At 38.1% G+C, this 71,655-nt stretch overlaps 3 protein-coding genes across 10 annotated transcripts; all 3 read left to right on the top strand.

Annotated features, from left to right (window-relative positions):
• Positions 1 to 11,840: 11,840 nt before the first annotated feature.
• Positions 11,841 to 34,672, top strand: UFL1 (UFM1 specific ligase 1). 2 transcript variants are annotated; one of them, XM_003204338.5, is made up of 19 exons: positions 11,841 to 12,001; positions 12,675 to 12,820; positions 14,275 to 14,303; positions 14,970 to 15,067; positions 15,884 to 15,998; positions 16,926 to 17,056; positions 17,662 to 17,720; positions 19,819 to 19,965; positions 21,417 to 21,592; positions 22,221 to 22,400; positions 22,752 to 22,872; positions 25,130 to 25,252; positions 27,814 to 27,934; positions 28,894 to 29,057; positions 30,136 to 30,266; positions 30,379 to 30,459; positions 31,246 to 31,331; positions 31,788 to 31,968; positions 32,646 to 34,672. In XM_003204338.5, exons 1-19 carry the CDS (start codon positions 11,925 to 11,927, stop codon positions 32,844 to 32,846), a joined length of 2,367 nt encoding a protein of 788 aa, XP_003204386.3. In that variant the 5' UTR covers positions 11,841 to 11,924; the 3' UTR covers positions 32,847 to 34,672. The 2 variants fall into 2 exon arrangements, with proteins under 2 accessions (XP_003204386.3, XP_085073741.1); XM_085217615.1 differs by lacking the exons at positions 31,246 to 31,331; positions 32,646 to 34,672 and having other exon boundaries at positions 31,788 to 31,955.
• Positions 34,673 to 34,821: 149 nt separating this feature from the next.
• Positions 34,822 to 65,516, top strand: FHL5 (four and a half LIM domains 5). Of its 7 annotated transcripts, XM_085217617.1 has the most exons (8): positions 34,822 to 37,493; positions 37,732 to 37,763; positions 41,889 to 41,928; positions 54,336 to 54,506; positions 56,812 to 56,986; positions 59,183 to 59,352; positions 62,572 to 62,758; positions 63,931 to 65,516. In XM_085217617.1, the coding sequence occupies exons 3-8, from the start codon at positions 41,926 to 41,928 to the stop codon at positions 64,077 to 64,079; spliced, it is 855 nt and encodes a 284-aa protein (XP_085073743.1). In that variant the 5' UTR covers positions 34,822 to 37,493; positions 37,732 to 37,763; positions 41,889 to 41,925; the 3' UTR covers positions 64,080 to 65,516. The 7 variants fall into 7 exon arrangements, with proteins under 7 accessions (XP_085073743.1, XP_085073744.1, XP_010705902.1 ...); XM_085217618.1 differs by lacking the exon at positions 41,889 to 41,928 and having other exon boundaries at positions 54,347 to 54,506; XM_010707600.4 differs by lacking the exon at positions 41,889 to 41,928.
• Positions 65,517 to 68,614: 3,098 nt separating this feature from the next.
• LOC146545022 (uncharacterized) lies at positions 68,615 to 69,887 on the top strand. Its single transcript, XM_085218507.1, has one exon. The coding sequence runs from the start codon at positions 68,761 to 68,763 to the stop codon at positions 69,622 to 69,624; it is 864 nt and encodes a 287-aa protein (XP_085074633.1). The 5' UTR covers positions 68,615 to 68,760; the 3' UTR covers positions 69,625 to 69,887.
• Positions 69,888 to 71,655: the final 1,768 nt, after the last annotated feature.

Raw genomic sequence — 71,655 nt, 5'->3', positions numbered from 1 at the left:
TTTATGTTTGTAATAGGAGTGCATTCAAGTTTTACAAGTTTTTTAGCTTAGAGAACACAGAAGAAATTTTTAAGATCACATACAAAAAGACTGTACATTCATTTTCTTTCAGAACCAGAGAAGAGAGTATTCGATCCATATTCCCACTAACCCTTGCCTTCTTCTAGCAATTTCAACACCACTGTATTTCACATGACGATATAGTGATGTTCTTCAGAAAATCAGATTCCCTATAATTATTTAAATGCATTATTTCCTGGGCTAATGGTTTGAATGTATAATTCCCTGAATGAATAAAAGCACTTGCTGTTCTTGTATTTTACACCAGCAGGTGAAACCAGCTAAACCAACAGCTACTCAGGTGTGCTTGTCTGGGTGCATGGCCAGGCTTTTTCAACAGGTGGCCTTTGGAACTTACCATTGATTCAATGAGGCTGGAAGACATCTCATCCTCATTTAATAAGGTGAGGCAGAGAACATTTTTCGTGGGACTAGAAAGCAATTTCAATGGAATTGCAGACATACAAGAGAAAGCATTGACGTGTTCCCTTTGGAAAGATAATTAACACATTATATGACTGAAAAACCTTCAGCACCCCAAGGAAAGGCATACGTGGCTAGAAAAGCAGAGGCAAATCCTAGTCTGGGTTTACAAATGCCCAGTGACCCTAAGCACAAAAAGTGTGTTTAATGTGGGTATGCATGTGCATATTTAAATTATCTACAAAAAGAGTTTTTTCTAAGCATGGCTTTAATAAATCATTCAAACAACTCTTTGAGTCACACACCAGCTATGTCCAAAGGGCACAATATTTTAGCATACTTATTCTTTCTTTGTATTCACCTTTATTTTGGTTCCTTTCTCAGCAGAGAATTGAATAACAGCAGAACACTGTCTGTGCCTTTTGGGCTTGCCGTAAGGGAAACTGAGATGATCAGGATAATATTTCTGATGAGAACTCTGTCAAGAACTGAAATATATAAAAAAGGATGACCAACTTTCTGCTGTAGGCCAGCTGTGCCTGTTCAACACGCACAGCTTTACTCCTGCTGACAGTGCAGCAATAACAGGGACACAGTGTGCTTACATGAAGAGCATCTCTCACGCATCTCGGAAAACTATGGAGACTGTACAGTCCAAATCAATTCACACCCACTGGGAACCAGGGGCAAAATACACCATTGCAGGAACTGGGAATTTTCATTTCTGAGGCAAAGGAACTTAGTTTACTATCTGACAGACTTCACGTATTAAAGATTTAAGAAAATATCTGTTCTCTGCAGATGTATATCTTTCCATTATATTAATGTCTGACATTGCCCATTTGTCTCAGATTTCCTTTTCAATTCCCCTTCTACAATGACAGACCAGAGGCACCCACCTCTGAAGGCACTCAGCTAAGGCTGATTGGTCCTGGAAACGTAAGACAAATTTAAAAAAAAAAAAAAAAAGAAAGAAAGAAAGAAAGGAAAAGGAAAAAAAAAAAAAAAAAAGGAAGGGAATATATTCCTTTCCTCAGGGATCTTTCATTCTAAATAAATAAGCAATGTAATTTAGGTTCATAGAACACGAAAATCCAAGCTTTGGCTCCAATTTAAAGATGTTACCTCATCCAAAAAAGTGAACACATGTTTATGTGTTAGTCTTTTAATTTCAAAATTAACTGCAAATTCAATTTATAAATTTACAAATTATGTAACATTTCCTCTCATTTTAAACAGACTTCTATGCTGTGAGTTTATTTTGTACATTACGTAACACATTTACATATATATATATATGAGTTTCTCAAAGGTTTGTGAATGAAAAGCTCTATTATCAGCACTGAGCTGTAGCTAGCAAAATTCCTTGACATTTAAGTTAAAGCTTTCTTCTTTGCAAGATCTAGGGGTAAAATAGTAGGACTCTGCCATTGGCTAGATGGTTATAAACCATGCCTTTCATTTCTGTGCGTTATGATCTTCAGTCTATTAAAAAGTGATTGTTTCAGCTGCCTTCAAGCTGCCTTCATATCACATAACCTGCACATCTCACAGCCCATTGCAGAATAATCAGTTTTATGAGAGCGTATTTAATGCATTCATGTACTTAGGGTATTTCATACTTCATGCCATGAGGCATTTCAACTACATGAAGCTAGAGTGCTGGTCATCTTAAAAAATGCCTGGATCTCCAAGTTCATTAAATAAACTGTCATATAATGAAAAGAAAAAAGATTTAAAGAAGTCACAGCTGAGACCTAGGTAATGGGACAGAGTGTACCCTCAGCAAGCTTGCAGATGACACAAAACTGGGAGGACTGATACCCTCTGGATGGCAACCTCAGCAGGCTAGAAAGTGGGACTGATAGATTCATGAAGCTCAGAAAGTGAAAATGCAATGTCCTGCTTCTGGCGAGGAGTAATCCCAGCAGCTCTGTCAGAGAAGGGCTTCAAGATCCTGGTAAACAACGGATTGACCATAATCCTGCAACACTCTTTCACAGCAAAAAAAAACATCAAGAGCATCATGGGCTGCGCTGAGGAAGAATTACTGGAAGCAGGGGAATGAAGGTACTCTCTTCTCAGCACTGGTCAGGCCATGTTTGGAATGCTGTGTCCAGTTTTAAGCTCCCCAGTAAAAGAGAGACATAGACATGCCGGAGTGAGTCAGTTGACGTACCACAGAGGAGAAGAACAGTCTGAAGTGTCTCCAGAGGTGGGAGAGCCTGGAGAATAAAAAGGCTCAGGAAGGATCTAATCAATGTTTATAAATACCTGAAGGGAAAGAGCCAGATTCTTCTTAGTGACATAAAATAAAAAGTGATGGCACGTCATGGCTTTAAGGTTTCTGTTATCGGTATTCCATATCATAACATCATGTAGTGCAGTGGGAGTTGAAGAGTTAATGCTCCAGTTCTGTGGATTGACAATAATTCTGGGTACCTTGTTCTCAGAAGAGAAGAAGTACACCTCCCAGAAGACTTCACTTTCCATTTCCATTTAGATGGAAAGATAAAACTGCACACAAGTCATGAGATTTTTCTTTTTTTACTGCTCGTCTCTGCACTGTGCGCTCCCCAGCCGTCTCACCTTCAGTTTTAGAGTTAAGCCTTCAGTTTTGGACACTCACTCAGTTTATTTGATTAATTAACTTCAATTCCAATTACATTGTATTATATTGTGTTATCTTGCATTCTGCTATCATATTCAGTAAATGAGTTTTTGCCCTTAGCTCATTGCTGTTTTGTTTTCAGGTCCATCCCTCTACCTTTTCCCTTTTTCCCTCTTCCACTGGGTCCATGGGTCCCTCTGCCCCATTTATAACAAAACTGGGCCAAAGCAGTCCAAAACCATTTACGTGGGCATGAGTTCAAATACAAGGAATCCTATTTAAACTGATGAAAAATCTTTTTACTCTCAGAGTGGCCAAAGACTGATACATGTTTCCCAGAGTTGTAATGAATCTCTACTTGGGAACATTCAAAACACAACTGGACAGGATTCTGGGTAACCCATTCTAGTTGACCCACCTGAGCAAGGGGGATGTACTAGGTGATCTCCAGAGGTTCCTTCCAACCTAAATGATTCAGTGATCCTGTGAAAGCAGACACCTGCCACTGAGATGGAGGAAGCTGCCTTTAAGGAGCTGTTTTTAAAAAGCAGTATAGAATTGCTCTACTGCTTCTGGCTTTAGCACCATAAATTTCATCAAATCTGGACTCTTACCTAGACCTTAACTGCATGAGTTTAAGCTTTTACTCCAGGAAGAACATCAACCTGCAGTGCTAGGGGAAGAAAAAAAAAAAAAATTTGTTTCATAAGAAAACACAAGGAGTGAAACAGTGAGACTGTAAACTTAGAAGGCAAATAAAGATCTCAAAAAATATTCTCTTAATTAAAAGGGGGAAAACACAGTCACTAAGTTAAAACTCTTAATTTCAGAGCATAAACTCAGATTTGGCTGAACATTTAGATACACTATCACCTGCCTACTTGTCAAGGAAGTTAACTGAAACTCCATTTCAGCACCTGTACACAGCTCTCCGGGTTGGTGCCCTCTTGTGGTGCCAGTGAAACAGCAAACAGAAGCCAGGCAAAAACATCTCACACTGCTGTCTAAGACTTCCCCTGAAAAAAAATAAAAAATCCCTCACATGCTTCCTGGCTCTAGCTCTCTTAACGGGAAACCATTACCACCACATACTCTTTCTGCCCTCTTTCATGCTAATCTCACAGCAACCTCAATTAAAATTATAAGGAATTTCAAAAGAACAGAGATACAAATCACAAATTAAACCAACATTTCTCAATTTTAACTGATAGGATAATCTTGGTGAGCACCTGATAATATTCCAACAAAAACCAGTTTTGTTTTTTGTTTTGTTTTGTTTTGTTTTCCAGAAGACATTATAGGTGTTCTAAGCAGCCTTGAAATAGAATTTCACAGCTGAGGAATGTTGAAACTTGAGTCATTTCCTGTGATATGGCTTTGGAGACAATACCAAAAGATCAGCAGAAACATCCACCCTTGATAAGTTAAACCCAAGCACTCAGTGTCAGAGTAGCTTTGATGGAAAGCCTGAGAGGTTGTTAGCACGTTCTCAGCTGTGAACTTTCCAATTATGAAAGGGAAGATTAATATCGTCAACACCAGACACCTGGAAGTTGACTACTTCAAAATGAGTAACCTTAAGCTCTATATATATCAAAGGAATGAATGAAGCATCTCTAGAGAGTAATTCATCTCATCCAAAAACTACTGTTTTAGACAAAATGAATCCTTCTCTGCAGATGTTTGATTCATTTCACTGACTACAAAACTCAGCATTTAAACTTCCAAGATTGTATGTCAGATAGGATAAGATTGCATAAAATGTCTACTATCTGAAAGCTGTTATATCAGACATCTACGTAGGCATTTTCTTTGGGAACATATGTCCAGAAATGCCTGGAAAAACAAATTCCACAATGACAGATATGTTCTCGGCGTAAATCTTCCAGAAAGCAGCATAGTTATTACATAGCTAGTAGTTACTGATATCTGAAGACATTATAGACTGCTATATAATACATATGAGCCTTCAGTAAAAAAAGCACAATATTGAAGAATTATACTAATGGACGTTTCAAGTATTTGAATTTACTTTTACTATCTTTTATATTCTGTTTCAAATAGAAAGATGTATTGATATTCATAAAGATATATCTTAAAAACAATTGAGTTTTTTTTATCCAAGCACATTGTTTTCAGTGTGAGCAGCATGAAGTCACCTTCTAGAAAAACAATACAGAATTAAATAGATTCATAAGTCAAGCCAAAGTAGAATAAAGTTACTCTGCTTGAGCATGCCTAAACTTCAGAGGCTGAAGGCTGTCATAGGGCTGAGTTGAAGCAAAAACACTCATACAAAATTCACATTAACTCTTTAAGATCTTTTTCCACAAATTCTTTTACTTCTTTGTGTCCATTTAACTATTTTTTAGAAAGCTGTTAAAATGAAATTCTAAAAATATTTCTACTCTTCTGTTTATAAATAAAAACAATCCTATCTTATTTAACTTACTAATGTCAAAGAAATTTTGCTAACAGCAGTGAGAAAATGGATTAGTAAATAGCATGAAAAAACACTGCCAGAATCATTTGGGCTAATGCAACTTGTCAAATTACCACACATTAGTTGCAATGCAATGACTGATCACTACAAGCTCCTAGCCAGTTCCAATGGCAACACAAGATACAGTTGTTCCAGCTCTGAGTTTACTTTCTTTCACAGCTGGAAATGGTTGAAACACATTCATTCATGGATATTAGCATGCTTTTTGATTGTGTCTCCATGCACAGAATTTAATTTAAATATAGCAAAAGCTATGTAACTTATTTATATCATCAGAATGATTTACTATGGAAAATAGAGTTACCAAATGTCTCAAATAATCATAAAATCCTTGAATCGCTCAGGTTGGAAGGGACCTTAAAGATAATCTAGTTCCAAACCCCTGATGTGGGCAGGGTTGCCAAACACTAGATCAAGCTGCCCAGAACCCCACTCAACCTGTCCTTAAGTACCTCCACAGATCGTAAAAGTAAAAAGAGTAAGAGTAAAAAATTTCTTCCTAACATCTAATCTTATTTCCCCTTTTAGTTTACAGCCATTCCTCCTTGTCCTATCACTATCAGACTGCGCTAAAAGTTGGTCTCCCTCTTGCTTATTGGCTCCCCTCACGTCCTGGAAGACCATATTAAGGTCTCCCCAGAGACTTCTCCAAGCGAAAAAATCACAGAACCACAGAACCATAGAACTGCAGGGGTTGGAAAGGACCTCTAGAGACCATTGTGTCTAACTCCTGCTAGAGCAGGTTCCCTACACTAGGTCACACAGCCATGTGTCCAGATGGGTCTTGAACATCTCCAAAGGAGACTCCACAAACCCTATAGGCAGCCTGCTCCAGTGCTCTGTCATCTTCACTGTAAAGTTCTTTGGCATATTTGAGTGGATCTTCTTATATTCCAGATTTTCAGTATTGCTTCTTGTTCCATCACTACACACCACTGAAAAGAGTCTGGCCTCGTCCAATTGCCTCCCAATCCTTCAGATATTTATAAATATTGATCCCCTCTCAGTCTTCTCTAGGCTGAACAGTCCCAGGTCTCTCAGACTTTCCTCATAAAAGAGATGCCCCAAGTCCTTTATGGCCTTTGCCTCTCTCTGCTGGACTCTTTCTAGGAGATCTCTGTTTTTTGAAGTGCGGGGCCCAGGAGTGGACACAGTTTTCCAGATGTGGCCTCACCAGAGCAGAATACTAAAACATGTGTAATTTATTTTTGCTAGGGGAAAAAAAAAAAAGAAAAGAAAACCACAACAAAAAAAAACAACACTTAACTGTAAATAAGAGAAAGATCTCCTACAAGTGATCCAGACACTGAATACAAGCAAATACCATTTTCTCTCCCCCAATTAAAAAAACATCTTCAGTTGTTTTCCTCATAAAATACATCTTGAGGTAGTTCTGGAACAACACTGTTATTGAGTTTCATGCCAATTTTGTATATAACTTAATTAAAGTTTTTCCATATGCATCAATTGTGTATTTTCCTATTAAAGGACCAACCATATCTCAGCTCTTTTTAAACCGAACAAGATAGACCCTTCTTATAAAACAGACCCTCTACTCCCCTGCCTTCATAAATTGTCCAATTTCTTTCTCTTTTTAATCTGATCACACAGAATTAACTGTAAGTGATTCTGATAAAATCTAACCAGTGCCTTTCTCTGTCTCATTAACACTCCCATCATTGCCAGAGATATCTGTCCCTATGCACCCTTCTATCACATTGATCATTTTCACAAATACTACACATTTTTAGGCCACACTCATTCTCCCATTGATTAATAAACCTGTTTATGTATGGTAAAATGATTCAGCCAAAGTGCTATGGTGACACAAACTAATGTTTTTGAATTAATTCAGTATGGGAATTAGAAAATTTCTTATCATCTACATAGACTGAATGTTGGGGGTTGGTCTCGATGATCTCTAGAGGTCCCTTCCAACCCCTACAATTCTGTGTGATTCTGTGTGTGACTTTCTGCTTCCTAAAAAACAAATTTCCATAGGGAAGAGAACATGCAGCCCAATGACTATTTTAACTTTGAACTGAAAAATATAATATGGTCACCTCTGATATGAGAGAAAGAAAACCAATGATCCAAAGTCCTCCTTTTCATTCAGGGATGAAAAGCAACCACAAGAGGCTGGGAAAGAAAATGTGAATCAAGAGCCTGCTCCCTTGTAAAGTGATGGAAACCACATGGGTCAAAGGGGTAATTTTGAAAGTGAAGAAGTAACAGAAAGGCAGGCAGGCTTGAAAACTGTCTCTTTTCCTTCCATTAAAATTCTCTCACATGTGAAAAAGAGAATACTCTGTTGTATAATGCACTCTTCCATTTAATGGTGACTTTAGGCACCTTTAATACCTAAACCTACAATATGCCCTGAGCTTGCACCTCTGCTGATAATTCAGTGCCTATTAAAAATTATCCAAACCTCAGTTCATGGCTGCTTTCACATAGGATCGATGACATCTCAGCTGTAACTTAAGCTTCAAACAGAAGAAGCATCATGAAATACTGTAAAAATATCTAGCTGTGAAGAAGATTCTTTGTTGCCTTTGACAGTATGAATACTTATATATTTATGCAACAACATGTATTTTATGTTGTTTGCAATATTTTACAAGTGCTTCTGATTTACTATGAATAAAAATTTTATATACTACTTCAGTGGTCTGTTCTGTGACAGCTCAGTATATCAGAGTAAGATATGCTTGATGTTTGCAGTAGTTCACTATGACATACTATGCTATAAATGACAGATTAGTCTTTTATTTCGCATTAATCGAAATACTTAGTTGAGTGGTAGAGTACGGGCATTTACAGCAGTATTCATTCTACAAATGCAACAGTACACTTGATTTTTAATTGGACATGTTGCTGAAGACTGTGAACATCTCTTCCCCTAAGTATTCCCAAATATTGGTTGAAACAAATGGTTACTCTGAATTCTGTGTGTTATGTTTAACTATTTCTCAAAAAAACACCAGAGGCTTTTGTCTAAAACAGTAATGGAATTTGATCACTTAAAAACTTCAGTATATTTAGTTTCTAAACCAAATATAGAAAACAACCTTGACAAACAGCAATATAAACTTTACTTTATAATTTGAAGTACAGATAATTTCATTAGCTCTATACATAGAGCAGCAATACAAAAAAGTTACTTAAAACAATAAAAATGATGTCTATATGGCTCTGATTTTCTGAGTATGTCCAAACCACTTACATAAACTGTATGAACAAGACAGCCATTTGTGAATTTAATATTCCTTTTCAGTAGTGAAATGGTCCACACGTATGTGCTATTTCATGTTCTGTCCATTAATAAATATTTTACTCAGAGATGGCTTTTTTAGAGTTACGAACATCCAGTGCAAAGAAAGAACCACTGGAATACCAAATTTATTTTATCTACAATTAGGAAGATGATCACAGTAATTAACTGACAGTATGGAGTTTCACAACTAAAGTAATTATATAGAAAAAGCTGCCTGAGGTTGCACTAAGCACTCTCCAATTAGTGTACAGCACAACCACTGTACAAGACAAAAGAGCACAGTGAAAAAGAAAACAATGTTCCTTATAACTCTTCATTAAAGGGGGACTGTGAACACGAAGCTGTTTTCTACAGTCTGTTGGACAAGTACTTATTAATTTCCACTTGCATCATTTCAACTTTTTTTTTTCTTTTAATCATTATAGTGGTTACGTTATCTCCTGCCTTTGCAGGTTACCTCAGCAAAATATCCCATATAAAAAACTTACTCTGCACACAGTCTAGCCAATCAAATAATCACAACTTTATGCTATAGTTAAGATCAGAGCAATTGCATTCCCAGATTAACAAATTGTTACGCTACTCTTTCTGAGTGAAAAGAAAATATACTATTCACATTGCAGTTCCCCTGATTCATTTTTATACCAAGTAAAAAGGTTTCTAATGAACCACCCTTCTTAGGAACTTTGTTCTTTTCTACTTTGCACTACTCATTCTTTCTACATATTTTCTATATAGTGATAAAAATACTTTATGGAGCAAAAAACACCTTGCTATATTATCAGTATTTTTTGCAAATGGCATCATAATCTATGCACAGTAATTTAACATTATAGCATTGCGCTCCAGTCCTATGGATTTTCCTTTATCAATAGATTAATTTGCTAATTTATCTTCAGCAGCCACATCAAATGACATACAAGTCATTTAACCTATTATCCCCAGCTATCCAGACTTCAATGATATTAATAACAATACTTTTTCACGACAGTTTTACTATGGCAGGCCTGACTACATTGACTACACTTTTACACTCCTTTCCTGAGAAAACATTGGCTTTGCAGACTGAAATTGGTGGGCCAACAATTAAGACTGTATGATTTAGCTGTTGTGTATCACTGTTACCAATTCCTTCACAGAAAATATATTTTGCACAGCACAAGAAACACATTTGTGGTCGCTACTTCAAGTTTCAGAATCTTTAATATTTGAAGAGTCTGCTCTGCAGCAAAGGAGATTACACCAAGGGCATTTTTAGAGATCACTAATTACTCAAAATAAGCCTTGCATTTACGCTTTCTTTCAAATATTTGGTATTAATTAATGTATATTCCAGTACAACACTACAAATGAATAGATACCTTAAAATGAACAATGAAGTACATGTGAACACAGAGATCTGAATGGGAAGTTACAAACAGATTTTTCAGATTTCCTGCCTTTATAAAAGAAAGCTTCTAGTGTTGAAAGTTGATTAAAAATAAAAAAATAAAAAAAAATTAAAGGACACTCCCATTTGATCTTAGGAGCCAGGGTTTGGAGTACGGAAATACATGTGCCTCGACTCTTTGGAAACAATTCCAAAGCAGCAGAACTAGGCATTTCTAGAATGAGGCAAAGACTACAGGATTTTGTGTATTTGAGCGCTATGTTTGTCTTCTGCTCTAAATGTTGTAATGAATGTACAAATCTTTTCTGGTCTTTTAGCTAGAAGATGATATCTCTAGCTGACTAGACTGAAAAACCTTTATAACTTTCTGTAACATGTGGCAGCCTGGTCTTTTGAAGGTTAATGTGTTGTACATGGCCATCATAAGACATAATTTGCTTTGCTTTTTATCAATGAAATGTGGCAATCAGTCATACTATGATAGTTACGTAAAGTTTTATTTAATCCTTTACTAACATTAAAGCTATAAAAATCTTCAGATTTCATTTATATACCTTAAGCAATGAAACAAAAGCATTTCTGTTACTATCACAGCTCTCGAATCAGTCAAATTTAGAACACAGTTCTAAAATTAATTGCACCAACTTAATTTTCAATGGTCTTACCTGTTGCATGAATTTCAGATCTTAGGTATTAGCAGCGCTAGAGTTTAGTTAGCTGCAAGAGGTTTGTGGATATGTTGCAAATTTAACCATTTACTCTGTTTTTAACATCAGAAAATTTAATTTATAAGCTGACTAAATAAAACACTGATTTATGAGGAAAAGAACAATCTGTATGTTACTTGAATAATAGTTGAGCATAGAAAAACTTAAGGCACACAACTCTGCAAATGTACACACATCTGGAAAGAAAAGGGTTGTTATGAAATCTCTTTGAGCACTCGGAATCTGCAATTTAGAAATACTGATATACTCGTAACTGCTCTGCGTTTACAATTCACATGCCCCTTCTTTGCTCACTGCTAAAACAATATGACTCTTGAAAATAACGACAACAACAAATTTACACTCTATTTACAGATTAGTCTCTATTTACAGATGATTTTTTTCCCCAGGTTTTGCAGCTGCTGCTTGAATTCAAGTTACACCAGACACCACATGAATGCTTAATCTATTAAACCTGACTTGGGGTTTTATCTGCAATGTTCAGTGTGGCCAGCTCAAAGAAACTATCAGACTGTAGAGAGGGATTCTCCAAAGGCTGTGGGCTATCCTTAAAATCAAAGCACTCTGCGTACGTCTATGGTTAGGAAGGAGGAACCCAGCTAAGTTCCCTCTTCTTTTTCCCGACAGGAACAGCTGCAAGGATTCTATTTCCCTGCTGCTTCAACAGCGAGTTGGAAGGGACCCGCGAGAATCATCGTCTCGTGGCTCCACACAGGACTTTTCAGCAGTAACAGACTTGTAGTTTGGACGGGGTTTCCACGAGCAACCCGCCAGCCCCGGATCCGCTCCTTGAAAGCAGCTGGGCTGAGCCGTGGGCCGGAGACATCCAGGCCGGCAGGGGACGCTGTGTGCGACGGGCGCGCCGCGGAGGTGTGTCCTCTCTGGCTACCCGTAGCCTCCCGGCGAGGCTGACGTGGAACGGGAGGGCGGTCATGGCGGCCGACTGGGAGGAGATCAGGCGTTTGGCTGCCGATTTCCAGCGTGCTCAGTTTGCCGAGGCGGCCCACAGGTGAGCAGGGTGCTCCGGAATCGCGTCGGGCTTTGGAGCCCACCGTTGCGCCGGCAGCCGTCCCTGCCCGCCTCTTGAGTGGAGCCGAGCACAGAGCGATGTGTGTGTGGTGTGTGGGGGTGTTCGGCAGGCCCTGCCCAGGAGGTGCTGTGCCAGCGGCGCCAGAACGGCACCTCTGGAGTCACACACGGGTCTGTGTTCAGGACATAGCGCGGGTGCCTTATGGCCTTACGTCTGAGCTGGCAGACAGCCTCGCAGCTCTTCTCCCCCTGCGCTGTTGAGTAATCGGGGTTGGTGCGAGAACCTGTACGCATTACGAAATAAAATATATTTAAAAATAAAGTGTTGAAGTAGCTTGTCAGTGTCTAACCCGAATTCTGTAAGCACGGCCATGCATCCCTGCACAGGAAGGTGCAGCCTTACTGCTGGAGGAGCTGTTCGGAACAGGACTGGAAATCACATCTCAACGGTGACTCTCCTTAGAAAAGCTGAGTGCCTCGTTTGTGGGGGATGAGAAAAATAGCCTTGTGACATAATTTTTCTGATCATAAATATATTTGATACACAGAAACGCAAAGCAGTCGTTTTCTTCCCTGTGCGTAGAATTGTCAAAATGTGAGTTGAAGTTAGCAGGTGCTTAGAATGAACTGGTTGTTCTTTGTGTTGTTCTCAGATTGTCGGAGCGGAACTGTATAGAAATTGTCACTAAACTAATTGCGGAAAAGCAGCTGGAAGTGGTGCATACGTTGGATGGGAAAGAATATGTCACTCCAGCACAGATCAGTAAGGAGATCTGGGATGAGCTCAGTGTTTGTGGTGGTAAGTGTCATGTGTGCTTTCTTCCTCTGGATCTGGAAATTAGTTCTGAAAATCAGAGATAGATCTGAAAGTTTTCTTCAGTATCCATCGTCTTACAGAAAAGTGGGCATGCTCCTTGATGCTTCATCTATCCAGGAATTTGATTATTTTTTTACTTCAAGTGTGTATTAGGCTTTTACTTAATTATATCGGGAAATGTTACTTGATTCTCTTAAGTCTTTGTGGAATTTCTGAGGTAGAAGTGGTCTAAGAATCCATTTTAAGTGTATTTAAATACCCAGCCGGGTGTTTGCATGGACTCAGAATTTCAAAACCATTCTCTCTTCACGTTGTTATTAATAATGACATTTTAAAATTATCATTGGTAGGTCTTATTTTACCTGTGTGAGAAGCCATCTGCTTTGTCTGACCTGACGTAGATGTGCAAGGAGTTCAATAATGCTTCAAACTTGTTTTTGTCACTGATTGTAATGAGGAGACTGTATTGTACTTCAGTTACGTACGTGGGTGAATTTCACAATATTGTATGTTTTAAAAGATAAAGTTTGCAATGTTCTTACAGAATATCCATTGTTTTGTTACTATTACAAGTAAGTTTCAGTTTGTGACACCACTGTGTATCATATCATTATGATAGCTTGATTTTAAAGTTCCTGAGGGAGTGGGGTTTTTTTGTTTGTTTTTGGAGTTTCTCTACCGGTTTTCTAGCAAAGCTATAGTGTAGAATAAGATCATGGAATCATAGAATGGGTTGGGCTGGAAGGGACCTTTAAGAACATCCAGTTCCAACCCCCTCCTATAGGCAGGGACACCTTCCTCTAGAACAGGTTGCTCACAGCCCCATACAACTTGGCCTTGAATGCCTCCAGGGAGGGGGCATCCACAGCTTCTCTGGGCAGCCTGCTCCGGTGTCTCACCACCGTCACAGTGAAGAATTTCTTCCCAATATCTAGTCTAAATTTACCCTCATTCAGTTAAAAGCCATTTCCCGTCATTCTGTCACTACATTCCCTTATAAAATGCCCCTGCTCAGCTTTCCTCCAGGTACTGGAAGGCCACTATAAGGTCTTCTCAGAGCCTTCTCTTCTCCAGGCTGAGAAGCCTCAGCTCTCTTAGCCTGTCCTCTTAGGGGGAGGTTCTCCAGCCCTCTTCCAGCCCTCATCTTCATGGTCCTCCTCTGGGTCTGCTCCAACAGCAGTCCTTCTTGTGTTGGAGGCCCAGAACTGGACACAGTACTCCAGGTGGAGTCCGATGAGAGCAGAGTAGACAAGCAGAAGCACCTCCCTCCACTTGTGATTTCTTTAATTTGTCAATAATTAAAGCTGAAATTGGTTGAATTGGTCTATGTAGAAGTAGTAAAGTGTTTTGTATATAATGAACTACATTGTGTTTTAAACCTTTTCAGGCATGGTTTATGCACTAAAAGTATGTTTGTACTTTTTTTTTTTTTGAAGGTCGAATAAACATTGTTGACTTACAACAGGTAACTTTTTAATAATAATAAAGTATATTTTCTCCTTTTCTTTACCGTATATATTATAAATGTGGATTTTGTCCATTATTTTATGCAGATTATTTTATGCAGATTATTTTATGCATCTGTTTGCTGCATTATTTAGAGTTCCTCTGTGCGTAATGATATTCCATGATCTATGAAATCAGCCCTAAAACATACAGATTTTCTTGATAGACTCTTCCTTTTTAAACTGAGGGCACAAACAGAAAAGACATGTTTCCCATTTAAATCTAAAGCAGCAGGAGCATGCATAATTAACTTTGCATGCCTCTTTGGATCTTCCCTCTTCCTTCATTAATCTCTTGTCTCCACTAACCTTTATCCTCTAGTTGTCTTCCTCTGTGACTAATTTTCCCTTCTGGCTAGAGCAGAATTACTTAGAATCAGAAAACCTTTCTGAAACACAGCTTAGTACTATCTATACATAGCTTTCTGCACTTTTATTTACTATGCAGCTTTCTTTTAACATTGTCACAGTTGCAAAGTTTGTTTATTGTTTTTTTCTCACTCATGCTTTGTTCCAAATTACAAATTTCCTGTAGATGTGTACAATATTAGGGAAAAAGAAATCTTTTTTTCATTTAGTAGCTCGATGTTTGAAAATTAATTTCAGTTTTTACTTTTTATTTTTAGATAATAAATGTGGACCTTCTGCACATTGAAAATAGAGCTAATGATATCGTTAAATCAGACAAAGCTGTTCAGCTTGTGTTAGGACAGCTTATAAATGAGTGAGTACTTTCAGGAGCAACGTGCATAACTCACTTCTCTTCTGTTTTTGAAAATGCAATCTAACCGTGATGATCAGTCTTTGGTGCTTCTGAGGTGAAATACATTTTTCTTGATTGCTACGACAGCTGCTGGGTGACCAGTGTTTCTTTTCCAAGTGGCTAGTGAGGCGTGTCTGAAATCATCACCGAAGCCATGAAGCAAAGGCATTTTGAATGTCTCTGTCTTGAGGGCTTCACTTCTTAGTTCCTCGTGTCTTTGTATACAGGAGCTAGATTGCATTTGCTCTGTGGCTTCGCTATCTGTCTCAGCTGTTGACAAACCCTCTCATTTTCACCCACTTCTTTTACTCAGAAGTCTAAGATGTATGAGCCAGTTATTTCATGGCTTTCAGCACACCAACGAACATTGCAGTGATGCTGTTTTGGGGGTGTCTCTTTTATTGATTGTATTGCAGGCTTTATTTGTGGCAAGGAATGCGTAGCTCCTGGCTTTCTTGAAGTAACTGAGACCTACTTTGATCACTGAAGTCCTTTTCTAAGTCTCATTTTAATAAGATGTTTTCCTGTTCCTGCTTTCCTGACGGATTCATACAAGCAAATCAATAACAAATTTAAATACTAGCTGCCAGGTTACCAGGCTTTTAAAACACATGGTTTCACTGGCATTGTTCTCCTTTATTCAATTACAATAACTTTAGTTTATTTTGGAAAATTTATAGCAGAAAGAGGTATATATAGTGTTATATTCATAATTCAGCGGAGGAAGTGCATGTCTGTAACATGTCTTTTGTTTTCTTCCCCTTGTTTTCAAATAAGGAGTTACCTAGATCAACTAGCGGAAGAAATAAATGATAAACTACAGGAAACTGGCCAGGTGACAATATCAGAACTCTGCAAGGCATATGACCTTCCAGGAGACTTCCTGACACAGGTGATGTAACCTGCCAACCTGACTAGTGTAGAATCAGTTGTGTTCACCTTCTTTTGTCATCTTTGCAATAGCCATGGCTTTAATTGTAATGGGCTGGTTGTAATTCTAGGCAGAAAACAATGAATATATAAAGGTTGCAGTGTGACAGTTGTTGACAGATTTCTTTTTGATTTATTTGAGAGAAGATAGAAAGATAACTTCATCAGTTACATTAGCTATCTGAGAAGCAGAAATACAGTGGTAGAAACTTTTAAGGTTATTCAGGAATAGTAAAATAAATGTTTTTTAAAGCTGAAGTCAAGATTCATGATAGAAATACAGAACTACTTACTTCTGTTAGTGACTGTTCGAGTGCTTAAAAGTATTAGGGAGAATTGTCTTAAAGTTAATGACTTTCAAATGAGATGGGGTTTTTTTTTTTGGAAGGTATTTTTTCCAAGGGGTAATTCTGAGACGTGATGGGTGAGCAGTCTTGTGAGGTAAAATCATGTTGACTCATGATGTTTATAAACAGAATCGTTGTTCCATCATCTGCTTCTACAAAAACATTTCCAAAATATGGGAATTAATATATTGGTTTTCCTTATTTCTTGGAATAAGGAAATAATATTTCTCATTCACTTTTCATATTTATAACTATCTCTTTATTCTGTGTTTATTGTTGCTAATTTAATTCTTATCTATCAGAGAAAATGGATAATGAATTGGTTTGTACTGGTTTGTATAAAAAAGAAAAAGGAAGGTTAAATTTTAGTTTCTTTTATGCACCTTCAAACCTTACTGATTCCTTGCAAAGTTTCTTTTTGCTGTTGTATGCATATATTGGCAAAACTAACTTGCTTATCTGTTAATCCAGATTTTTGAATTCATTTTGGACTGGTATTGCTAATACACAATTTTAATAGTCATCCCCTCTTCTATTTACAGGCTTTATCCAAGCGTTTGGGTAGAATTATTCATGGAAGGCTGGACCAGGAAAACCGTGGGGTGATTTTTACAGAGGCCTTTGTTTCCCGGCATCGAGCACGCATTCGTGGTCTCTTCAGTGCGATTACTCGGTAAATTGAAGCACCTGCAACCACGTATTAAAATTATCTTTCTCCTAGTTCTTTACGGACCAGATTCACTTGTGGCTTAAAAAGAAAAGAAAGGCAGATGTCTACATTTATTCTAAATGCAATTCAGTTCCCGGAGTGACACATTCAGTTATGCTAATTTTGTTTTTTCTTCAAATGGGGGCCAGGAGAGGAAGAAAAGTATGACTGAAACGTTTTTACATTTTGGCTAAAGTTGTTGATGAGTAGCTTTTTGATAATGTGTTCAGAGAATATCTATCCTTGCTGTCATTGTGCTCCTCCCCAGGTCAATTACATATTGACATTATATCCTGTACAAATGCTTAAAGAGATTTTTTTTCTTATTCCATTAATAATCTTCAACTTGCACAAACAAAAAACACTTCCATATGATTCTCATTGCTCTGTTATGTTTTATAATTCCGTCCTAATTTAAAATTGAAGCCTTTTAAGCTCTGTTAAATTCCAGTGTGGCAGATTGATACTGTATAGTTTTGGCCATTTAGAATAACATCTTGTTTCTAGATTCTCCAGGTCAGTTTCACAGTTTCAGTAAATGCACTGTTTTCTTTTTGTCTTTTTACAAGGCCTACACCTGTAAGTAACTTGATCACACGGTATGGATTTCAAGAACATTTACTTTACTGTGAGTTTTCATTCAGACTTTTTTGTGTTTTTGTTCATTCATAGATTCTTCATTACTAGAAATACACTTTCAAAGGAACATTTTAGTATATGCTACCAATTCCAGAATAAAGCAATACGTTTCTCTGTAGTATAAAAAGTGTTAAACATTTTGTGCTATCCGTAACTAAAGGGATGTTCCCTGTATCTAAAGCAGTGAGAGCATATAGTAATGAAATGCCCTTGGGTGTAGGTTGATGCAAGAAGTGCATTTTGTCATCTGTTATGTTATTTGCCTTTAGGTACTGGCAGTTTTATCAGTGAAGCACACAAAAGGGGACAGATTTTATGTAGCCAAACAGCATTAACTGCTCTGGATTTTATTTATTGACTTTGCTCTGTGATATTAGAGGCAGAGCTTTTGTTATGGTCACAGTTCAATGTCTTTGTATGCTGAGAGATAAAGCGTACTCTTAAACTGTTTACTTTTATTTTTTGCAATTCTTTAATTGGAAATCCGTTAAGATTTCCTATCCAACTGCTAATATTTCAACTTTTTCTAACGTCGCTTCTGATATTTCAGCTTTTCTTTGACTACCAGGATTTCCCTCTCATCTGTTCAAAAATTCTACTTAAAGCATCATTGGTCTTGTGTGTTGGCTGACCACGTATTGCTGCTGTTGAGAATCTTTTAATGGTTTTTCTTCTGCTCTCATAGAAGTTAATATCTCTCTGTTTGATTGGGTCCTTTATCCTTCAGGGCACTGCATACTCAAGCTCCATTAATATCTCTACTTACTTTCTTGTTTTGTGACAAGCGTATTCATTATAAATGAAAATCTTAGCATTTAAATCAAATTGTATAAATACTCTGCTTTCATATAATCAGTTTAAGGTTTCCTTTTTTTCTAGTACTTTGTTATCCAACTCTTCGTAGGTTAAGAGGAAAATCTACTAAAACATAGATTTATAGATTTATTTATCATAATGCTGCAAAATAACAAATTTCATTATGCAATGAGTCTTTTTTAAACCAGTCCTGCGTGCAATTACATGATCATATACTCGTCATGTATAATGTTAATATGAAGTTCTAGTGCTTTCTGATCACCAAGAGTCAGCACAATGGCTAAGTGCATTTCTAGTACTGTTTTTCTTATTTTTGATGTTGCTGCTAATAAGTTAGTTCAGTATTCTCTTTAGTTCTTCTTACTGTATTTCATTCCATCTGCTGTTTCATAAGTTTTAAAAACCTTATTACTGTCAGAACTCATTTGATCCATTTTTCAGTGATGCTATTTCAATTCCATAAATATTGAAGAGATCTTTTTAATGATGTTACTTTTGTGCCTCTTCCAGAAGAAAAAAAAAAACACAAAAAACTGCTGCAAAGCTTGACAGTTGAGGTACATTTTTCAGTATACCTAGTGACTTATGAAAAGGCAAAAGCAGAGCATAAGAGGCAAATCAGACGTGTACCTATCTTTAATGGACCGAAAATACCTTAGCTAGCATCAAGAGAGGCTTAGGTCTTTGCTTCTAACAGTTACCAGTGCATCTGTTGTCAGCATTATTTGTGCTTTTTAAGTAGTTTTATTACTGGCAACAGTGTGAGCACTGCAAACCATGAAGATGGCAACCAGTAGGCAAGGTGCTAACATTTGTGCAGATGAGGTAACAATTTCTTGTATTGTTTTAGTGTGGTCAGACCTCTCTTTATCTTCTTCTTGGGTAACATGCAAATGCAAAAAGAACACTTTTAATAAAATATACTTCTATGGTATTGTCTGCATTTTCTAAATTAAAAACTGAAACTGTCTGGATATGTGTTGTGTAAAAAGGGCTTTGATCCTACCATAGTGGCTTGCTCTTTTAGAACTTAGTACAATTTCCTGAGCTTTTGCCAAGAACGTTCTCAGAAGCATTAAAAATAATTGATACGATTCAGAAACGTTTCAGCAGAACAAGTGCTTGTAGCTCGATCTTTGGTTCCTTTCAAGTAATGCTAAAAAGAAAAACAACTAATGAAGAGGAAAATAGAATGGGAAAAATAATTGCTATTTTCTAATAAATGGGTACATCAAAATGAGAAATACTGTTTCGTTTTTTCTTTCTTTCAGCTGTGCTAGAAGAACTTGTTAACACCGGTCGTCTAAAAGGCACTGTGGTTGGTGGGAGGCAGGATAAAGCTGTGTTTGTTCCTGACATCTATGCCAGAACACAGAGCAACTGGGTGGATTCGTTTTTCAAACAAAATGGTTACTTAGGTAATTAATCTTTTTTTCTCTTAGATAACATGTCTTTCTTAAAAGCTAGTTTAGGTAATTAATCTTACTCTAGACAGTGCCTATATTAGAGTAAAGCCTCTCAAGAGTAAGTGGAAATAAAGTAGTTGATTCTCCTCTTTAGAGACTGTTTTACCATTGTTACTTCAGCACAACCATATTTCAGCATACAAAACCATGTTGCTAAACAGTAACAGTATTTCTTACAAAGGATGTTAAAAATGCTGCTTTTATTACCGAAAACTTTTCTTAGACTGCTCATTGTAGACTTTCCACATGGTTGTATTTGACCCACGTAGTTGGGAATTTCAGGTCAGGTGTCTAGTTTGCAACCAAGCTTTAACTGTTAGCCAAGAATGTAGTGCCCAGGAAGAACCTTTTCCACGAGGTTTACAAAACTGGAGTGGATAACACTTAGTGTCCTAATTAGAGTCCTAGTATGTGTACCTAAGTTGAAGCTGAGTGATGATTAATGATGGTGATTTAAAACAGGAGATGTGGGAGAACGTGGAGCTAAATAAACAGAGGAATGTACCCTTATGGTCCCAAAAGGCACGCCCCGCCCCTAAATAGCAGTTAGTCTTGCATTTTGAAGAGGCTTGTCATAGTTTACTGTAGTACTATTAGGCATTTCTGTAATATTGCTTGACTAATACAGTGCTTGAATGTTTTCAGAATATCTAAGTTTAAACTACCGAATGCTTTGAATGCCTTGCTTGAGAGGCACTGAATGATTCTACAACTATATTGGAGAAAACAAAAGTTTGCCATTTTATGTATTGTAAACATTCTATTTACGTTAGAATACTTTGGAAAGATGTCACTGCAAAGATAGATCTTATAATGTAGGAATCTGAATAAAGCATTTTTTCCAGAACTTCATGTGGTAACATCCATGATTTAATCTTCATATGTATATTGACTGTATTTACCTGTAACTTGTGCTGAAGTAAGTTTATGGTGAGCATTGGCTTATAGTTGTACCTAGGAGTTTCTGTGGAGGAATGTAATTCTTATTTTCCAGCTTTTCAAGCAGATTACTTCTTATGGATCCAATGAGTATATAACTTACAATTAATGAATATACAGATGTTATGGTATAGCAGAGAGCTTGGCTACGTAGTTGCTGCACCAAAGCAGGGAACAGAAATGATAGGTACACTCACCCGTAACCTGGGCTCACACAGAAAACTCCAGTGGAGTGGCTCTCCAGAAGAGATCCTTCCCTGCTGGCAGTCAGCTCTTAAATGGGCCTAGGAGAGGTGGAGCCAGGCTCCACTCTTTCCAGCAGCACAGGTGAATTGCCCTCACCTGTGCTCCCATGGCTGACTCATTGCTCGCCTCAGGTGATCAATCAGAGGTTCAGGCCATGATTCAGCAGTTCCCATACAATAACAGTACTTAATTTTAATGGGCTTCTAACTATTTTTTAGAATTTGATGCATTGTACAGACTTGGCATCCCTGACCCAGCAGGCTACATCAAAAAAAGATACAAGTCCACAAAACTCTTATTTCTGAGAGCAGCTTGTGTTGGTCAAGAGATTGTGGACCGAGTTGAAGCTTCTGTCGATGAAGTTATCAGCTCTGGAAGTTGGATAGACGTAGCAGTAAGTGATTCTTTCTGTTGTTCGATTTATTTATTTTGACAGATGTGTGTGTCAGATGTTATATTATTGAAGCTGTATGTGTGTGATGTACATCTCATGTTATAGGAGAAGAATATGCAGACTAAGATATAACAAGCGAAGTAACTTTGTTTGCCTTTAAGTTGGTCTGAACAAAAACAAGGATAGACCATGTCAGTATTCAGTTAGACAGCAATATGTTTTCTTAGTATGGTTTTGGAAAAAAAAATCTTAAACTGAACTCCTATCAGTGTTTCTGTAAGTAGAGAGTTATAAGCCATTTTCTTCTAGTAAATTCTGAGGCCTTAGAGCATTTCTGTGTCTCTCATGAGGAGGTCAGATGTTGTTTTGGATCTGATGTTGTTCAGTATCTGCTGAGATGCGCTTTGAAGTTGTCGTGCTGTTTCCCAGACTGATGCTCTTGTGCAGTGTTCACCAGGGAAGATCTAAAATAGCGTTTACTCTTAAATTACTATTTTAATTGTATAAGTGCAATATATTCTAAGTAGTTAACAGCTATGAAATGGAGTATCTGTGGATCCTACTTATCCACATGCAAATGTGTGTCCATTCTTTAATACATTATTGTATATAAACTTCTTTACTTTAGACTCTTCTGCCAAGTTCGTTGTCAGTAGAAGATGTTGGGATTTTGCTTCAGCAAGTGATGAGATCTTTGAACAAAAGTTCTTCGGGTTTAGTCTTCAGTGACACCATCGTGGTCAGTGAGAAATTTCTGAGCAGCTGTACTGATCTGTTTTCTGATACGATGAAACAGAAAGCTGAAAAGGTATGGTTATTCAAGTGGTCAAGATGGTACATTGAGTTTTGGAGTGTAGTTTATTTGGCTTTCTAGTTGCTGTTACCATCTCTTTGCTTCTTGCCTGAAATGCAGCTTATGAAAACAAACAAAAGTGAGGAAAGAGATTGTATTAGTGTAATGCAGTGTATATTCAATTTTGCACACTAATAATGTGATCTGATCCTGAACTTTTAAAAGAAGAATAAGTGCATCCTTGCTCTACACAAAAAGGTCTTAGATTAGTATACTTCGAAGTAGCTAAATGGCTTAAATGTTCCTCTATCCATCTTCATCCCTCTCTTTACCTTTTTTCTATTAATTGCGTGTTCTTTGTTATAGGAAATGAAAAACAGCCCTGTTCATTTAATTACTGAAGAAGATTTAAAGCAGTCTTATGTTTTAGAAAATTCGTATGCTAATAAAAAAGACAAAAAAGATGAAAGAAGAAAGAAAGCAACAGGTAAGGCACAAAAAAAAAAACCATCTTAGCTTCAGAAATATTTAAAATTATTCTATTTTGTAGTCCAGTAATTTCCTATAGTCCACTGCTAAAGATATTTAGGAAACAGCCCAGCTACTACTTATGATTGTACCATAGGTGTGGAGCTATGTATGTGAGAATTTGAGATTTCAAAGTACAGATTAAGTCCCATAAAGATATCCTGAGTGAGCCAGATGCTTTGCACAGGACTATAGAAACAAGGAATCCATGTAGATTTTAATTTGAGACAGAATAGAAATGTGTCATTTTAAGCCTTTGAAATCTTTCTATGTTTAAAATATTTTTCAGAACACTCTATTTTCAGTTCTAAAAACTATGTTGCTACAGCACAGCTGAGCAATCTATGTTGAATGCACGTGTACAGTTTTATGTGCTACTGAGGGTAACAGTATTAGAGCACTGATGCATCTCTTTTAATTGTATATATATATATCCTCTGAAAATTAAAACATAAGATTCAGCTCTTAAAAAGGCCACGACTGAGTTGGCATGGAAACTAAACTTATTCTTGCCACAAGAGACAGCAGATTTTTCTAGGCCAGTAGCTGAAGCAGAAAAGCTTGAACTTTATTTGAACTGTTGTAAGTAGAATGTCTTCAGTTTCCAGCCTTCTAAGGATTAAAGACTCTACTCAGCATGTACATTGGGTCTGTAGGTACATTCACATGTACAGATTGAACGTACACATCACTGTCAGTAAGCACTAAGTAAGAAGTGGGTTTTTTTTTTTGTATTGACTTAGCTATTTTACAATCAAAATCATGGTTTAAGTTCATTTAAGTTTTATTTCATAATGGCAAAACGTGACAAATGTCACATTGCCTATCTTGAAGTCTGTGTGTGACTGCCAACTGCATAAGCGTAACCTGACCTGGCATATTGTTAATTCCATTTACACAATGTAGATCCTGCCATGTATTGTGGTAATGAAAATTTGGGGGTTGCAAAATAAGTTGTCAGTTGCCTTTTGTAACAGTCTTTTACAAACAAGAGACTGCAGAAATGATCCTTCCTATGGACTGAAGTCATACACCATGCCCTCTTTTCTAGCTGAATTCTGTCTTGCTTGTTTGCTTTGTGGATAAGATCTTGACTGCAGATTGTTGCTTTTTCTGTAGTGGTATTAAAGTGAAATACAGGGTGAAAGGAGCTTTTTTGGCAAAGTAGCTAATATATTACATACTTGACAGTTTGTATCTGCTCACAGTGTATCTGCTCACATTTCAAATAGACTTGTGAAAAATATCCATTCTTTTTTATGTTTTGAGAGGTCGAAACTCAGAAGATTTCACTGTGTTTTGTTATCTGCAGCTGAACAAATTTGTTGTTCCAGCAAAGTAATTGTGTCCACGTGGGTTTCTAAGTAGTATCATCTTGCCTTTGTTTTTCCTTTTCTTAAGTGATAGTACTGTTGGGACCTTATACGTATATGCAAAAATAATTAGTCTCTCAAGACTTAGGGAAGTATAGAACTGATTTTTCTGGAGTTTAGATTTCTTCTAACTCAAAAAAAAAAAAAAAAAGGAAAAGAAAAGGAGAACAAACAGATAAGCAGCTTACATTATGCAGAAGGATTGTATTGCACATTGAGATGCTGTCTGCAGTGCAAATACATGGATTGTGGCACCTATGAACTAAGTAGTTCGTTATATTTGTCAGGACAGAATCATCTCATTGCTTTACTGTCACTGAGGAATAGCTGAACAAGAATTAGCTCTCTAGTTAATTGAATGCACACTTGCAAGAATATTTTGGATAAATGTTTACCACGGAGGATTATTTCTGTGAAAGTTAACAAAGTTACATTATCTGGAATGTTTTAGAGTAGCTTTATTATTTGGCATCACTGAACAAAATGCTAAATGCTTACTAAAATGCTATTTTCAGCCAAAAGAAAATTTCCTATTCCGCAGTGGAAATTATTATTGCATTTACTTTCATTTGCAAAAAGGTATTACAGCTTTGGTTATTTTAATGACAATTTTAATTTGACATGGTTGGCATTTGTGGTTGTTTATGACTGTAGTTTAAATGAGGATTTCACTTGGTATGCTTTTTTTTTTTAGATCTTAAGAATGGAACTATTATGACACTAGTGTACTAGTTGATATATTTTTTTTAATTAAAATGTAACAAGTACTGCAGATAAATTACCGTAATATTGCTAACTTTAAAGTGCTGTAACTTTATTATGAAATAAGTAATTCTCCACCAGAGGGCAGTGGAAGCACGAGAGGAGGAGGAGGTGGTAATGCTAGAGAAATCAAGATTAAGAAAACCAAGAAGAAAGGAAGGAAGGATGCTGACAGTGATGAAGAGTCACAAGCCACCAGCACAGGTATGCTTGGGTACTTTTTACTCATGGCTACTTGTTTATTATCACTTGCTTTTCAACACTGATTTCTCTATTGTATTAGGAAGCTCCAGTTAAAAAGGAATATGAGAGTAATGTTCCATTAGAATTGTACCAATGGATGTAATACTGTTACTTAAATGAAATGCTCATATCATATTTGTGGAATTATATAAAGTAGCCTTTAAGAAAGAAACCTAAGTCAAGGAATTTAGAGCAGATACTTTAAAATTTTGGTTTTATGTAGGAAACACACTGGATTTTAGGATGAAATCAATGTAATTGAGTATATGAAGAGAAGATGCAACAGGTTTGGAGCTAGGCTTTTCTCACTGGCGCTCGGTGCCAGACAAGAGGCAAAGAGCACAAACTAGAACACAAGATGTTCCTCTGAATATCAGGAATTGCTTCTTTCTTTGTGGGTGATGAAGCATTGGCACAGATTGCCCAGAGAGATGGCAAAGCCTCTGTCCTTGGAAATACTTAGAAGCTGCCTGGACAAGGTACTAGGAAAGCAACTTTAGGTTGCCTTGCTTGAGTAGGGAGGTTGAACTAGATGACCCTCTAGAGGTCCCTTCCAATCTTGACTATGCTGTGATTTGGATATTATAGTTGATTTCTTAACATTTGTTGAATAGTGTATGATAAATAGATTAGCTTGTATCCAGCTCCGTTACATTTTTTAATATTTTAAAATAAAATCCATCTTGCTTTTACTGAGATCTTTATGTTTGAGCTAGTCACCTTGGTAACTCTACATTTTAGTGTGAGAAAGAAGGTACTTTGAAGGCCCATCTGTCTGACTAGTTTTGGATGTGTTTTAAAGGATGAGTCTGCATCACTCTCTATTCTTGCCCATTTCTTCCAACTGACTTAAGAAGAGCATGGATGGCTTCCTCAGAAGTAGATGCATATGCTATTAGACTTATATTTAACAGTGGCTGAAAATGAAACAGTGATAATTTTTATTACATCTTTAACTCAAATACCAGAACCGTGTGTTTCCATTTTACGTGTAGTGTTTAGACATTGAATACTGATTGCAAGATATTTCTAAACAAGATGTTTGAAGCTTTGATATAGAGCATCTTAATTTTGGGTCATATTCCTCTCACAGTTTTTTGTGAATTTACACACAAATGAAGTTATTTTTCAAGATTGCTCAGGTACTAAGTAAACTGTGTTATATTGCCCCTTTCTGGTGTAACTTTTCATGTTTAACAGTTGTTGCTGCTAGTTTTGAAGAATTACAGTAAATAGATTAAGTTGTGTTTGTGGACCTCACTTTTGCATCAGTTCTTTGATGGGAAAAAAATACTCAGTCATCATATTCAAACTAAAATCCAGGATAAATGCAGATGTAACCATTCAAATATAAGTAACATCCTTCAAATCCTGATTTAAGTTGTCTTTCCCTCTCTTTCTCTAAGTATTGTATGTTGATAATTACTGCTGCAGCATGACTGAGAAAGTTATGATTTCCATTCATTCCATTTCCTTAGGTACAAAATAACCCTTCTTTATGCTGCAGCTGGTACATAGAATGCCTGTCTCTTTCTGGTTCACTGTCACCATCCTGATCTCATTCTCATATGTAAAAATGAACTTCTGCTGCTTGCTGATGAACTTAATATTTTGCCAAAACTAAAGTGCAGATGTAGTATTTAATGTGCATTTACAAGCAGCTTATAAGGTGATCTTATTACAGAAACTTTGTTGTCTGGTTTAATTTTCTTACTTTGATCTGTCTAAAGTTTTATGTACTGTAATCTCTATTTAAGGGTCCTGTTGCTAATCATGTATGTTACTGAATGGGGTTAAGGAAAAAATAAACAACCTTGTGAAATTTCTCAAATAATAATGTTCTATTCAATTTTGTTATTTAAAACTACCTTTTTGGCCTTGGTATTGTCATTGTCATCCTTCCTAAACAAATACAGGCCAGACAGTTTTGAAATCTCTCACCAAAAGTACGTTTCAGTATATTTCTTCAGTTATTTGTAACAGAAAATAATTTTTAGGGGATCAAAAGAGAAATTTCACCAGTTTTTTTTGTATGCGCAGACTGTAATTGTTGTCTGTAGTCATGCTTTCTTTTGGCAATGCTTCTGTGGATGTTTGAAGTTGGAAGCTGTGTAATCAATTAATATACGGATGTTATAATTAAGAAATATACAGGAAAGTTCAGCTAAACAGGTCATCACATTAAAGAAGAATGGATGGAAAGCTTACCTTTGTCCTGGACTTGCTAAGAAGACTCCAAGAGGAGCAATCTCCAAAAGAGATGGTGCCCAGTGGTAGTCAGCACTTAAATGGGGTCTAGGGGAGGTGGAGCCAGGCTCCACCCCTTCTGGTAGCACAGGAGAATTGTCTTCACCTGTGCTCCCAAGACTGACTCATTGCTCACCTCAGGTGGTCAATCAGAGGTTCAGGCCATGATTCAGCAGTTCCCATACAGAAGCATTTCTACGTCTCGTGCCACACAGTAGCTGCAGCAATGTTAAGTATAAACTTTGGTCAGTGAGTGTTGTTTATGGCCACTGCAGGGAGGAATAAACAGCTGGAGTTCCATTTCATGTCGCAAGAGGAAATACAGGATGTTTTAAAGACCCATTTGCAGGACTGCCCTGAAGAGCTTATTACAGAACTTGCTGAACATCTAATGAGGTAATTTGCATCATTCAAATAGAGTTAGAAAGTCTGTGGTTCATTTCAGATGAATCTCTCAATTCTATTTTCTTGTTTAGGGGAAAATAATTTTACTGATGGAAATGAATTACAATATCCTCTTTCTATACAGCTCCATCTTATTTAATTCCTTCTGTATTAGAAAGCTGTACTGATACAGTAATGGGAAATAATGCCTCTGCCTAGCAGTAGTTGTCAGCAAGTGGTTTTTGATTCATAAGTATATTTCCCCACCCTTACGTTGATCTGTTTTGAGATTTCATCATTCCTGTCTTCTGTACATACCTATCTGGGTATATTCATGTCCCGTGTTCCTTGTGTTACCACTGGCACCTGTGGTATATAGTTAGCTACTCAGGTCAGCAAACTGATGTGATGAAAGATGAATAATTTCTTTTAAAAAGATACACCATGCAAGAGACAGAGATGAATATATGTGTTATAGGCAAAAAGGACGTGAGAGGACCATAACAACTTTACCTTGGTTAAACTTGGAGTGCAGCAGTAACTGTGCCTTAAGGAGGACATATGCTATCTTAATGCATCTTAAGCTTGCCATCTTATGGCTCTCATTGATCTGAAATCTGTGTACTGACCCTTTAAAGAATTTGAGAATAGCATTGCTGCAGTAAATCTTTTCCTGTCTTACATTTCATTCCCATTTAAGAGCTGTTATGACATTAAAGCATTGTTAAGCACTTACATACCATGCATACTGTAACTGGTAGTACTTCTGCAATTACAGAAATATATTTGAATTTCCTAATGCTTTTGCTTTTTTTTCTCTCTCTTTTCAGTTACTTGCTTTTTATTTATCTTATAACCCTTTGGCTTTTGCGTCCTGCTCATTTACTGGTTAGGAGATAGATTTATGTGCTGGTATGTTTGGAAAACCTTCAACGTTTTTATGCTTAATTTTTTCTCTCCCCTGTTCTAAGACCTCTAACAAAAAGTTACCAGGAAGTTGTGCGTTCCGTTTTTACATCTTCAACATCTTCCTCTGGAGCAAGCAGAAGACAGACTATGAAGGACTTGCAAGAGGAGTTCTCAAGCTTGTACAACAACATTCGATTATTTGAAAAGGGAACAAAGTATTTCACAGGTATAATAAATATATACTTTAAAAATACTTATTCAGGAATGCGGAATTTATTTCAGAATCTATATGCAGAGTCAACAACAGAGGAGAACAATAGTTTCAAGAAAATGAGAAAACTTAAGGATATATTTACATTGTTTAAAACTGACCTCGTGCTGATGTGCACTGCTTTGTACACTTTCTGAAATACATTTCTTCATATCCACAATCTTCATTCTGTCCAAATTATTGTGTGTTCTTGTCCTTTCTTCCGAAATGTTTACATCCCTTCACAGTTCTTATTAAAATGTATAGTAAACTTAGTTCATTCTGTCACCTGTGTAATTAATGAAAGCACTGAATACTTCCTGACTCTGAAGAACCCCCATCTCAAGCTTCCCTTGGTTTGGTATTGAAAGTAACTGCTCCTTGAGGATAAGTTTTTGAAAAGGTGTAGATTGATCTTCCAGTAGGTTACTTTGTAGTGTCGTCTTTAGCTACCTGTACTTTGTTACTGGAAAGTAATATTAGGAAAATACTGTAGACGTTTCCAAGATTCTCTGCTATATTCAGGTTTTTTTGAGAACTTTCTCTGTAGAAAGTTTACAGCAAAAGGAAATACCAACACAAAAAATCTAGATACATTCCTGTGGTTTGGAATAAATGGAATTATTTCCCATTAACTTCTGTTCTTGTATGCTGGTTCTTTTTTGAAGAATTCTATTTCAGTCTTACGTCCTGTGCCTGTTTATTTAACTGCTTGTCCCATTACCTTTGTGTACTTTTTACTAGTTGATAGGTAGAATCAATGCTGTATTAGTTCAAGAGGATTGCATAGGGACTCATATACCTTTGAAGCACAGACAGTGCATTAAAATGCACTTACAGGCTTGAAAGCTCACCTTTATGCTGAATAATATTCCATAAGAAACTGCAAATGAGAGATGTTTGCTTCCTGCATTCAAATGAATTTCTAGTGCTACTGCTTGTAGTTGGTAGAGTCCATGTTTTGGAAAGTGTTGTGATAACTGTTCATATGAAGCAAATAGCTGTAGTAAGATGTTTTCCTGTCTTTTTATTTTTATTCCATTTTTTTTAACAGATGAGACTCAGACTAACCTTGCTAAGCACCTGTTGAAGACTGTCTGTACCGACATTACAAATCTTATTTTCAACTTCCTAGCATCTGATTCAATGATGACAACAGAAAATTATTCTACCATTACAAGTGAGGTACAGAGCTATCAGTTCCTTTTCAGCAGTTTCAAGTATCTTGTCTCTTGATGCGTCCACAGCTAAAATAGTAACCAGTATTACAAGTGATTTCCATTCCTCTCTCATACAGGTGAGGACCAAGATTTTAGGTAAATTGCCAGAAGATACCAAAGGTCCTTTAACTAAACTGCATACTTCTCTGAATGGCAAGGTAAAGCTTTCCAGAATCTTTGAGTTCAGATATTCTGTTCTGGTGATATGCTAATAAACAGCTGTAATGCATAGTATGGTATTGCCCTGCATGTGGCAGGGGGTTGGAGATTCATGATCTTTGAGGTCCCTTCCAACCCTGGCCATTCTGTGATTCTATATAGTACATAACTGCTGCTGCTGTGAGAACTAAAGTCATCTTTTGAATTTGTCTAAGTCGAAGTCCTTCTTTATATTTGAATTTTAACAGGTGACATTTGGTCTAACATTTTAAAACTGGTACAGCTAGCTGTTTGCTTCCAGATGGAATCTAGTGTATCTTTTATGTGTAAATGAGAAAAATAAAATCTGAGAGATAATCTGTGCTATAGTGGTTGTTGTTTCTTGTAATTGAAAGATTGTTTTCTCCTGTATTCTTTAACAAGTATTCTTTAGCATTTAAAAAAAAAAAAACAAAAACCAGATAATGGCAGTGTAAGTATAAAGGAATGTGATTTATTACTTCTTATATGCAAGATGCCTTACTGTATTTTTTTTCAGAAGAAAAATCTGTAAGGAATTGCAAAATTTTTTTCTTTTTATTGTTTCATTTTCAGACTTGATATCTTATACTATAGTTTGCATGTTTAAATATATGAACTGTTGGAAGATGAAAAAAACTTTCGTTAAAATTGTTTTTTCTTTCTGTAGTTCATTCCAGTTGTATTTGGGATGGTTAGCTGTGAACAGTAGTTAGCTCATTTTGTAGCCTGTTAACATAGATTCTTACTCTGTTATTTTTTAATAGAGTTTAGAAGATTTCCTTTCATACCTTGATACTGCAGCAGATATTTGTGATATTATGGTGAAAAAAGGAGACAAAAAGAAGGAAAGGTACCTTAATTGTGTTTATTCTGTGTACACTATGTGAAAATTAGCTCTGTTGCTGCACAAATGTCAGATGATTCATTTGCTAGCAGTCATATAGATTGTGCAAGTACGAGTCAGTTGTTCTTTCCAAACTGTTTATCTGAAAAATACAAAGGTGGGCAGTCCTAATTTTGTGGGAGAAGGCAGACAGGAGGGTTTGTATTTAGCTAATTTGGCTGACTGGTTACATTTAAGTTTGCTAGGGTGGTTTTCAGTATCTGAGCTCCACCAGTGCTTCCATTTTTGGTTTTTGTGTTTTTTTGTTTTCCCTTTTAATAAGGAATATCACAAATATCACATCAAGAATCGGTCTGTCAGAGAAGAAAATAGCATTCTTAATGTCAGATATGTTTTAGAGTCTATTATGAATTATGACAGAATGGGAAACAGATTTTAATATAATCTATTCTTGTTCCTTAGGCAAGTCTTGTTTCAACATAGACAAGCTCTGATTGAACAGCTGAAAGTAACAGAAGATCCAGCTCTTGTGCTGCACCTGACATCAGTACTGTTATTTCAGTTTTCAACCCACTGTATGCTTCATGCACCGGGAAGATCTGTACCACAAATCATTAATTTCTTAAGCAGCAAGATCCCAGAGGTATTCCTTTCTGGCCTTATTATTGTGTGAAAGTACTTTTTTTTTTTTTTTTTTTTTTTTTCCTGTGACCAAATGGAATTATACTAACGCTGCTATGTAAGACAGGCATCCTTGTGTTTCATGTCTAATCATTACTGTATGCAGAATATGTAGTTTGCCTGATCGATAATGTATTTTAAGTCTATTTTCAATATTTTTAATAAAATCCATCTGTCATTAGTACTGAAGCTTTTGCCTTTGTCTGTAGCTAGCAACATATTGTTGGGTGTTAAAAATCACTGACAATTCTTGCAACTCTCTTATCTCCTAGCTAGAGTGTGATTGCTTTGAACTTTTCTTATTCAGTTTTAGAAAAGAGGTACCTCTCCAAAAATTGAAATATTCAAATTCTGTATCCAATCTACCAAAACTGATTGTTTTTACTGACTACATTGCTTTATTGCTTCAATTCATTGTCCTGTTCCTGCTGCATGGGTGTACTTTTCATGTTTCCCCCTCTCTGACTGTTTCTCAGAATTTAGGTTGCAAAATACTTCGATGGAAATACATTCGTCTATCACTTTCCTCTTAAGATAAGAATGGGAGGATGCTTTTTTTAACATTTACTCTTCAGTCAATTAACGGTCTGTGTTACCTTTTCCATTACATTGACGTTTTGTTTTGTTTTTTCCCCTCAGGATCAGCATTCTCTATTAATCAAATACCAGGGATTAGTAGTGAAACAGTTGATCAGTCAGTCTAAGAAGGCAGAACAGGAGGATGACAATAAAGCAGAGGAAGAAGGAGCAGATACCATTCGGAAGGAGCTCCAGGAAATCACTACCTCTGTCAAAGATCTTGTTCTCAGACCTAGAAAATCTTCTGTAACAGAGGAATAAAATGATTACTGAGTGTGTCTGCATCCATGATGCAGCTTGAAAGTGCTTGAAAAACTTTAGTATTTGGCTTCTAGCAAATGACAGCCAAGGAACACATCATCATGTAATGGTGACAAATGGAGTTTTGTTTATCTACTACTACATCATACATATAAGATGTATATACATATAATTAATACATTGGATGAAGAGGATGCTTTGGGTATAAAATTGGTGGTTTTTTTTTAATTTGCAACTTCACTTGAAGACTCAAGAAATGCTTTCTCTTGTGATAACACTGTATTCTGTTACATGCACTTGTTTATAGATTTGCTCTTCAGATTTGGATTTGTCACGGTGTAAGGGTTGCATATAAGCGTGCATAAGAATATATCTTAATTTCCAAGACTAGGTTTGAAATGATAATTGTTATAAATAGTATACAAACAAAAGCCCATTTTTACATTTTGATAGAATTAGTGGATGTTTTCTACTAAAGAGTGAAACCATCAAGTACAAGGTTATATTCCTACACTTAAAAGAAGTGATCCAATATTTATGTGAGTCTCTAAATAATACTGAAATCTTTTAAAAATCAGCATGCCCATGCTATTTATGTGTGTTCTATTAATGGCAGTAATGGCAGCTCATTTAAAACTAATTTAATTGGGACAGAGGAGGTGCAATCCTTTTGCATGGGTAATTTGAGGATGGGTAAATACTATTTCACTTACCATAATTAACTTTCTATGCGTTCAGCAGTCTTGTTGAATGCTCAGTCCAGTTCCCTTAGCTGTACGAAGCACGTGCTTGCATTCTGTCAGCTGCCTTGAGGGAACTTCTGATGTTCTGTTTACCCCGAGTTTTTTGAAAAGAATTTAAATATTAACATTTAAGATCTTTCTACATAAACTTTATAGACTGTTTGTCTAATCTGAAATAGCTAAATGTTGAATGTTTCCCTCAAGTTTTTTACTTGCCTTATTTCCACAAGGACTTTGTCTTGAGGAAGGTAAAAAATGTATAAAATAAAATCTTTTGAGTTCTGCCACTATTATTGACATAATTATTGTATGTCAAAGGCACTTCTAACTTGTATTTAAGAGAAGGTAGTATTCTAACCAGAAATGTTTTAGTTATATCAGGTCCTTCTTGACCTTGCATTACTTCTGTAATGCCCATTGATTTCATGCAAGACAAGAAATCTGAAAATACCGCTCACCCATTTTTGCCAAAATAGCAAACAGGTTCTATGCAAGTTCTGCTTTGTTTAAATATATTTTTTATTTTTATTATTTTATTTTTCTAAATATTTGTTTCCCAGCATTTAGTCTATCCTATGTGGTTAATCAAAAATATCTGCTAGCCTGAAATTGAAAGAGGGGGAAAAAAAAAGAAAAAAGTTGATGAGGTCCAGTATGAAAACTCAGTAATGGATTAACTGTGATGAATTTTAACCATACATAGAAGTACCCAAAGTTTAACAATATTCCCTTCGTAATTCTGGTCTTTTACACATTGTAAGGCAAAAACTGTGCCAGAAAGAATAGAGCTAAGGCAGAATCAAAGATAGTTTTTTTTCTTTGGCTGGAGGTTATCTTTGCAAACGCTGAAGAGTAAGATGAGAAATATTCTGTCTATTTACCTTTGTTTAAGAAAGAATTTGCATATGGAGAATAGGCTTGATTTCCTGTTATTTGGCCAGAATAATCACTGTGCTCCTACAGTGAACATAAACAATTTTGTAAGACATGAATCTATTTTGTAAATAATATGCTATGTGATATTCTGTATGCAAATATGAAATTATTTTAATAAAATTAAATGATGAGGTATTTAAAATGCAACATTGACTTAAGCAGTGATTGTTAGTCTTGCAGTGTACAGCTTCCAAAAGATTATATGCACTTTTTGATTTAACACGTTGTTTTGAGTGTTCCTATATTTTTGATTGATACTGTTACATATTATAAGAATAACTTACACAGTCTACTATATCATGCATTACAGTTACTATATGGTAGCCTTTATTATAAGAATGATAAAAAATATATGTATCATTCTAATTAGATAAGAAAGATACACTAAAATTCAGAGGTATCTTCTGGCTACTAAGAATTCTAGTAGATAAAGGTTGGAAAGCCTGTCCAGATATTTTTTTCACTCTCAAATGTGAAAAATCAGTCTTCAGTTCATCAGATGGGAGTATCTTGAGAGAGAAAAAAAAGGAATATTCACAATTTTCTGGTTATTACCCATGAGAAATGTTTTTGAGAGTAAGAGTACTCTCATCTTAGAAATCAGAGGTTCCGTTCACAAAACAAAACCAATTATTGGCATAGCTAGGAAAATGAAAGGTAATATACAGTGTATAAATAGTGGTGTTAATTTGGTTTTAAGTATTAATTGTGATCTTCTTGTGTTCTTCACCTACAGTCTTTAAGCAGCACCATTATAAGGCTTTTAGAAGTGAATATATATTTATATATATTTATAAACAGGCTTCTCAATCTCATGTAGCTCTATGGTCAGCAAATTAGAATTGATTTTTTAACTGTAAGCAATAAAAAATTTCAGCAGCATCCTTTTTTTTTCCCCCGGTTTTAAATGGCAAAATCTGACTTTTGTAGCTGTTTGTTTCCAGGCCTGCTGGAAATAAGCAAACTGTTGCTCTATTAGATCTTACAGCCTTCTTTCCAATTCTGCTTTGCAACTTCTTAAAACAAACAAACAAAAACAGACAAACGAAACTCCTCAAGTTTTCAAGTGATAGCATTGGGATTTGATGTCTGGATGAATCCTTCTTAACAGCTTGCTCAGATAAAGCTACGGGCTCTGTAGGCTCCTTAAGAAATGGTTGCTCCTTGATTTTATTTTATTTTTCGGGAGTGGGAAGTTTAGTACTCTTACAGAAAACACAAAAGACAGATCAAATGTGTACCCCAGGATCATTTCTCCAGCAGTGGCCAAAAGTGATTGCCTAGGGAGGAACAGAAGAATGAGGCACATCGTGATTTTTCCCAAGTGCTTTTGGAGCCCCCAAACACCATTTGTTTTGTGAACTTCCAAATCAATGTGAAAAGGAAGCTAGGTCAAGACAAGCCACATCTGGACTCAGACTAAGAAAGCTGCTTTCTATTTCAGGAAGTTCAGGAGGAGATGTGAGAGAGATCATCTAATTATGAAATGAAGCAGCAGAAGTTGTGTCATATTCAGTGTGCATCTTTTGGCAAAAATACTTTAAAACACTTCTCCTGGCATGTGTTCTATTAACATAGCTGTTATCTGCAGCTAGAAAAGTATGGAAGGGATCATCTTTGAAGTTAAAGGCAGATAATGGCTAAAGGATATTCCTGTGCTTTTCATCCTTTTTGGAAAGAACATACTGTTTTGGAACTATTTCTGAGTGTCATTAATTTTTTTTTTTTTTCTTTGACAGATCAGTTTGGATAATATTTGCTTCCTCTGACTGTAGGCTTCAAAAGGTACTTGATCAAGAATTGTGCTTTCAGCTTTTTTTTCTTTTTGGAAGTAAAGGCAAGAGGATGATTCACTTTCTGGACTCATATTTGGACCTAACTTGTCTTCTCCTTTCCCAATCCATGAAAATAGCGTGCTTGAAGAATCAGCATTAAAGGTGTTTGGCATAAACAAAGTTTATAGTTTGTACAGAGATAGGAGAAAAGAGTTCAGTGTAGTTTGTGTAGAAAATAAAGTGTGTGCAGAGGTTTAATAAACCAGTTGTGAATAGAGATAATGAATTCTTGGCAATAGCAATCAAATAATCAATCTTAATTGCAAGATACTGCCTAGACACAGATAACCACCAGAACTCATTGTCCAGATTTGCCAAAGTCTTCATATGTTTAAAATGTTTCCTTCTTTCTTCTGCCTGTGGTACGAAGCAGTTCCCACCCACTTGACGTTGTAGACTAAATGATTTACATGCATTGGCTCTTGGTGGTGGAACAATCTTCCTGGAGGTTAAAAAAGTTCATAGGACGAGAGGCCATCCTTTTTTTTTTTTTCATTGCTTAATTTCAGCCTACTCCTTTAGATGGATGCAGTATTCTTTCTCTTGGCTAAAATTGGTTAGAGAGTCTTATGCAAAGTATATGCTCTGTGTACTTCATGTATATGGTGGACAGCCTGCAAAAGTTATCTTGTCCCTCTGTCTGAACAGGAAGAGGTAACTGTGATTTGGAGTAGGCCAGAACTGAGGGATATTGAGGGAGAACCTGGACGGGGGCTGTTAACACTACAGATGGTAATGCCTTACAAGCCATTTCCTGTGTAGTGGAAGGGAGGCAAGTTGTTCCAGCCCAGAAATTGCTTTAGTAGTGTCAGAGGAATTCAGCCCAGTCCCCAGAAGTCTTTCCTTTAATTGGAGAAGTCTTACTCCTGCCCACCCACCCCCATTTCCTGTACGCAACAGTCATGGGTTAGTACTCATGACTTTTTCCCTTCTCTGAATTACAAGCCCAAGTGAAGTCTTTTGGATTCCTTCTTTGTGGGCCACAGTGTAGCTGGGGACGAATGGTGATCCATCGTTTTATTTTTTCTATCTACAGAATGGTTTAAGGGTTTTGATTCTTGAGTTTTTAGCAGACATACCTTTTTCTTTTTGACAACTAGCTGAAGTACATTCCTTTAAGATCCTCCTACACGGTATGTATTTGAGATTTGTAAATGCTCTATGTCAAAAAATGATTCAGTGGTGAGGCAGCGAGCTATTTGCATGTCATGAGGTCTCAGGGAAACAAACTGACCCTCAGCCTTCTTCTATCCAGCCAAATTCTGATGGGACCCTCAAATAGCTCTGGCAAAGTGTTCTGTTTCTTTTGGATTTGATGAATGCTTGTTTCTGTGAAGACGTGTAATTATTTCTTCCTCTATTTCGCTGCAGAAGTTACGAGGAGAAGCAGCATAAAACCAAATGTGAGTATTGAAGCTTATTTTCCTTACTCCCTTTACATGTTAGAACTGCAAATTTGAATGGCTACTGCTTCTTTAAATTATATGCAGAGCCATGCATATATAAGAAATGTTTGACTTTATGACCCAGAAGAGAAAGCACACTTTTTCAGATGAAATAGTTTTTGTTTTATGAACTGACTGAGTCATTAATGTGGGAGAATGTTGTTTGTTGTTTCCTTTGTCGTGAGGTGGGAGTTAATTCTGTTTACTCCAGAGAACAAGCCAAGAAAATTGTATACACTGTTTCCTGTGACATTTGAATCATTTTTATCTTTTAGAAATGTTCATAGCTATTTGCTATCACAAGAAAAGTTGCAAACTAGTGCCTTTTATAATCAAATTGCAAATGTTTAAAGTAGTGCCTGGTAAGTCACAAATAACATCATTGCCTAACATGGAGTGTTCTTGGTATTTCTTTGAAGTGAAACCAGTTTCCAAGCTGGTGTTTCTATCAATATTTTATCTTGTTGTGGAAATCATGTAGCATCTCAAAATTCTGTAAATTCTGTATCAGTAAGACATTTCCTCTTTTTGTGTCACATTTTTATGATATAATCTTGGTTTGGAATTTAAAAGAGAAGAGAATTGAAAGGCTATACCACTGCCTACTGAAATTTTGCTGGAAATGTGTGCCTATATTACAGAATTAAAAAAGGAATATGGGTAATAAGGGTTATTTAAAGACTGCATGTATTAATTGTACTGATACTTGATTTCACAATGGCAATCTTTTTAATAAAGATTAAATTTGGAGGAAACTATCAGATATTATTACTACCATTTTGGTAGTAGGAATGTGGAAAATATTTTTGTCAGAAGATCTGTTTTTACACTTGGAGCTGGACACAAACTCTCTTATATTTAGAAAACAAGTTTCAGATGCTTTTGTTGTGTTTAATATTTTTCTTCCATGAACAGCTGACATTTCTAAAGTGCTTTAACAGAACAGGACAGATTTGATGTATTAATGTTACAATAGATTGCTGATGGACTTGCTATGCATTTGATTGCAGTATCACAAAAGTCACTTTGAGTCACACTTGTGTAATTGATAGAAACTTGAGGTGACATACTAACCTTCTTGCAAGATTAGAGCCGAATGAAAGCAAAAGATGCTTGAAGGAGATTCTGATCTATTGTGACCAGTGGTATCTCCAGGTTATTTGCAGGCAATCACGTTTTGCTAAGTATATTTGGTTGACTTGGTAAGAAGTAAGTTCTACCATAAAGCAATAAGCCCAGCTTTCTACATATCTTTTTTTCCATACCTGAGTTTTACTTCTCAAAAATGTTTAAAACTTTCCATATTGCCTTACCATGAACAGACAGAAGCAGGAAATCTTCACCAGCATGCTTCCTAATGTCTGGGCTAGAGTCAGAAGGTGAAACCCTGACCGTGCTCAGATGAGCAGTACTTCTCTCAGCTAAACAGTCACTGGACTCTGTCAGACTTTTATATTGTCTAGGAGTAAAACTGACCTAAGTTTTTCTTCACGTTTTCCTGCCAATTAAGAGTAAGATGATGTCTTATGTCTAATTCTAGGATGTTTATGATGTTTATGATTTCCAACTCAGCTTTTCTATTAAAATCTCTAGAGACAAAGTTGGGGAATTGGAATAAGGAAATGCTGCTGGTATTCCATTTGTGGTCCTGCAGTGGAATTATTCTTCTGGGAATCTCTTAGTTTTAGTTAAGAGGCTGTGAGCTTCTCATTCTATGTATTTATATTTTCCAGTAAAGTGTAAGAGGAATGAAGTAAGGATAGATTTGGAGAAATACGTAGACATTGCTCCAAAAACGATGAACTGATATCTAAAAATAAGTTCATAAAATCCCATGACATAAAAAACCCCATGACATACAAATTCTGTAATAGAGATGCAGTGAGGAACAAATTATTACAAAGACTAACTTATCTCCCTTGGTTGCCTCCATGATAATGACTAAATTAAGTTTCTGCTTGGAATCACCCTGGAGAAGAATTTTTCTCACTCCCTTAACTATAAAAAGTGCCTTGTGAGTTAGCCTCGATGGGCTTAGGTTAGCTTTTGTAATATCCCTGTTTTCCTGATATTGAACCATGTATATATCAGCTGTTATCCTCTCCTGTTTCTCTTTCTCGTATAAGAGGGTTTATTTTTTTATTTTACTTTACTTTTTCCATAACATCAGATTACTTTCCCTCTTAGCCACGTTTGTCTTCAAGTTTGAATTTGTTTTAGGTTCATATATTAGGACTGGTAAATCCTTGCACATCTCAACATATTCCAGACAAGGCAGCCTGTTCAGATCCCTTAAGTCATAGCTGGCATGGGAGGCTGACCACCTGGAAACTTTCATATTGAGTTTTCACCATCCCAGGCCAGTGCCATGACTGCACCCTGACAACAAGATTTGCCTCATGGCAAAGCCATGAAGACTGGCTGCACGCCTTCCCATACCTGCAGGTCTGCTCTTTGACCTTGAGCAAGTCTCACAACTGTGTTTTAGCGTTACATTTTTATCATTAGAAAAGCATTCTGAAGTCTTTGAAAAGAAGATTGAAAAATGTCAGAGAGTTAAGTTATTGTTCTATTGATCAGAAGCCCACAGCAGTGTTAGGTTATACGTGCATATATGAGGAGATGGGTCTTTCACAAGTGACCTCTGCAATTTCTAATTCAGCCACACCATAATTCAGTTATGTGTTATAACACATGAAATTGTTGCACAATTAGAGCTGTGTAAATGTCTGGATTTTGCATGCCATTTGCATGCAAAAAAAAGGGAGAAGATCAGAGGAAAACTGTCTTTGTTTAATTTTGTGTTTGGAAATGAAGAGCATTGAGAAACATTTCAAATTAAAAGCTAACGATGTTCTTTTTAAATGCAGCAACAGAATTTTTTGATGCGTCTATTCACTGGCTTTCACTTTTTACTGAAAACATTTACTAAGTTTACTGTAAGTTAAGAAAAGCAATTGAATTTATATTTGTTCCTTAAAGGTTTCTTCTGCTTTTTACCACTCTGCTGTCTTAGAACTGTCTTATTCCCCATAGCTGGTTGGTTACAGATTCTGAGCATCATACCCTATTGAAACTGGTGATTTCCGTTCCTACTTTGCTAAGATAGTTGCTTTGCTATTGCTGAGTATCAGGCTTCACGTTGTCACATAAATATCTTCTGTGGACTCATTGTTCCACAGTATCCTTGAGTTAAATTGCATGTTCTTAAAATGTTCCTAAATGTTAGAGAGGAAATTCTTCATTTTTAACAAATTTCCTCCAGCATTCAGAGAATTAAGTGAGCTTTTATTCCTAATGATTTGAGTTAAATGCTGACTGTCTGAGGTGTTCTGATAATTTTTAGCTTTAATTTTCCTTCAATCAATACAGGGCAATCCCACAGTGGATTCACAATTTGAATAGAATGTATTTATAACCATAGAAAAAAATATGAAAGTCATAGTGCCAAATAAATGAAATAAAAAATCTTTTCACATGCCAGAACATTACAGAAATCCCAGCAGAGCAGTAACTGAAAGGTCAATAACCTCACTTCATAATAAAGAAAGACAGAATACCAAGATCTATTCATTTCAGGGTCTAATTTTAAATCATTGCCACTTTTAGGAAGATAGACTATGTTAAAATAGAAAGAAATATGTCTAATGTCTGGCACAGAGATTGGAGGGCTTAAGAGAAATGTTCGGATACCCAGTCACATAACTGCTCTGAAGACCTTATCTACTAAGAAAACAGAGCAGGTAAAGAAAGAGGCACAAATATTTCAAGTACCTGGGAAAGACCTTACAGTAGGTCATTGGCAGGGTGTGAACCAAACCCAGAGCTGAGAGCAGTCTGTTGCTGCTCACACAGTATGAGAACTGAAGTCGAGATAGAGTATATCATGGCATCAACTCTACTTTGTTTGGCACAATGTTATCTACTCAACAGCTCAAATCTTCAGAAAGTCTTCAATTAACATTTTTATTCCGGTTAATGTCTAATGCACAAAAACACATATTTAAAACAACAACAACAAGAAAAGATAATCTCTACTCAGTCCTAGTAACACTCCTTTATTTTTCCTCTCTGTGAAAGAAGAACAAGAAGCCACGGATGCATGCTTCCTTGAAAGGCCATGGTGAGCTGTTTTCTGGAACTGAGCTTTTACCCACAGAGTCGTTTACCCTTGTGCTGTGTTGAAATTAAGTGTGCTATCTTACTATCAACAAAGAATATGTCATAGAAGCAAATATTTTATTTTTTGTTTCTCGAGTCCAAATAGCTGCAGCCTGCGCTTGATGCCCATGCGTAGATATAAACTGGTAAGGTTTTCCAGTTCTACAGTATGTTTAAAACAAATACTGGGCAGAGCAAAAATTAATCATAAGAAAAGCAACAAAGTACCATGCCATAATCCCACATTGTTAGTGAAATGCACACACAGCCACAATGTAGTATTTTGTCTTGGCCACCTTGATGCAAATGTTGAAACCTTGTAAGTGAATTGTGCCTAGCACTCACCAGTAGGTATGAGAACACCAACCCTAGCATACAGAGTTAAAAACTTAATCTAGAAAAATATTAAATCACCCAATTTGACATCTATGAATTGAGTGGAATTGTTCAGCTATGGTAATCTATATATATATATACAGGTGTTCCTAGGGTCCTGTTTCAAGACAAAGCCCACTTCCATGTAACACCTGGGAGAAAGAGACTTAAGAACATCCACAGTATGTTTTTCTGGCACCCTTTCTCACCCTCTGTCTGTTACATTCTATAACCGATTCATTGCTACAAAAGCAACAGAATGCAAAGTGTACACATCTTCAGATATTCCCCAGCAGAACAGACTTTTTATCATCTATCCACCTAGCAGGCAAAGGAATGTACGCATATGTATTTTAATCAGACTGTGTTGTTATTACGTTCTTTCATTCCAAAGAGATAGAAATGTAGAGAATTATTGCTGCTGGTGCTCATAGCAATGCATCTGTGTTAGCTGTCAGCAATGAAGAGCACGTAGGCACCCTCTGCTGTGAGATTAGGCTGTTGGCTGCACTCAGCACACTCCTCTGCCTGATCCTGCCCCTTGGGACTGCACAGCTTTCTCTTGGGAAGGTCTGTGGAGGCACCCCATAAAGCTCTTCTCTGCAGGTGGTCACTCTTAGCACCACCTATGTAACATGAATGGAAGCTGCACATGCTATGTTTGCTGTTGTCACCATTTCTTAGGCTGTGTACAACAGTGGCCTCACAAACTGACCTATGGTCAGCAGCCCCGAGCTTATCTGCAGAACCATGTCATCTCTGTCTTCAGGCTGTTCGTTGGGCCTAGAAGTGTAAATACCCAGGAATAATAGTAATGGAGGTAGGAATCTTATCTACCAGTGCTCCTTACCAGTAGACTTTGTTCTTCCTAAGCTGTAATGCCACCTAGCTAATGGCATCTTCTAACACAGCTAAAATCAGAAACCTAGACTTGGTTCATTTTGATATCATAATGTTATTACAAAAGCAAAGAAGCTCCATTTATTTTTTTCTTAGAAAACTAGGTCAGGTACAACTGAGACAGAAAAATAGAAGGCTGTGCTGCTCCAGCAGCTGCTGTCTTACCATTTGGGGGTTCTATGTTTGAATTTGGAGGGATGAGGTCCTTTTTTTTAAAAACAAACAAACAAACAAACAAAAAAAACAAGTAATGAAAATATTTTCCAATTTCAGGTTGCTTTAAAGCTTATCTGGTGCTCGTCCTTTACTTATTTCTCATTTTATTTCTTATAGCAGTTCTAAAGTAGGTCACAGACTTTTAAGGAACCCAGTTAGTTAAAGTGTTAGTGAATGGTGGGTTGTTGTTACTTTTTTATGAGGATTTTAATTCTTGTGATGTCTCCGTTCTCACAAGTTACTCTCCATCCTCCTTCTGACCCTAAACTAAACAAGAGGTAGAGGAGCTCCATTCTCTGCTGTTGATGTATCTGCAAAGGAAAGATGTGACTGATCTATTTTTGAGATCTTGAAGGTTGCAGGCAGCATCAGTGCTGCCTACTGAACCTCTGTTACCTCTTGTTAGTAACCAGGCTGTTTCATTTCATGGTCTGCAAGCACCTCACTCCTGCAATAGCCCAGGCATCACTGTCTACAGTTATCGCTTTCCTCAGGTAGGTCCCAAAGGCAAGACTGCTGTATTTATGGGTAGGCATGTTCCTGTCCAACAGTGTTGTTTAAAGGCTGCTGTTCCCTGTGCAGTTTTGGCTTTACTGCATTGTATAAAGAGGAACTAACTCATAGATTCACTGAATATCCCAAGCTGGAAGGGTCTCACAAGGATCTTTTGAGTCCAACCTCAGGTTCCACACCACACCAGTACCATTCAAAATTCAAACCCTATGTCTAATAGCGCTGTCCAAACACCCCTTGAACTCCAGCAGGTTTGGGCCATGACACCGCCCTGAGCAGCCTGTTCCACGCCCACCGCCCTCTGGTGCAGAACCATCATCTAACCTCCACTGCCCCTCTCCCACATCTCCATGCCGTTCCCTCAGGCCCTGTCGCTGCCACAGAGAGCAGAGCTCAAAGCTGCCCCTCCGCTCCCTGTGAGGAGCTGCAGGGATACCGTCAGGCCTCCTGTTAGCTCCATGCACTTCCAACATTGGCAGTTCTAGCACGGAACAGTAAGAAGTGCTGCTCTCATTTGTACACTGCAGATCAACTATGAGGCATAATCTCTGATCAGGACTTCAGCATGGCTCTTCATTTTTAACTTTCCTTTTTACTCAAGCACTTTTAAAGTCATTTCTGCAATCAGGAGACAGTGGGTGAGAGGAAGGCAGGAAGGGGGGGGCTGGAGGATGCCAGGCTGGAAGGGTGGGTGGAAGAATTTATATTTGCTGCTAGAGACCGGCTGTGACCCCAGTTCTTACCCTGACCACTTCAGCCTCAAGTTATTAATCCTTCTTTTTCAAAAATACATAGTATTTTTATTTTCATACATTGCTATTTCCATGTAAGTACAATATTTTTTTTCTGTGTTCCCACCATTTTAACTGATTATCACCCAGCACAAAGATCCTTTTTTTGCTACCAATTTTCTTACCTCAAACTGATCACATATAGCTAGCTAGCTATAACATTTATTATCCCAATGAAACTTTCATTTTAATCAAAAATAAAACACATGCTTTCAGTGAAAGATTTTCTGCTGAGAATTTGAGGTATTTCTGACCAATATCTTTCACTCAAATTTCACTTTGTTGAGTCCTACTTTTCTAAAACAAACAGATATTTTCCATTATGTTTTGTTTATTCACAAATATTTGCTGCTAAAATACATCAAAACTTGAAATAAAACTATTAGAGCATTTTCAGCCCAATTGAATGCAAAAATCTTCTCTTCCCCTCAAAAAATACCCCAGTGCAATGACTTCTTAATTTATATTAGTTTTGGAAGCTTATAAATGCTCAAGTTTCAGAGCATGAATTTAATCCTCTAAAAGGAATTAGAAAATGTTCCTGATGAGCAGATTGTTGCCATCTTGCACAGGGTTTCTTGCTTCTTTCTTAGGATGATTTTGCCTGCTGAACTGACAAAAGGTATGTGCACGCTTATAGTGATTTCACATTGCAAAATTATTTTTAGATCTGCTTCATTTTAGCTTAGAGAAGAGAAGGCTCCAGGGAGACCTCATTGTGGCCTCCCAATATTTGAAGGGAGTGTATAAATAGGAGGGGGAATGGCTGTTTACAGCAAGGGGGAATGGTTTCAAACTGCAACAGGGGAGGTTTAGGTTAGATACTAGGAGGAAGTTTTTCATCCCAAGGGTGGTGACATACTGGAACAAGTTGCCCAAGGAGGTTGTGGATGCCCCATCCCTGGAGGCATTCAAGGTCAGGCTGGATGTGGCTCTGGGCAGCCTGGTCTTGTGGTTGGCAACCCTGCACAGAGCAGGGGGGTTGAAACTAGATGATCATTGTGGTCCTTTTCAACCCAGGCCATTCTATGATTCCTCTGCTAAATTCTGCTAAGAAGTAGTGTAGATGTCGGTACTCTGAACACTCCCTTATTTTCCCTTGTTCTATACAGAACAGACGCTGAGCAATGCTTCTCTGCCTACATTTCCTTCTGAGCCAAGTTGTTGACACAGACAGGATGACTGAAGGCATCCAGACCTCTACATTTTTTCTGTAGCCAGGTCTGCATTAACAGCTGAAATTTAAGATAACCGGTGAAGAAAAGGAGTTTTGTCTTGCACCAGCCTGCAACACTCCAATTAACAAAATCTTTATTGTTGCAAACAAGATACCACATACAAGTCAGTAACTCCTTCCCATCAAAAAGAGCTAAGGTTTTGGGCCATACTCAGAGCTAAATATCATGCTTCTTGACAAAGGATGTGCTGATCATATTTTACAGTGACAGTACAAAGTAGTGTCAGTCTTTCCTAATTTCACACATGGCTGGGACTTGAGAATGCTGGAAGTGATATTTTCCTGCAGAAATGCTGAATCTACTGAAAAAGGTTACTGTTTTTTTTTGTTTGTTTGTTTGGACAGAAATTGTTTAAAATCACTAGTTTCCTTTGCCATTTCCTCTCTAACCAAATGTATGCAATTCCACTGAATGCATTTTAATTGGGATGGATTTAGAGACTCTGTTTATCAGATTTGAAATATTAAGAAACATTAACATTAATGGTAATTAAGAACATAATTGCTTCTCTACTTTTTAAATCCTATTTGCCTATCTTTGAAATACCTTATAAAATCTGTTCTTCGAGGATATGGGCAGCAAAGCTTTAAATATACATTCAAATTCAAGCATTCCAGCTGAAAGCAATTGCATTTCTCTTGTGTTTAGACTACATGCATGTCTGGCTTATACATGGAATCACAACAAGTCATCTACAGGAGACCTTCATTCCTTTTATGGGAATGACCTCACTCCTTCCCAAACACTCAGAAGGGAACACTGAAGTTTTGAGAACTGTTTTGCCTGCTGTTTTATCATTTTGCCTGCTGTAGGGAGCCTGCTTTGGCAGGGGGTGGGACTTGATGATCTCTGGAGGTCCCTTCCAACCCCTATAATTCTGTGAAATTCTGTGAATGTAGCAGTGATAAACCTTACTGTTTTCCATCACAGAATGTCTGAGGTGGGAAGAGACCTGCGGAGTTCATCTAGCTCAGCCCCATTCTTAGAGCACAGTCCCAGAGAGCAGGTGGCCCACGACCATCTCATGTTTCACGTTGACATTTCCAATGAGGGAGAGTCCACAGCCTCCCTGGGCATCCTGTGCCAGTTCTCTGTCACCTGCACAGCACAGAAGTGCTCCGGGTGTTCAGAGAGAACCTCTTGTGCTGTCACTGGGCATCCTGGAAAGATCCTGACTCCATCCTCTTTGCACCCTCCCTTCAGATATTAATAAGCATTGATAAGATCCCTCCTGAGCCTCTTCTTCTCCAGGCTGAACAGTCTCAGCTCTCAGCCTGTCCTCATCACAGTAATGTCCCAGTTCTTCAGTTATCTTCTTGGCCTTTCACTAGACTCTTTCCAATATGTCCATGTCTCTCTTGGTGTCCAGAACTAGACACTGTTTTCCAGGTTTGGTCTTACCACTGCTGAGTAGACATCAAGGATCCCTTCCTGTGGCCTGTTGGCAATACTATTCTTAATGTTGCACAAGAAACTGCTGTTGTTCTTACCTGCAAGGGCACACTGCCAGCTCAGGTTCAACCTGTTGTGAGCCAGCACCCCCAGATCTTTTTCTGCAGAATAGCTTCCCAGCTGGGTGCCCCAGCACATCCTAGTGCATGGTGTTATACCTCCCCAGATAGGGAGGAGGGCAGGGGAGATATATATTGAATTTCATGAGTTTCTTGTCACCCCATTTCTCCACTCTGTTCAGGTTTCTCTCTAAGGCAGCAGGACCACTTGGTTTATCAGCTACTCCTCCCAGTTTTCTGTCATCTGTAAATTTGCTGCAGGTACACTGTGTCCCATCGTCTACATCGTTAATATAGATATTAAGCAGCATTTGTCCTAATGTCAGCCCCTGGTGTATTCCACTTTATTTTAAACTTGCTCCTTTAATATTCTACCTAAGATTACCCAGTGATTTTTCATCTACATCTTAGGTTCATGACTGCTCTTGGAAGCTGTGAAGCTCAAGTCAATTAATTCAAAACTAAAAATTAATTCAAGTCTAAATGTCTATTAAGCATATCATTCACAAGCTAATTTGGGTATAATTCTTTACATTGCCCTTTTGTGCCAGATGCAGTCCTCAGACCTGTTTTGTGGCTAAATATATACAGTATGCCTGAGAATTCTGCCAGGATTTTACACAAAAAGGTACACCAATACGTGACTGAAATATTTTGTGGCTTCTTCATTTGATTCTGTAAATCTGACAGTAGCCATAAAGGGCTGAGATTCACAGTGAACATAGGAGAACATTCTGGCTGTACAAGACTCTGAATACCTATAAAAAAGTATATTTGAGAATTATTTCAGAAAAATAAAAGCAGTGATCTAAGCCTTAGCATTAACCTTACTTCCTTACTTGAATGGCTGCTGTTGATATTGACAGTGCCCAGGAATCTGGATTTACATTCCTTTGTAACAGCCAGAGACTGGAATCAGTACTGAGCACTCCACAGATGGCTTGTCTCTCCTTAAACACAGAGCAGCATTAATGAACAACAATAGTGAAAATCAGCTGAGCTTGCTCAGAACAGTGCCATTCTGACTGGAATGACTGCATCTAATTTGGTATTATGTGAGGATTTGCACTTTCAGACTCTCATCTGCTGATTCGTTAGATGTTAGGAATAAATTATTTACTCAAAGGGCGGTGAGGCCCTGGCATAGCTGCCCAGAGAAGCTGTGGTGCCCCATCCCTGGAGGTGTTCAAGGCCAGGTTGTATGGGGCCCTGGGCAGCCTGAGCTGGTGGGGGCAGCCCTGCCCATGGAATGGGGTTAGGGCTGGGTGATCTTTAAGTCCCTTCCAACCTAAGCCATTCTATGATTAGTTAAAATAATAATAATAGCAATCCAGCACATCATCTAGGTTTAATCCTGTGGCCAGTTGGCTACTTTTCTGTCTCCTTCATTGGACAAGTTGAGTGCTGTTGGTGAAAGTTCTGTGGCTGAATTTGAGGAAAAATACCTGCCTTGTTGTGGAAGCACAGGGACAAGGCCATTCCATAGCCAGCAAGGAGAGCCTGAGGGACACAAGCTTGTCATGTCTCTTCTGCAACAAAATTTCTGTCTGTGCAACGGCACACCCTTAGTCCAAGCATTTCCACTGATCTAGTCTGCTTGTTTGAAGCTTGAGAAAGTTGTAAATTATGTTACAGTGGGATAAAGGACAAATTTAGATAACTAACACCAATGTTTGAGTTTGTATGGTGTAAACAAAGCAGACAGCATACCAATTTAGGAGAAAATTGGAGAATACTTGTGATGCTCAGTCCCTCTCTTAAGACAGAACTCTTGCCCTTATCACTTGTGGTCATAGGGTGCATAAACATAGTATAATGCAGTATGGTCTTCTTACTAGATAGCCTCTCAATAAGCTGATTTGTTGAGATATTCCACCAAATCAGCGTCACTAGTGGCCCATGAAGCACTATAGTCACACTGATACAGTACAGCCCTGGTCAGCATGCCTGTCTTGGCCACTGGGAGCAGAATTTCATCAGTGATTGCTCTGCATTCACTTCAGGACTTCCAGGACTTGACTTTGTGTTACTGTGTTACCACAGCGACAAAACAGCTTGTGCAAAACTAATGCCTGTGCCTCTGCTTTCCTGTACCTACATGTTTTGACATGATTTGTGCTGTGTGCCCCTGGTTTCTGTTGCTTCTATACCCATTTTTAGAAGGGCAAATATTCTGGCACGCTGAACACCCCAGCATAACTTCTGGGCCAATCTGTGAAAATTACAGATACTCTTGTGGAGGAGAGAAAGATAGGGTATTGCTAAAGCTTTGGTCATACAGCATCCATTTATTTGTCCTTTAGAGAGTGTTGGTTGGTTATGCTTTTTTGGGTATTTTTTATTTACTTTATTGTTTTTTGAGGGATCGGGACTTTTATTAGGTCTAGGAGAACACTGTTAGAAACTTTCATTTATAAAATAATGGTCTTGTTAGAAACTTTTCCTTGTAATGATGTTGTTGGCTTTATAATGCAGTTGTAGCCTTGAGTCACTAATGTGTTTTGCAAATGTATGTCATGAATTATCCAGCAGCTTTCAAAAAACAAAACAAAACAACAAAAATGGGGAAAATGAAATCAGAAAATACATGCTAATAAGGAAAAACATGTTTTGAGGTGAAAATATGTACTTAACTGAAAATAAAACAGTGCCTGAGTTGGCTTGCAGGGTATAACCTTCATAAGGGATTGATTTGTTTTTCTTATCCTTCAGTGTTGTGACAATGATTTATTTTGCCATCATTTTTCCTTCTTTATGACTGTCTCAGAGCCCTTCCATGCTCTTCAGGAAAAAATGATGCAGTTGAATGGCAAGCTTATTTAGATCAGGAAATAGTACATTAGGATTTCCTCAAAAAATATCTTCATATGTATGAATAAGTGTACGATCAACATTTCTGTTCTTCTTTTTGTTTCTATAATCTAAAATGTATTAATATGTATTTATGGAGAATATTAAGATAAGTTATTAAGACATATATTAACGTCATGGCTGTGGTTTTTAGCTCCAATGAGAAAACCATCATTCCTTTCATAATGATTCTACATTTAACTGGTTTTCATGGACTTGGCAACAATTTTAATATGGTTTTCTTTGCTAGAAGACTTACAGTATCCCTTATCTTATAGAAAACCATCTGAGTCTACAGAAAGTCTGTCTCCTAATTTTCTGTAGCTAAATTCTATCTTCATCTGTTGGAACAGTGGGCAGATGAGCCAGTTCTGTTGTTTTATTTTCATCTGCTTTATAATTTATACCATCAGACTGCTGCATTCTCAGATCTGACCCCAGGGACATCAGCTGCAAGATCTTCATATCATTGGCAACTTCCTCTATGTCTCTAGGACTACCTTAAAGCTACAAATCACAGAATCACAGAACAATAGGGGTTGGAAGGGACCTCTGGACACCACCTAGTCCAACTCCCCTGCTAAAGCAGGTTCCCAACAGTATGTTGCACTGAAATCACATATCTGCGCCAACTGTCTATGTAAGAATTAGCTGTACTTCAGCTTTGCTCCAATCTAGATAACAAAATCATCTTTTCCCAAGGAATGAAGAAATCACAGTCTTTCCCTACGCCTGGGACACGAGAGGGCAGCTGGAATGCTGGAGTCAGCTTTTCATTCCATGAGAGTGAATAGCACCAGACCTCCAGAGATTTCTTAGCTGACCTTCAAAACAAGAAGTCTAGCTTTCAGCAAACTTAAAGCAAACATATTTCTCTAGAGATTAGGATCAAAGCGCAAGAAAAACATTCTACTTAACTACATGGTGCTTGTAACATTATTTATTTATTTATTGGAGCAAGAATAAGAGGAGCTGAGGGAGATGAGATATTTTTTTTGTTGTTGCATTGTCCAGGGGTAAAAGTAGCGAGCAGAGATTACCCAAACCTTTGCCAAAAGATTTGCAAAAATAATCATTCTTTCTCATACCATCTCTGTTTCATACCCAAACATGGTCCTATTTCATCACGGTCAAACTCTGAAGAATTTTTCTGAAGAAATCTTTTCTGGACTTGAGTACTTTACCAGAGGAGCAGCCTAATCATACCTCAGTTCTTGGTTCTGGTCTTGGGGATACTCTTTTAACATTCTCTGGTAAACACTGTGATACATAAAACAACATTACTAGGACTTTGTTCCCATATTCGTATAGGCTTTATGGAGGATAGCTACATTACAGATTCAGAAATGCTTAGGTATTAGAAAAGCACATAACCTACGCTTCCTGGAATAGTTTGGCCTGGGGAAAAAAAATCAAGAGAACAACTTTTTGAACAAAATTGTTCAGTTTGCATACTTTTCAATAATGTGAAATCCTAGTGCCATTCATCAGAATGAAAAAACAGAGATGTATCTGTAAATATATGAAATTATTTGTTGGTAAGCATTGTAGGGGAAAAAAAAAAAAAAAGGACTGTAAGTAACAGATAAGTTCTTCATACATGCTCTGTTAGGATTTTGCTGTTATCACTTTTAGGATGAGATGAAACTCTGTTAGGAAGCCGAGATACTGATTCAGCAGAGAGGAAAGGTAGCATAAGTGAGGGTAATCCTCAGGGGCAGTTCATAACATTAATCCCCATAAGAAAAAGGAATGAAAGTTATTCTGAAATCCACTTTCAAGCCAGTCCTACAACTTTCAACACAGAGCCCAGTTAGCCACAGGCATTTCTTCTTTACTGCCTCTGTAAACACCAATTTAGAAGAATTCTCCAATATAGAAATGAGCAAAACTTAACTATGATTCTAGAGACAACTAAGTGATCATGCACTAAATTACTATATTGTGCCTGGTTTTTATAGTTGAGCTGATATATGTTGTTTTCTCTTATAAGTTGGTTAATTCTTTGCACACTCAAAGCGCTATTTGATCTTAAGGAAATGGGAGTCCATATCCAAGTTCTCTTATACTATTATACCAAGGATATCAAGAAAATATATCTGTAATATTTTTAAGCAAGCACATATCTAAGCAAGCACTGATTTGAGTTGCAGATAATTTGTCTTCCCTACTATACCATGTCTAGGTTAGCTCTAAGACTTAGGGCAGTCAAAAAAACAATAAATCAGTTCAGCTCTGAAGATTTTCAGCTTACAGGAACAACAAGTTTTTCATAGCTTGTGCCAAATGAACAAGTCATTACTTTTGCATTATAGCTTCTCTCCCTGCCACTTTTTCATAGTTTTACTGCAGTCCCTCCAGAAATAGGTTAATAAATTCCTTGACTTGTGCATTAGTACCAGTAGAGACCTCCAGTAACTGAACGTCTCATAGTTCAAATTATCATTTTGGAAAACACCTAAGCAGAAATGTAGAAGTTAAATGCTTTTTTAAAGCTGAATCATGGGTATAAAACATCAAATGAATGTATAAAACCAATGAGCAACTTACCCTAAATGGACTAGATGTAAGCTCTGTGGTGCTAAGTGCTCCTGTTTTTTAGTTAATGTGCTTCTCTTCCTTTGCAGCTGATTAAGACAAATTTGCACCATTATTCAGTGTGCAAAGACTTGCCCGAAGTCACTGATATGCTAGGAAACCTTCCCCAGTTGTTCTCAGATCCTTGAAAATTTATGATTGCTGGCACTGATTGCAGTGACACTTGCTGATGAGTTTAATGAAGATTGCAATCCAGTGAGTCCAGCAGATGTTTCTGGGTTTGCTTCACTGGGAACTTTCTGGTTTCTTCGTCCTTCATTCCCAGGAATCTAGACCCAATTTTAGCAAAGTGCTGATGATCCAACCAGCAACAAAATAACTGAAATAAGTAAGTCTTCATCTCTACAATCCTCAAAACAGTCAACACTGCAGATCTATAAGCTGCTGAAGTTAGGATGCTTATACAAGCCTCTTTAGCCTGGAAAAAAATGAAGGAAGAGAAACTCATACAATTGGCTCTCAGTAGATTTGTGATATTTCCTTCGCTTATCTGGCATAGAAATATTATCTATCTCACACTACTTTGGCTCTTCCAACTGTGAACCTGGCAATACATAAACATGTAAGAAAAAGTAATCTTTTCCAATAAAAACAAGAGGAATTCTCTTGATGTTATAATTTTGTTTGGATTTTAGTTTGTTTATTTATATTTATATTTTGCTCTTTGCTACCTGGGGGTGTTTACATTGCTCTACATACATTGCCAAAAAATGTTAGCAGGACAGCTGGATCACACACACACACACACACACAGACACACACACCACACACGCACACATACACACACAAAAAAAAAAAAAAAAAAAAGAAAGAAAAGAAAGGCTGTAAAGCTTGGAGTTCACTGTCTTCCTTCTGCTCGCTTATGTAGAGATGTGGCTGTTTTCAAAATAAAGGGATGAACAGAATGACAAGAAAAGCAAAGAAGAGCCTAGAAAACACCACAATGTGCTTGCCTCTTCTTTATGCCCTTAACCCCACAGTTAGATTAATTTTTGAACTCTTATTTATCCTTCCATTCCCTAATTTCTGGGTACACCATACCTCACAATCCAGTACTTAGTGCTTAGGATGGCAGTAGTTGCATATAAGAACAACTGTGAAGGCACGTTCTATTTCAGGTACCTGTCCTGTCAATGTAAATAACATTCAAGTAAGCCAAAACAACTTTCTTGTTCTGCATTATTTAGGTAACATAATGCATAGTACAAATCATTAAAGACTACTGTTTTATTATGGAACAACTCAGCACTAGAAATCCAGAGCAAAGGACTAAAAAACACCCATCCTAACTTTTATAGGTAATGCACAATTGCTTATGCAAGAAAACTGTTATCCATTCAATTACATGATTTTTCCATCTTTCCAAATCACCTGGAGAACTCCACCAGAATGACCAGCAATCACTCAGACTGCCATTACTGCCTGCAGTCCCTCCGTGGAAGGAAATATGCATTAAGGGAAGAAAATGCTTATTGTGTTAGATGCTATGACAGCCTATTTGCCAACCCCTGTGAGGAGTGCAAGCAACCTATTGAATGTGATTCCAAGGTAAGGAATTAATTTTCTTGTTCTTTGTTAAGTTATATATCAACCCATTTCTTTAATGATTGATCCTATATGAGACCTTCTGTGTACTCCTGAGCAGGTGAAGGAACCTGAGCATAGTGGTTGTGCATCTGTGTACAGCAGAGCTATTTTTCCAGAATTAGGAAATCCAGATGAGAAAATCTGCTTGCACATGCACTTCAAGTATCTTCTATGTGGTATACGCATGGACCACATCTGGATTCCATCCCTCACCTCTGCTTGTTCATCAGCAGTAGAAGCTCACCAGTGCTTGAGGGACTTTTGGGGTGCTGATATAGTTCAGTGTATTAGATTGAGGGAACTTTTGGAATTTCTGAGAGATAGCCATTGGAAAAATTGTCTTCAGCTATTCTGCAAATTTCTTCGTCTGCAAATGGTAACATACAGATATTAAGATGTAAAGAAACAACATTTATAATTCATATTTTTTGTACTACTTTTGGAAATGAGGTATATTTTCATTTTAACTTAATTTCATGCTCACCTTCTTTGTCTCTCAGATGAATTGTGACTGCAGTGTTTCTGGGCTTGGCTTTCCATTTACTTCTACTCTTTTTAAGAGTAACTATTAATAATATGAATTCCTCTGTGATCTTTGACAGGGTTTCCAGCACCCTTCAGCTCAATTTACAGCCCTTTACACTTACAATTTTAAAAGAAGATGAAAGCTGATGAAAACCTTTGTTTCTCTGTGTTCAGTTTGTACTGCTCACCTTCTCCCAGGCTCATTTTGCTTATGTTCTTTTGAAATAAAAGAACCTACTGAATCCCACCACCAGACCATGTCCCTTAGTGCCACAATGAATGCTAGATCATAAAGTTATTAAAGTAAATCTCTCAGGAAATCTCCCCACCCAATATAATTTTGGTTTTCAAAGTACATTGTCTGAGTAAAACTCAGTTCCATGAAGGAGTAGACAAAGAAAAACACTGATATGGATGATGACTGTTCTCAAATGCACACCAGTGCTTTTCAGTTGCAAACTTGTATGCTCCAGTCACTATCACCTGGAGAATACATACTCTGAGCTCACTAACCCCACTTTTACGATTTAAACTTTCGTAAGTGGCAGGCCTAGCAATATAAAAGGTCACTAAAAAAAATCTTGTTTTCAGACAGAGTGGAAGGAAAAATAGAGAGAAAAAAGCAGGGGTAATAAGACAGGAGTGTCACAGCTAAAGAAGTAACCCACAGAGGTTTACAGCAGGTTGTCCAACCTCTGCGAAGCTGCTAGAGCTTGGCTCTCTTCCTCTCCTTCTTATCCATTTCTTGCTTCTTGTGTGAGAGACCATTTTCTAAAAGGTCCAGAGTGCTAGCTAAAGGAAATGAAAGTTCTCAACACTCAGCAATGCCCAAATGAACCCTGGTATGTATTTCATTTCTCGTGTTAGCATTTTAAGGGGTGGGGAACTGATGAAGTAGAAAAATGGGATTGGCTTTGTGCCTTTTCGTGCTTCTCACTTATAAAGAAGACCTGGAAAAGCCTGGTTAATTTTTTAAGGATTATTATTTTTCTGGTGATACATTTTTCCCTTGTATTTTCTAACCTTGGGAAAAAAAGAAAAAATAATTGATGCTTTCTTTTTGTTGTTGTTGTTTAATTATTAGTGGAGGCCTCATACTTACACTGCAAGCTGTTTCATCTCTTAAGCCTGCTGAGTCTTAAACAAATATATTTCTGCCAGTTCTTTTAGAGGGAGTTATATTAGGTGTAAACAAAAGCAATGATTTTTTAATACGCATCCTAAGAACCATTTTGTTCTCAATTAATGAGATTTTAATTGCTTGTTCTCTGCAATAATATGATCTTTCTTTAGTGTTATGTAGAGTCAGCTGGAAGGAAAAGTAGTAATATTAAAAAATACATGAAGTCCTACTTAAAGGCCTGTAGAGAATATGCTTCTTGTCAGGAGGCCTCTGCACATTTAAAATGTTAATTACCTTCTTCTCCTTGAAGACCAACAGTAAAAATATATGCTGGGTCTTCCAATATAAACAACTCTCTGATGTTGCATGCTGAGGGACAATTGCCTCAATTGCCTGTGCCAAAGCAACTCCTAATGGCCTAGCAAGAGAGTTGCAAAATACCCTGACACAGTGACTTTGAGCACTAATACTGCCTTTGAGCACACCTGCTGGATGCAACTCTTGAAGTTTGCAATTGCAGTACTTGCTCTACATTTTTCTCTTCAGTTCTGGGAGGAGATGAGGGAAAAGATCACTGTAAAGAAATGCCTTTATTAACATGCACTTACTTTCTCCAAGGATCTGGCTTACAAAGGCCGCCACTGGCATGAGAGGTGCTTCAAGTGCACCAAATGCAGCCGCTCTCTGGTAGAGAAGCCATTTGCTGCCAAGGATGAGCTCTTGCTCTGTACTGAATGCTACTCCAATGAGTATTCATCAAAGTGTTTCCACTGCCAGAAGACCATTATGCCTGGTAAGACAACAGAGATCCTCCTGTGGAATATGGAACTGCATTTTCAATTAAAATCACATCTTCAAATAGCCTAGCTACAACTGTGCAGCTTGCAGGACTGCCACTCCCTCCTGCAGTGCCCTGCTGGCAGCAAAGACAAGCAAGGCAGGCCCTCTGGTCTAGCACTGGCAGGACTTGTGAATCCTTATAAAGAATATTAGAGTTCAAAATAGAATAAAATGTACTCATGCTATGCCCTTGATTCTACCTGTAGTCCTTAGGAAGTGCATCCCACTGTGAATTTAGGTGGACAAACAGCTATCATCAGCAGGTGTGCTGAGCTAGACAAGAGATCTGCATTTTGTCTGTCACGTTGGCAAGGCCTTGAGAACCAGAACAAGATCACATTCTTTATAAACCATTTCTTTTACACAGAAATACTTTTTACTTCAGTTGTCAAAACACTAAGTTCTGTGTTCAAATAATTAGTAGTATTTTTACTACAGAACACATACAGATTTGTTTACAGCAGGTTTGGCACCGTAAGTGCCAAATTGCAGTAGCTTGCCAAGGAGAGTGGGTCTGAAACTATTGGAGCAGCGAACTACCCTAAATCCTAAAGCCTTTTTACAGATGGTTCATATAGCTTCAAATACCAGCAGCAAACTGTATGCTGTGGTCCTATGATTACTAGTTTGGGCCATGAAGAATTACTGTCTTTATATAAATACTAGGTTACTGATATCCTGTAGCACTGATACAACTATGTACTTTTACACTTGTATTTCTTTTCTTCTTCATCACAGGTAGAACTTATATTAGTGGAAATAAATGTTGTACTAATATAGCTGTGTTCAGCATAGGGGTGATATATTGCTTAAATATGGTATATTTTTAGAAGAACGTTGTCTATTAGAGACACACCTTGTTAGATGTGACTGGAATAACATCAGAGTGTAGAGGGTTGGGTTTTTTCTTTTGTTTTTTTTTTTTTTTTTTTTTTTTTTTTTTTTTTTTTTTTTTTGCATTATTGTCCTCTGGTGTATATCCTCCTTGCAGGTTTTGTTCCAGAGTCTAGGAGACTAAATCCTCTCAGCAAGTGTTCAGTACAAGAATCAGAGGGCAAACAGAGAGCTGAAGAGATGCTAACCAGTTTCTTCTTCCTTAGCCACTGACTCTTTAGCTTTCTAGGTCTGTGTTGAAAATACTCCGTAGGCAAAGACAGTACATTTAGCCTTCAGATTGCTAGGAGGCAGCTGCAAACTCTTTATGCTGGAATTCAAACAGTAGGTTCTCTTTCCTTTAAACCTACATCTAGGAAACAAATTATCCAGGAATAATCATTTATAGCAGTAATCCTTTTCTTCCTGTGGAAAGGATGGTAAAAGCACCTGGCATCCCTCTGCGCAGGCTGATGCCACTGGCAGGGGAGGAAGCTGCAGTGGAGAGTCACTTAAGTATCATTCTCAGACATACGTGTTTATCTTAGGCTTAACAAATATGTGTTAAGGAGTACAGTGCACCTGTACACAGTTTAACAGCTTCTCTAATAGACATTTAACTGAGAGACTTTCTTTTGGGATTGCATCTGTCCTTGCACTGAATCAAAGCAACTGGCTGAATATGATTTAAAAAAAAGAGCCACTGAACTAGGATGAAAATGATATGTTTTAAGAAGAGACATGGTAGTTTATCATAGAGATACTTTAAAAATTCCAGCTCCAGCTGGATAAGATAAATAGTGCAATTATAAGTGAAAGAAACCTAGTTTAAAGAAGATAAAATACATTAATATTTATACTAAACATCCAAGCAAATTCACATTTAATTTACAGAAGTGCTATGTACCTGAACATCACATCATCTCTGAGTGGTCTGAGATAAACTCTGAGCAACTGGAGCGTATAACAGGGGAGTAACTCTAAAAGAGTCAAATAAATAGAGAATAAAAATCACATTTTAGGCCACTTAGCATATCCTTTGCCTCATGATCGTAGAGTACTAAATGTGTTCTTGAGATTAGCTGCATACTTGAATACATGGGGGATAATAAAGTACTAAGACAGAAAATGAAAAATGAGACATTTAAAACCTTTGTGGCAAGAAAAAGGGGGGCTGAAGATTCATGATCCTTGAGGTCCCTTCTAACCCTGGCCATTCTGTAATTCTGTGAAGACTGTACCTGGGAGCATTATTTGTGTTGATTGTGTTTTGCAGGTTCCCGTAAAATGGAATTTAAGGGCAGTTCCTGGCATGAATCCTGTTTTGTTTGTCAGTATTGCCAGCAACCACTGGGAACAAAACCACTGATCACCAAAGACAATGAGAATTACTGCGTACCCTGTTTTGAGAAACAATTTGCTCATCATTGCTACTCTTGCAAAAAGGTAACTGTAATAGAAAAATGAAAGCATTGCAGTATGCTACCATGTTATTTTTGGTCAAGACCAGATTGTCCAACAGCAGAAGTACACCAACAAATACTCTTTCCACAATCTATAAGGCGCAGGTTTAAAACAACCTCTGCAAATTCATAGTTTCATTCTCATCTGGAGGTCTGAAATCTAGATCAGCATCACACAATGGGTAAAAAAGAAAATATCATCAGAACATGAAAATTCTTAGATTAGTTCTTTTCAAATATTCTGTAAAAGGGCTGAAGATAAGAAAAAAAAGGGGTTGGGGAGTTATCTGTTGGAGTTCTTGAAGACAAGTTACACAGCTAACTGAAAGTTCAGACTGCATGCTTAACAAGCTTTAACAGAGTAAGAACATAACTTTCTCCCCGTGTACCTACAGTTTTGTCAACACTGTATATTTTTAGTGCTTTACACTGAACAAAACAGAAAAAGCAGGGAAAATGATCCTGAAATCAACAGAACCTCTTATCAACTACAACTGCTTGTAATTGCTTTTAGCTCCTTTTCAGGAGCACCTGGGGGCTGTATTGTCTGTCTAATAGGTATTCATACCACTTGTTTTAAAGTATTTAACGTTGATGCTCCAATTAGAAGCCTGTAGTCTTTTTCATCAGTAGAGCTCTCAAGGCATTTAGGAGAGCATCTGGGAGAATATAATGAATTTAAGCTCCCTGTCTGATTCCTGAGTTGTATGGATGAAGTTTGAAAGCTTTAATAATTCCTTTTTTGTTTCAGTTCTTTAACTATAGAATGGAAGTATCAGTTAACTTTCCTTATTCATGGAAATGTTGGATGTAAGTTATGGGGATCATCAGAAATTGTGGTGTGTCTATGTAGCTCTATAAGACAAGTTCTGGCAATAGTTTAGGTAATCAACAGAAAAGAGATGTGCATTAGTAGCAAAAATAATGTATCTGTAGTTAGTGATTTTTTCGTTCTGTGCTATTGTATTTCTAGGCAGTGGCTGCCTCTGTAGAAGCCATTAACTCTTTTCCCGAGAGCAAACTTATATCAAGATACATAAATATTGGTATATTAAGCTGGAGAAACAGAATATGACAAGGGTGTCACATCATCTAACTTCAGATCTCAAAGAAAGATACCTATGCTCCTTAGTGAAGCCATATTGCTCATGGAGGACAGAGCAGCATCATGCAAAATGTTTGGTGAACTGATAGGACAAGTCGAGTCCTCCTTCTGGCATCGATATTGGATGCTGAAAGCTGGCTGTGACAGTGTTTGCTGTCCTCTTCTATATAATTGATAATAATAAACAGGTTGATAGATTGCTTAGATTTGCAATAAATTTATTCACCAAAACAAATACACTGGGGTTATTTTGTTAACGGTTGTGATTTTTAACAGAGGTTGACGTTTTACAGAAAGTTGTATAACATCTTTCTTACCCGATAACGTCTGATCTTGCCTTAATAAACATGCCTCTCTTTATATTTGTCAGATATATTTGCATGCATAATGAGCCACTTAAGCCGAGGAAAGCATTCAGTCTTACCTCTTTGTCTCTTGAAATGTGTTTAGTTATGGTAATACAAGTCAAGTTTCTCAATATTTTAGAACACAACGTTTCTCCTTTGCGTACCAGAATGCTTAATTTCAAATAAGTTTATATTTCCTCTTCCAAATACAAATATATCAATTCATCTCTCCTTCAATTTCTTGTGTTTTAAAATTGTCTCAAATTGATGAAAACACCTGCTAATCTGATTCTATTCTCTAGGGAATTGATTTAAGCTGCTTTTTATGACAGAATTTTGTTTATTCTTTAGTATCTATGGTCAGAAAAAAAAAAAAAATTCTCTTCATCGAATTACTTATTTCCCAATTTTTATAATGTTAAGCTGTAAACATCTTCCTCTAACAAAAGTTTTTGATTTAAGCAAAACTTGCTGCCTCTTCTTTGTTTGTTTATTGCTTGCTTTTTTGTTGTTTGTTTGTTTGCTGTTTTTTTTTCCCTTTGGTAGCTAAACTTTAGAAAGTGTGTCTAAATATTCGTATGCTACTATATTTAGGCATTGATTTGCATTAAATGATCACATGACACATATAGTAGTTCTTATCCAAGTTTATTAGAGAAATTGAGGTTAGCAACATTTGTATGAAAAAAATCAGGATTTACTTCTTAAAAAATCTAGGAATGCAAACAGACTACATGCATGCTAGCTAAAATAACTTTACTGTATGAAATTGCATCTTTCCCATAAATAAGAACTGAGATCAAAGAGATTGAATTGCTAAACTGAAATCCTGAATTTTGTGCCAGAAAAAGATGATGTGAGATTTTGAGATTTTAATGGAAAGGCAAATATGAGTTAGAAGTAGCCCAATGCTAGAATACTAATATTAGTAACCATTTACATTTAGTATTGCCTGACATCACCCAGTATTATTCTTTGTTTTCTTTAAATTGTGCTTTTCCAGAGAAATTTTGTGGTGCCTTTATTTTTATTTCATTGTTTACAACTCTTTCTCCTCCTGTTCCAACTACACTCATTCATTCACTCTCATTCATGTGTCTTAGCAGAAGAAATACCACCTTACGTCTCATTTTATTTCAAAGAAAATTCCTTTATACAATCTCTGACAACTTCAGTGAAACCTACTCTTGATCACACTTATAAAAGCCTCAGAGCAGCTGAAAATTTCCTCCTTCAGATATAACCAATAGCGAGCTTTGAGTGAGTTGTAGGGAATTATAAACTTGACGACACTGACAAATGCTAGTCTTTTTTCTTCTGACAGTGTAGACCTCCTTTTAGTCTCATTTCTGCTTCTTTACTGCCTCTTTCCTCCTACATAAAATACTGTTTGAGTTTCAAGACAGCAAAATGTCAATTCCAGTTGGAGATTAACCCTCATCTCAACATCAGTTTCTTCAGCTACTCTCCATCACTGAGAATTGTATGAGTATGAAGAGTACGCCTGATGCTCAGCCTTTACCCAGAGTTTCGTAACAAGACAACCTGTTATATTACTATATACTATATTACTATATTACTACTACTAAACTATAAGGTGTGTACACTGGTATGTTCAGATCAGCTGCAGTGAGTCAAATTGAGATGACAACACTGTTTCTCTTATGCATATTGTAAGAGAAAAACAAGTGGAAGGACTTATGACATACTTGATAATCCTTCTTGATCCTTTGTTTCATTATTTTGTTAGGTAATAACTTCTGGGGGAGTGGCCTACCACGACCAGCCTTGGCATAAAGAGTGTTTTGTGTGTGCTGGATGTAAAACTCAGCTGTCTGGGCAAAGGTTTGTTTCCAAAGATGAGTATCCATACTGTGTAGACTGTTTCAGCAAGTTTTATGCTAAGAAGTGTGCTGCTTGCAAGAAACCTATTACAGGTGAGTGTTATCTTTTAGAAAGGTCTAGATACTGTGGAGTCGTAGTTTCCTCTGAAATCTGTTTAAAGAACAGCATTAAAAAATAGTACGTCATAATTAAAGACTGAAGGAATTAGGTACTACAGAGGCCTCACCCCGTACGATGTAATGTCTTACTCAGAAATACTGATCATGTGTTCCCTGACTACTGAGTTCTTTTATGTGCCAAACATTCTTCAATTTGCCATTTTCTGCACTCAAAATCATCCCCAATAATGCATTTTTTTGATTTCAAAAAAGACTCCTCCTGAGACAGTACATACACACAATTCCCTTATGGCTGTAATTGGTTTAGCTTTGTTTTTAAATATAAATGTAATAAAACTGAACATGAATTAACTGCCTGCTGATAAGGCACAGCTGTTATATTGGAGAGTTTGCCAAGCAACAAAGATTTATTGCATGCATCCCTGTGTCCCTAAATGATTTGTAATTAGACATACGGGTCAGTAGTCCATGGTAGCTGAAATTATGTGAGACCATTGGCTGTTGTTCTGCATTATGATTCTATTATTTTGTGAAGTCAACTCTTGAAAAGTACTGCCTGACAGATACAGGTGCATGTTGCATATGCAAATGCATAAAGAAAATCATGAATACTCAATCAAATTGGGCATGATTTTGCTCTCCTCCCTCTGGAAAAAAAAAAAAAAAAAAAGCAAAAAAAAAAATACCACAATTGTTTTATTTCAAATACTCATTGTAGGAATTTAGTGATCCAATAATTTCTTAAAAATATTAAGATATTTAGTGGAAAAGGCTAAATTTCAGTGTCAAATAGGAATATCTTTGCATTGCAGATAATTTTCATGAGAGTTTTTGGGAAGGTTTGTAAACCTGAAGGGACATTCTGGTAAACCCATTCTGTTCAGAATGCATAACAGGGTATGAAACCAAGCAAGTAACATGCAGCTTTACATAAATTAATTGTCATTATCTTTTTTGTTTTGTATCACTACCTCACAGTGTTTTGGTTGGTTCTTTTTTTTTCCAGTTCAGCTAACAAACAGCACTTCAGACTATGGATTTTTGTTCATTTATATGAACATGATCACATTTCAGGAAACAATTAGTTATGTTTCTGAACTATGTCCAGAAATGCTGAATTTACTTCCTCTCATAATCTCTTTCAGCTCTTGGAGGTGCCAAATTTGTCTCATTTGAAGAGCGTCAGTGGCATGAAGAATGCTTTAACTGTGCAAGATGCTCAGTCTCACTGGTGGGCCAAGGATTCCTCACCAAGCAGGATATGGTCCTTTGCCACGAATGTGGTTCTCTGTAGTTCTGTGGAGAGCTCTAAAGATGCATTATTCTCACTGTATAACCATGTATTTTGTTACTCTGCAGTAAGAAATTCATCTAAAAGGTGTATCGCTTACTTAGTAATTCAAGTGACTTTCCAACAGCAGTTTAATTCCATCACAGTTCTGAACTGCTTGTTATAAAAATAAATAAATAATCAGCCACGCACTGCCTCAGAAAACAGTGCAGAAAAGATTAGTATATATTTTAAATTTAACTGCAGTATGTTTCTCTTTGTAACACACTGCACTCTGCTGTTAGAAACTTTACCTTTCATTTCCCATGAACCAAGGAGATGTATAGAAAGTCTATGTGACATATGTCTAGTTATGAGGCATTAGCATTGCAAGTGAGGAGAAGATACGTGTACACAGACACCGAGTCAGGGAAATCCATTCCAGGGCCAGAGAAAGAGACAAAAGTTCTTTTTCCTCTCTTTATTTATATTGTTGAGAGTGCTCATCAGAAAAATAGAATTTCCAATAACTTTATTCATCCAAAAAACTAAACAATAGGTCCTTTCCCACAAGTGGTTAATTGCATTTTATTTTTCAGGCATAAATGTTATAGAACACAAACAAACCCTTTTTTTACTTTTTTTTTTTTTTTTTTTAATCTACTGTAAGAGGTACAAATTGCCTAAAGTTGGATAGTGGTAATGTATAGTTTCCAATATCTAAAATGATTTCAAACTCTGTCTCCATTATCTTCTCTAGACCTTCAAGTGCACTCTTAAAATATAGTTTCTCTTATTTGAGGCAAGAGCCAACACACTATTGTCCCTTTAAACTTACATTTTTCCTCCCTTCAACAGTCATTTGCCAGCAATCAAAATACTGATAATGGCTTTACCATTTCTGCACTGCAGTCTTTTATTCACAGTCTACTCCTTTTCTTGTAAATGTCTGCTGTCTGTAGCAGGCTATCAGCTGTTCAGAGCCAATACCCGTTCATTCTGCCATGTGCCAACATGCATTTGCCAATATTATGTCAAGAATTTGTAATGTTGCCATCTCAAGTTAGGCAGTGCTCACATGTAGTACAAAGCATTAGTTTCTCTTTGGCTCAAGCTATATGCATGCTATATATTACAATAGCCTGACTCATGATGCAGTATCTCTCACAGACCATGGTGTAGGGTACCACGGTTCTGAGCCTATTAGAAGTGGTTTATTCCTCATCTCATTATTCTCTGTCTGAAAATCATTCTCTCGACTCTGATGTTGAATGCTTACAGTTATTTGGCTGACTTGAGAGCGCTTTATTCGTACTGAATTATATAGATGCTGCTTCAAGTAGAAAAAGTAGAAAAAAAGAACTTGTAGGCATAGATAAGGCAGAGTTGTATAGCAGTGGCATAAAAAAAAAAGTACATAGCAATCTGTTTCCCAATCAATAAAGTATTAATCTTCTGCTATATGTGGTATTCATTATTATTTTTTTTTTTCAGTTTCATCTTTCCTGACTGCTTTTATTGGAGTGTGGAATTGGTTTAGTTTCTGTCTTTTCATTTAAACACAGCTGCTTCCTTCTGTGTTTCTACACTTCACATGGCTGATACAGGTTCTTGGTAATACTTGGATTCCCATAAATAGAAATAGGTTTCACTGCCTTAAATAAATAAATATAAAGGAGGAGTGGAGAGGGACAGAGAGAGAACCACATGCACACATATATTTGTAGAGGTCCACAGTTATTTACAATGCTCTAAAAATGTGCACTGAACTATTAGAAATTAGCCCACTAATAAATGTTAATGGCCTTAAATTTTTAAATGAAAATGATTAATCACCAAATGCAGTCATGTCTGTGGGGCTTACCTTTTATTTTTGTTGTGTGAAATAACATTCAACAAATTGCAAGAATGTGGTTCAGGCCCTTTATTCAGTCTTGTCTAAGTAACGTTCTAGCTTAATTACAAAGTGACACAAGGATTATCAAGCAGAGCCTTAAGGCACAGTGTAGTCACAGATCAGACAAAGTGATCATGATAAACCCAATTTTCCATCCCTAACATTTAGGAAAATGAAATTCTGCTCTGACTCACCAACTAATTATATTTTTACAAATACCAGATGAATTATTTATTTCTCCTGCAATAAATACACCACAGTCAATTCTGAAACTGAGAATTTTCACTTCAGAGTAGTAATAAGAAATTAATGTGATTGCTATAAATAGGTGGAATAAAAGTTACATTAAATTGATATTTCCTAGTCACTCTGCCACAAGTTACTGGGGTCTGAATATAAATGCAGTAATACTCTGCACAATCTGGGTAACCTATGCTCGTGATAGATAAAATTCAATTTGAATAAAGGCCAGAAAAGGCTACAAGAATAAACGGCATGTATCTATGCAGATAATGGAGGAGATAAGACAGTAGCTCAAAAACAACAGACTACATTGATTCGTGAACAGAATAAAGCAAATTTTTCATGACCAGAAAGTAGGAATTAAAAGGCTGATGCTTTGTAATGGCGAGTCTTCCAGGACATTCAGGTAGCAAAGTGAGAAAAAGTTAGGCTTTTATCAGTATTTTAAAGAGCATGATTGACATGATTGCCCGAGATACCAAATCGCTGGCAAAATGAATAAGATGGTCAGTTCCAATAATTGTTGCTAACATTTGATTTACTGCAGCAAGAGTGGAACAAGTGGAAGAGTGTACAGATCACAGAAGGAGAGGCTGGCCACCTGGACTGCATTGAGTACTGCCCAGGAGTGGATGAGGAGGGAGTTGAGAGACTGTGGGTGGGAATTAAGGGGCAGGCTGGCATGGGTGGCACTGTTGTGGTGCCGTCTATTACAGACCACTGGATCAGAACTAAGAAGCCAACGAGGCCTTTTACAGGCAGCTGATATCAGCCTTGCAATTACAGGCCCTGGTTATCGTGGGGGATTTTAACTACCCTGATATTTGCCGGAAGGTCTGCTCAGCCAGCCATCCACAAGCCACCCAAGAGGTTCCTCCAGTGCACTGATGATAACTTCCTGATGCAAATGGTGGATGAGCCAACTAGGAGAGGAGAGCTGCTGCATCTTGTTCTCACTAACAAGGATGGCCCAATTGAAGTGGTGAAGGTTGAGGGCAGCCTTGGTTGCAGTGACCAGGAGATGATGGAGTTGAGAATCACACGTGGCAGGATCAGAAAACCAAGCAGAATCACAACCCTGGACTTCAGTAGGGCCAACTTGGTCCTTTTGTAGCAATTGCGAGTGGAAATCCCATGGGACAGAGTACTTGAAGGTAAAGGGGCCCGAGATAGTTGGTTAGCATTCAAGGACTGCTTCTTCCAAGCTCGTGATCAGAGCATCCCAACAGGTAGTACGTCAAGAAAGGGAGCCAGGAGACCTGCGTGGTAAAACAGGGAACTGCTGGGCAAACTCAAGTGGAAGAGGAGAGTCTACAGAAGACGGAAGGAGAGGCTGGCCACCTGGGAGGAATGTAAGACTGTTGTCAGAGAATGAAGGGAGGCAACTAGGAAAGCTAAGGCCTCCTCAGAAAAAAATGTTGCTAGAGAGGTCAAGAAACACAGAAAGGGCTTCTTCAAATACACTGCAGACAAAACTAACACTAGAGGCAATGTAGGCCCACTGATGAATGAGGTGGATGTCATGGTGACAGAAGACACACAGTAGGCGGAGTTACTAAATGCCTTCTTTGTCTCTGTCTGTAGTGCTGGAGGCTGTCCAGAGAAGCCTAGATCTACATTGCTCAGAGATAAGCAATTATACCAGTGCCTGGAATGCAACCTTATGAGAACCCTGAAGCTGTGGGGGCACTGACCTGGACTGCCACACCCCCGCCCCCAACTGCTCTCTTGCTTACCCTCCTCACAGTGGTGGGGTGAATGATATGATGCAACAACTCAGCTAAGGACGGGGAGGTCACACACCAGGTACAACTCTGCACAAAGTGGTTTCAGTTTGAAGAGGATTCATTTAATTACGCATTAAAAAAGAACTGGGATAGCGAGAACTAAAAGCAAACTAAAACCACTTCCTAAGTTGTGTCTAACTCAGATATTTGAAGTAAGGATGGCAGCAGCGCATCTCAAGGATGGTCCCCAAACTGGTACACGTGTTCACTTGTTGTCAAAGCTCCAATGTTATGTATTTTTTGATTATACTCAAGTTACGTCCATAACTCCCCCCATCCCCATGCTGGGGGCTACTGCCAGCCTAGTTCCATATGGGCTGTGACCTCACAGAGTTATCCCCACCCGCCAGACTATGATCTCACGGCTCTGCCCAGGTGAGCCAGCGGCCAGCGCTTTGTCTCTCCCAGTGCGGTCGTGACCAGCTTTGAGCGATGGTTGTCGACAGCTTTCTCCTTATCCCCAGCCTCCTGCTCCTGGTGGCTGGGCTGTTTCTGCTCACCCCTCTCTGGCGCCGACAGGTAGGGAAATTTGAGGATGGGAGCCACTTGAGGCTAGGTGACTCAGGGCTTTGGGGTGGGGGGTGAGGGCTGCCCCGCAAGTCCTTTCACTGTGCCACGTTCATGTGCCCGTAGGGTTCTGACCGGCGCCGGCAATGGTGGACATGGTGGCTGCAAGTGCTGGCATCAAAGTCAGGTGAGTCCGCTGACGGTCAGCCTGGCACATTCCCAGGCAGAGCCAGCCCCCTGGGAGAAGCCAAGCTTCGTACCAGCCTCTGTCATGGAGCAGCCAGGTCAGGTGGGCCTGGAAGATCCCCATGCCCCCCCTACCCTACTGTGGCTCAGGCCCGTTCCCTGTTTTACAGGTGCTGAGAGGCAGGCAGGCAGGCACAGGAGCCCCCTGTGCAGGCCACGTTGCTCCCAGCAGCAAGCGTCACAATGGCAGGGCAGTCCCATCCTGTCACATCCCATCCAGCCAGGAAAGATCTGGCCTTTGGTGCTGCGCAGTCTATGGCCCTCTCTTCACATGGACTCTGCTACTGGTACCTCGAGCTCTGCGGGGAAACCCGGCAGGCTTCCCAGACAGGACCAGCGCCCGCAGGTTCTGGTGGCACGCGGGACCCCCAGGACGCTCAGTCAGCGTCCTAGGCTAGGCGGTGGAGTTAAAGACCTGCCGCCTGAGATCTCCAACTTCACAAAGCCACCAGTGAAAGGGTTGGTCTTCCAGGAGGGCCTCGTTCAAACAGAGGAGAGAAAACGCTGGTGGGACTACCAGACCAAGAGGCTCTTTTGGCATAGGCTCTCCCCAGCACTTCCCAAAGGGCACAAGAAGCCAGGAGCAGCAGCAAGACTGCACCTGCAGAAAAAAGCAGACAGCAAAACTGAAGCCCGCCAGCCCTTCAACTCTGGCTTCAGTGACAAGAGGAGCACAGAGAAATTGGACCTGCTCGCTATGGAAAGGCTGTACCGGCAGCTCCTGGTGTCCCTAAACTGGCCCAAGACTGACAAGTCTGGCAGCGGAAATGAAGAGGAACCACCTGTAACCTCTTCCTGCTCGCTGCCACCAGTGAAAGGGACGAACGCACGTAAGAACATCCTTCCAACAGAGAGGGGAAATGCTGGTGGAAGAGCCAGCCTTCTATAGCCTCCGCAGCACTTCCCAGAGTCTGGATGGAAGCTGGAGCAGCTGCAGGACCAACACCAGGACCAGCTTCAAGCCTGCAGAAAAGGAGACAGCAGAACTGAAACCTGCCAGCACCTAAACGCTGCTGTCATTGTTATGGATTTACTGTTAACATACCAAGAGAGAATCTCAGCCCTAAGATCATTTGCATCATACCATTTCAGTTTGAGATCTTTCAGATTTTTAAAGAGTTAATTTAATAAAAGTCACACTAATCTTCAGAGAATTGCTATCCCTATTGACTTTTAACAGTAAGATCAAGCTCTCTCTACGAAGAACAGCTGCAGAGTATGTAAGACTGCACTGGGGAAGGGATCTGAAGCAAAAAGGGCTGACAAAACGCTCTTCCGGGGGCTTTCTGAAGCCAGCAAAAATGCTTTGCTAGGGGTTGGCAGCTTGTGGGCGGGCTGCTGAGCTCACATGGGCGCAGCCGGCACTGCCCCCATGGACCAGGCTACCTGGCCATAAGTACCTCGGGGAGGGCAGCAGCTAGCTGCCACCCACAGAGCACGCAGGGTGAGCAAACCGTGTTGGTGTGTGCGCCTTGCTGGCTGCAGCCTGTCCGGCAGGGCATTGAGCCTCTGCCAATACACAAATGTCTGGCTATGAGACTGGCAGGGCATTGGGTTCTTTGATAGTGGCTGGTTTTGTAAGACACCAGACCTGACAGTAATGCATGGAAAAGGTTTATGTCACAGTGGCAAAAGGGTTTTGGGACAGGAATTAGCAGGGCTCATTCTGAGAACTTTAAGCTTGATTTGAAGGGGGATGGGGTTGTAGCTGGACTTGCACTGGTGGGGCAGCCTCTAGTATTGATCAAGGCCAGGTGGCCTCTCATCTCCCTAGGGTGAAATGGGCATGGTCAGCTCGCTCCCTGAAATGCCTGTACACCAGTGCATGCAGCGTGGGAATAAGCAGGAGGAGTTACAAATCCATGCAATCATAGAGGCCTGGTGGGACAGATCACACGACTGGAATGTGGTCATGGATGGCTATGTCCTTCTCAGGAAAGACAGGCCAGCAACGCGAGGTGGTGGAGTTGCTCGTTATGTGAGAGGGCAACTGGACTACACTGAGTACTGCCCAGGAGTGGATGAGGAGGGGGTTGAGAGACTGTGGGTGGGAATTAAGGGGCAGGCTGGCATGGGTGGCACTGTTGTGGTGCCGTCTATTACAGACCACTGGATCAGAACTAAGAAGCCAACGAGGCCTTTTACAGGCAGCTGATATCAGCCTTGCAATTACAGGCCCTGGTTATCGTGGGGGATTTTAACTACCCTGATATTTGCCGGAAGGTCTGCTCAGCCAGCCATCCACAAGCCACCCAAGAGGTTCCTCCAGTGCACTGATGATAACTTCCTGATGCAAATGGTGGATGAGCCAACTAGGAGAGAGAGAGCTGCTGCATCTTGTTCTCACTAACAAGGAGGGCCCAATTGAAGTGGTGAAGGTTGAGGGCAGCCTTGGTTGCAGTGACCAGGAGATGATGGAGTTGAGAATCACACGTGGCAGGATCAGAAAACCAAGCAGAATCACAACCCTGGACTTCAGTAGGGCCAACTTGGTCCTTTTCTAGCAATTGCTAGTGGAAATCCCATGGGACAGAGTACTTGAAGGTAAAGGGGCCCAAGATAGTTGGTTAGCATTCAAGGACTGCTTCTTCCAAGCTCATGATCAGAGCATCCCAACAGGTAGTACGTTAAGAAAGGGAGCCAGGAGACCTGCGTGGTAAAACAGGGAACTGCTGGGCAAACTCAAGTGGAAGAGGAGAGTCTACAGATGACAGAAGGAGAGGCTGGCCACCTGGGAGGAATGTAAGACTGTTGTCAGAGGATGAAGGGAGGCAACTAGGAAAGCTAAGGCCTCCTCAGAAAAAAATGTTGCTAGAGAGGTCAAGAAACACAGAAAGGGCTTCTTCAAATACACTGCAGACAAAACTAACACTAGAGGCAATGTAGGCCCACTGATGAATGAGGTGGATGTCATGGTGAC

This window comes from Meleagris gallopavo, chromosome 2, assembly GCF_905368555.1.
Source record: "Meleagris gallopavo chromosome 2, MGAL_WU_HG_1.1, whole genome shotgun sequence".
Classification (NCBI taxonomy): domain Eukaryota; kingdom Metazoa; phylum Chordata; class Aves; order Galliformes; family Phasianidae; genus Meleagris; species Meleagris gallopavo.
This window is presented reverse-complemented; position numbering and strand designations above follow the sequence as displayed.

What these genes read in the sequence shown, in the direction of transcription:
- UFL1 (XM_003204338.5), top strand. Translation starts at nt 11,925, where the DNA reads ATGGCGGCCGACTGGGAGGAGATCAGGCGTTTGGCTGCCGATTTCCAG. An exon ending in CTCTTCAGTGCGATTACTCG is followed by an intron (nt 17,057 to 17,661) that starts GTAAATTGAAGC and finishes TCTTTTTACAAG; the next exon opens with GCCTACACCTGTAAGTAACT. An exon ending in AAGAAGAAAGAAAGCAACAG is followed by an intron (nt 22,873 to 25,129) that starts GTAAGGCACAAA and finishes ATTCTCCACCAG; the next exon opens with AGGGCAGTGGAAGCACGAGA.
- FHL5 (XM_003204343.5), top strand. Translation starts at nt 37,680, where the DNA reads ATGCTTGTTTCTGTGAAGACGTGTAATTATTTCTTCCTCTATTTCGCT. An exon ending in CCAGAAGACCATTATGCCTG is followed by an intron (nt 56,987 to 59,182) that starts GTAAGACAACAG and finishes TGTGTTTTGCAG; the next exon opens with GTTCCCGTAAAATGGAATTT. An exon ending in TTGCAAGAAACCTATTACAG is followed by an intron (nt 62,759 to 63,930) that starts GTGAGTGTTATC and finishes AATCTCTTTCAG; the next exon opens with CTCTTGGAGGTGCCAAATTT.
- LOC146545022 (XM_085218507.1), top strand. Translation starts at nt 68,761, where the DNA reads ATGGAGCAGCCAGGTCAGGTGGGCCTGGAAGATCCCCATGCCCCCCCT.